Genomic DNA, 50,932 nt, shown 5'->3' with positions numbered 1-50,932 from the left:
CATGACATCCTGCCTTATCATCTGAAGCTCATAAACTCTAATATTCTCTGGGGATCTTGCAACACAATGGACACAATTATTGGAGTATTCTAGGCCAGGGACCAGATGAAAAGCTTCCTAAATTATTATTCTAGACTGGTCTTTGGAGATCAGAGATTCTGATAGAGGATGCTTTCTTCTGTAATGAGAAAACTGTCCGACACAACATCTACAAACATGGCACCAGGCTAGCAAGAATTCTCTAAACGCTGTCTGGCAACTGGAACTCACCAAAGCAAGCTTTATCTGGAGTCCACACGACTACCCTGTGAACGTAGAAATGAAGCCTCAGCCTGGTGGTGTGAGTGGGAGATGGGAAATGAGATGTGGGGAAGAAGGTAAGAAAAAGCACTGCATCCTGGCTGAAGGAGAAACCGGCATGCTCAGTCTCACTGCAAACTCCATAACTTGATCTATTTAAAAGTATCTATCAACCTAAACAGTTGTGATGGTGAAAATTAGATCGTTTTCAAAATGAAAGCAGTTTTTCTTTTTCATTTGCAAGCAGAGAGAGAAATGAGGGGAAGAGAGGGTGAGAATGGGTACATCACCATGGTCTCTTGCCACTACAAAAAGAAAAAGCAAAAACAAAAACAAAAACTTCAGACACATGTGCCACTTGGTGCACCTGCCTTTATGTGGATAGTAGAGAATTGAATTGTAAGCAAGTGCTGAGCCGTATTGCCAGCCCCTCTTTTCACTACAACCTCAATGATTTTAATTTTACTTTTAACTGTACAGGGGTGTAACAAAAGTCTTTTCTTTGAATACGGGGTTAAAGGAAGTTCTCAAATTTGATAACTCCTTCTCATGCAGAAGCTATTTTTGTTTTTAACTTTTCATAAGATTTGCCTCCAAGAAGAGCTCTATGGCTGTATATATTTCTACATTAGCACACATATCTCAGATTATATAAAACAACAAAGAAAGAAGTCCTACCTAAGTTTCTCTCCCCTTCCTTCCCCTCCCTCTGTCCCTCTCTCCTGCCCTCTTTTTCCCTATCTCCCTTCCTCCTCTCCTGCTCCCTCTCTGTTTTGCATGTGTGTGCCATGTGTGTGCAGGCGTGTTTTCATGGGTGTGTGGAGCAGAAGCTGACACTCCTCAATCACTACCCTTTTCACTCATTGAGACAGGGTTTCTCAGTCGTGCCCAGAGCTCATTGAGCTGGCTAGTCTATCTAGCCAGCTGCCAGGGGCTTCCCCCGTCTCTGCCGCCTGGGCACTGGGGTTAGGAGCGGCAGCCATGCCCACTCCACATTTACATGGGTGCCGGGGATCTGATCGCGTTCTCACACGTGTGGGACAAGGGCTGCATGTACTGAGCCATTGCTCTTGCCCCACCTTCAGGTTTCTTGACCTGAGAAGGAAGGGCAGTCTTCATTTATTTTTATCCCATGGATAAGTTGTAACATAAAAACAAGGACATTTTCTGCCATCAGTGATTCCTTTGCCCAACTTGGAGAAAACAAACACCTGAAATTACAGGCAATTTAGATGAAATAGGTTTTACATGTATTATACAGAAAACTTCAGAAAGGTTGTCAAGAAGGGATCATAAAAAGTTGCAAAACTTTTGAAGAACAGTACTATGACAAAAATGGCATAAACCAAGCAAGGATTCCCTTTTGACCAGAATAATATAATCAGGCACAGTGCCCTTGCCCCCTCTTCTGCAATGGTCCCTGAGCCTTGGAGGGCATGATAGAGCTGTCTCACTTCTATCAAACACTTCCCTCTTACTTCTCAGCACTTTGAGAGCATTGAGTCTTCCCAGTGGTCACTGCCACCTGAAAAGAGAAATTTCTCTAACCACCATCAATTTTCACTCCAATGAGGGGCTTGGAGGGACTTCAAGCAAGTCATCAGGAAAAACTGAAGGAAATGTTTAAGAAATCTTTTTTGAGACTTAGGATTCTATCAGAATACTTATTGTAAAAAAAAAAGTCTGGCAAGTATTTTGGGAAAAGTGAGTCTTTCTGCCTCTTGAAAGATACCCCCCTCATTCCTAGAGGTTGATGGTGGAGTACTCAGCATGTGCACAGAAGAGGTGGATGGGATCTTTGTACATGCGGGGCAAGTGCTCTGCCACTAAGCTGTACCCCGGGTGTGTTACAGTTTTTGATTTTCATATAATGAACCATCCTTGGAGTGAAAATAACTTGATCATGATACATGATCTTTAAAATGGGCTGTGGAATCAGTTTGAAAGTATTTTATTAAGATTTTCTTTTAACCTATGTGATCTGGTTTTTGTGCCAGGATAATACTAGCTACCAGAATGAGTTCAGTGGCATTCCTTTTTCTTTCCTTGTGTAATAGTTTAAGGTGCATTGGTGTTGGTTTTTCAAAGGTTCACTAGCATTCAACAGTGAATCCATCTAGCCCTGAATGTTACTTTGTTCAAAGCTGTAACTACTCTGATTTTATTCTTTATCCTTGGTCTATTTAAGTTGTTTATCTCTTCTTGATTGAAGTTTTGTAGGTATATGTGCCTATGAGTTTAAATATTTCTTTAGATTTTCCAGCTGTCTGGAATACGAGTTTTAAAAGAAGTCAAGGCGGTGCCCAGGTCCTCTGCTGGGTGAAGACTTGCGGTGACTTTTGTCTCCTGGAAGCCTGCCTGCGCCTTCCAGCACTATGAAGGCACCCAGCACGGAGACAGCTTCCAGCTCGCTTCTAGCCTCATTGTGTTATTTCCTACACATGAAGGGCATGGCGTCTTCAGGAATAGGGCACGAATGTTTAGTATTGGTGGCAGCTAAGCACAACAGAAATCACTTTCGTTGCTCTAAAAGGCGGTGTGGTTTCCTTGACCAAAAACTCACAAGAAGATATCCCCCACCTGGCACTTTTTCGATTAATAACTCATGACTTCTGAGAGTAGTATTTTCTGTCCATGTATGCGGGCTTTGTTCATTCTCTTATTTTTAAAAATTACATTTAATTAATTTACAAAGCAATAGGTTTCTGCATGACCTTCTTGTATCTCCTGAATTTTGCTTAACCTTTTCCCAGCTTCCTCGTTTCCCCCGTATTTCTGCCCTCATGTAGGTTTAAACCTTCCCAACTTCAATATTCCCCCACTACTTTCACAACGATCTACTCTCCTACTCCTTAATTTATCTTCCCTCTCCTTGGCCCATTTCTAACTGCATGGTCTCTGTAGGCAAGTTTTACTTTTATGATTTTATTTGTGTGTGTATGTGAGTGCGTGTACACAGGCATCACATGTGTGCGGAGGCCAGAGAACAGCCCTGGGTGCCCCCCATGGAACACCATCTGCCTCTTTCTGAGAAAGGGCCTCACATTGTCTGGCGCTCAGCACTTAGGTTAGAGTCACTGGCCAGCAAGCCCCAGGGCTCCGGCTCTGCCTCCCCTGCGCTGATATTACAGGTGCGCGTTACTATGCCTGACATTTTTACATGGGTACTAATGATTGAAGTCCGGTCATCATGCATGGAAGGCGAGCACTTTCCTCACTGAGATAGCTCTTCAGCTTAAGTATCTCCTACTATGATTTCTAGTTTTGTGGTGTGCCTTTTCTTTTCTTTTTTGTTTTTTTGAGGTAGGGTCTCGCTTTGGTCCAGGCTGGCCTGGAATTCACTATGTAGTCTCAGGGTGGCCTCGAACTCTTGGCAATCCTCCTTCCTCTGCCTCCTTAGTGCTGAGATTAAAGGTGTGTGCTACCACGCCTGGCTTTGGTGTGCTTTTTTGAAGTAGGGATTCACCATGTAGTCTCAGGCTGGACTTGAACTCACAGTGATTCTCCTATCTCAGCTTCCCAAGGGATTAGAGGGCATGTGCCACCATGCTCAGCTGAGGTGGGGGGGATAAGGGAGGAGAATAAATGTGGGTGCACCAGGACCTCCAGCTACTGTAAATGAACTCCAGATGTGTGTTTCACCTTGTGCACTGGCTTGATGTGGGTACTGGAATCAAACTCAGCGTGTTAGCTTTATGGGCCTGATTTATGATTTTTCACACTAATATTTGATAAGATACAATAAATTGTTTAGATTTTTCTATATTTGTTAAGACTAGAACCAGGCATGTAGGTGCACACTTTTAATCCCAGCACTTGGCAGGCAGAGGTAGGAGGATCACTGTGGGTTCGAGGCCACCCTGAGACTACATTGTGAATTCTAGGTTAGTGTGGGCTAGTGTGAGACCCTGCCTCAAAAACCCAAAGGAACAAAAAAGACCAGTTACATGTTCTAGAATGTGATCCCCTTTAGAGGAGGTTCCTTGGGCAACTGAGAAGAATGTGGGTTCTGCAGGAATTCAACAGCACAGTCTGCAGGTGTTTGAAAGGATCATTTGATCTGTGTTGTAGCTAACTGTGAAGCTTATTTGTTATTTTGTCTAAATGATCTACTGGAAATGGAAGATGTAGCTACAGAAAGAAAAAAATCTATGTAGGAATTTATCATTTTAATATTCAGCAAATTAGAAAAAAGGAAATGAATAGTAAAAGTTTGAGTCTGTGTAAGATTTAGATTCATATTCTGAGATGTTAAAAGTTCCTTTCTTCTCCAGCTATGAGTAATTATCATGGCTTATGGAAGACAGATGCTCTCAGGGAGCAATCTTTAATTTTATTATAAAATCAATATATTTTCTTTTTAATAATAGTTTATTTATTTATTTGAGAGAGGCAGATGGAATGTGTGTGTGTGTGTATATATAGAAGAGAGAGAGAGAGAGGGAGGGAGAAAATGGACACACCATGGCCTCCAGCCTCTGCAAACTTCAGATACATGTGCCACCTTGTGCATCTAGCTTTATGTAGTTGCTGAGGAATTGAACCCAGTTCCTCAGGCTTTGCAGGCAAGCACCGTAACTGCTGAGCCTTCTCTCCAGCCCACAAATCAATATATTTTCTATTAGATTTTAGAATCTTCCCAATTCTTTTGTTATTCTGTAATAAATGTGGTATTTTAATAATTTTAATTATTATATTACACTTTATAACATATGTATCATTCTTCTCTGACGTTTTAAGAGCAAGGATATATCCCATTCATCTTTGTTTTATAAAAATTTCAGTTTCATTAGTGCCCAGTACAGACTCAGGAGCACAAAAGGGCTTAAAAAATTTCTTAAATGGACAGTTTAAACTGTGTAATTAAGTTTTCAGATTAGTGCAGCAATAGTCAATTATTTGCTTTAATCTTTCTTGGGTGCTTCTCTTTCATTAGTCCTGTTTATCACCTTAAACCCAATTTTAGTATTAAATATTCACTTTGTCATTTTAAAAGTTTAGATAATATGTATACTTTATATGTGCTGAATTAACTTCTTCTTGGCATTAATAACTGCAACTCAATTATGATATTGGAAAGTTTCTTTAAGTATTCATCATGACTTTTAAGGACTTCCAGAATTTAAAAAATCACATGCTTCTATAATTATTCATACTCAGCTTCAGAAATCATAATTTCAGTAAAGTGGAACTTATCAGTACATAAAAAGAGTTTTTTCATTTAACATGCATGTGTTCCTTTTGTTTTCAAATACCTCTTCATAAAGACATATTTCACTAAATAACTTTCAATCATTTTTCATGAATTTGCTCCATTTTCTGCTTAAATAAGTGCTGTCTTTTAAGAAGCTATGACATGTAGGAATCAACATAAATGAGTCTGTTACAAGGGGAGGGTGTGTGTGCATGCGCGCACACACACACACACACACTTATGCACACAGGCACCCACCCCGTGAGGCGTGCTCCAAATTAGCAGCTTAGTGCTGTTCTCGAGAGGTGTACCCAGGGAGTGGTCAGCTGGACGCTGCCTCAGTTATAGAGCTTAATTATAAGGCAGCAGAAAGTGCCCAGCCTTTGGTGTTCTCTTATTGCACAACCAATTAAGTAAATTGCTTTGGATTGCCCTTCAGCAAGCATAACTTCCAGAAATAGACAAGCAAAGATTGTAGAAAGAGTTTATTTGAAATAAAATGTGCCAATTTTTTTTATATGTTTTACCAAGGGTTGGTTACATTTTCAAATCCCTTTTTCTAATAGAAATGGCTTTAATGTAGTTCTCTACACACGGTTTTACTTCAGAAAGTTCTGAAAGTTTCCAACACAGTATCTTGAACTTTCTAGTATCCAGACATAGGGAGTTAACTTTTAGGAAGAAGCTCTGACACATAGATGGTCATGTACCACCATACACCACTCTAGCTAGGCTGGGAGCCCATAAAAACCCACAACATTTGTGATTCAGATTGTATGGATTACTGTGCCATTAAATTTTAATTGATTTTATTTGATTTATACTCTTTTGTGGAAGAGAGAAAGAGAGAAGGAGGGAGGGAAGGAGAGAGAGAGAGAGAGAGAGAGAGAGAGAGAGAGAGGGAGCAAGAACTATGAATTTTAAGATTCTTCTCTCCAAAATAGTTTTGGCATTACACTATTTGATCTTTCTGTTTTTGTAAGCCAACTCTTTCCCTCTTTTTTATCATTAACTTTTAATTCATTAATTTAGTTATGAGGGTCCTTTTATCCTTTTAAAAATAACTTCAAGTGGTAGGTGTTTGGTAGTGTAAATTTTTCCTGATAAATCTCTAGAATTTAACAATTAAAATGTTCAATTTTCTACTAATGATTGAATAAAAATCACTATTATTTAATGTTAAAAAGCTGCATTCAGCTGTGGTATACATTTCCTTTGCTTCTCTGGGAAGGAGACATCGTTACTCTTCTATGTAATAAACATATTTTTAAATGCAAAAGTATCATCAAAACTATTTATAATTCTTTTGGTCTTACTTGAAGACTAAACTGTTTCAGCTTTGATGCACATCATCTGAGAGAGTTCCTATGGGAACGGGCTCTTATAATTGGGATTGCTGAAGGACTGCACAGTGGTTTCACATTTATTAATTTTAGGGTTCACATTTCCTATAAAACAAAAAGTAGATCTTTAACTAATACTATTTTCTGGCCTCACATTTTCTTCCTGCCTCTCACACTGTTCTGCCACTTTCTTTATTTGGCTTTACACTCTGCTCAGTGTCGGTTTCAAAGAGACTTCCTCAGAGACCACCCCTCTGACCCTCCTCACTGGCCCAGGTGCCTCTAGAGTGCGCTTTCAAGCACTTATGTATTCAGATCGTTAACTCTGTAACTAGGTTAATAAGTGCCCCCCTGTGACATAGCCATATTGTGATGCAGAATGCATGGAGTTTTCTTGACAGAATGAAAGTCGATGCGAATAAAGATTAAATAGTGTTTGTTAAACCATGCTTATGTAACAGGATGCCAAAACGGACACTTCTAGTTTCTTTTCAGCTGACAAGTGGAGCTGTGGGACTTTATACAGGCAACTTCCACGCAGACTTTCCAGGACATACATGTTTATTGTGCTATACTCCCGTTTCCTGCCTAATCCAGTCACGGTAGGAGGTCACTCGGGTATACACTCCGGGATGGTTTGGCACACCACACTGATACCCCCAGCTCACTATGCCCACCACGAACCAAAGTCGCCGGGAATCTTCTTGGACTAGTGGGCCACCAGAATCTCCCTGTAGGAAACAAAACGATTGGTTACCTAAGCACAGAAACAACCTTAAGGTCTTGAGTTTATGTCTCTGAGAGTAGAGGAAGTCAGCACAAATCATGCAGAAGTAGGGAAATCCTCTGAGTTCCTTCAAGTCCTTCGCAGGCTCAGAGGAGGAGCAGCCCATCACTCAGACTTCCCTGCTGCTGCCCGAGGCCGCTGGTTCCTCTCAGGCTTCTCCTCTCATCCCAATGACCTGCTCCTCTCCACCTTCTCACCCTGTAAGCCCTATGACTCACATTTAATTTCTGATACTATTTGTTCTTGTGACTATATAACCTTGAACTTCAGACATAGGAATAAAACCTGCTACAAGGCACAAATATATCAATTAGGAGTAAAATAATTAAGTAATCTAAAAAATAAAATTTCAGTATCTTATTTTATTCTAGTTGCTATAATGTGAAAATTTCACATGGCTGTTTGATTTTATGCACTGGACTAAAGATTATAGGCTAGAGATAAATGGCTTTTCTTTTTTCCTTCTTTTCTTATCTCTTCCCTACCTTGCTCTTCTTCCTTTTCCATACCCTCCCTGTCCCTTTTCCTTTTTCCCTCCTCTCCTCCCCTCTCCTCTCCTCTCCTCTCCTCTCCTCTCCTCTCCTCTCCTCTCCTCTCCTCTCCTCTCCTCTCCTCTCCTCTCCTCTCCTCTCCTCTCCTCTCCTCTCCTCTCCTCTCCTCTCCTCTCCTCTCCTCTCCTCTCCTCTCCTCTCCTCTCCTCTCCTCTCCTCCCCTCCCCTCCCCTCCCCTCCCCTCCCCTCTCCTCTCTTCTCCTTTCCTGTACCCTCCCCTCCTCTCCTGTTGTTTCCTCTCCTCTCCATTCCTCTCCTCTCCCCTCCCCTCTTCGCCTCTCCTTTTGTTTCCTCTCCAGTCCTCTCCTCTCCTCTCCCCTTCCCTCTCCTCCTGTCTCTTCCTCTCCTCTCCTCTTTTTTTCCTTTCCTTTCCCTTCTTTCCCACTCTCTCTCCTTTTTTCTTTTTTCGTTTCTGCTATTACATAATTTTAGGAGATACTGTGGCCTAGATAATTAGGATTTTGTGTATATTTGCTGCCTTCTAGCTGCTTTAAAATTATGTGTATTTCTGATGGTTGTGTGTAATAGTGTTTTTATTGATTGATCTGAGAATAAGAAATATTTTCAAATAAAAATAATCTATATTTTAAAATTTAACTATTTGTAAACATGAAATGAGTGATTATTTTTATTGTGAACTGGCAATAATTATGTACCTTTATAAGATACAAAAAGTTCTGTGATTTATGAATGAAATCAAGTTAGCTAATATCTCCATTATTTCAAAAAAACTAACTTTTGTGATGAAAGCATTCAAAATTTACTCTCTAGCAATGTATGTTACCCTATTTTGCTGATATTTACCATGTTGTATAATACTTTTCTTTAACACTTCATAATAGTTAAATATTAAAAGAAACAATTTTTGTGAAACATAAAATTTATAAGAGAATTTTATCTATAAGATGAAGATCAGCCTGGTGTGGTGGTGCACGCCTTTAATCCCAGCACTCGGGAGGCAGAGGTAGGAGGATTGCCGTGAGTTCGAGGCCACCCTGAGACTCCATAGTGAACTCCAGGTCAGCCTGGGCTGGAGTGAGACCCTACCTCGAAAAACCAAAAAAAAAAAAAAAAAAAGATGAAGATCATAAAGTTTTAGAGGATCAGAGCTCCATCATAGCTGTGAATTTATGCTTGTCATGAGATAGCAAGCTAGTAAGTGCCCCACATGTCTGGCGCTTACCTGGCATGCATCCACAGCACCCGATGGTACTCCAGCACAGAGCATCTCAGGCAGTACACTTCCCCCATAACCAGCCGGTGCATTGCATACATCAGTGCTTATTATTCTGACCTGGCCTTGCCGTAGGTCTGAGACTGAATTGCCTATTTAGCGTATAAGCAGAAATAAAATGGACTTCAGCTACTTGTAGACATTTAGATGTAAAGAATTTGAGAAGAAAACAATTGCACTCCAAATATTATTCTCTATTTAGAAAGGAAAGAAGAGGCATAGAATTTCCTTCTAGCAAAGATTCCCGTGGAAGAGTAGGGATGGGCTCTTGAGTCAAGTGGGTTTCCCTTTTTTTCCCCTGTCCCCTTTTAAGTTACTTTTGTGATCTATTTCCCCAAAAATTTTTAGAGAAAAGGGAGAAATTGTGGGCTGGGAAGATGGCTCACTGGTTGAAAGAGCTTACTATGGTGACTGCTAGCCCATGTTTACCTCCCCAGCTGCCCACATAAAGCTAGATGGCCATTCATTTGCAGCCACAAGAGACCCTGATGTAGTCTACTCCCTACCACACATACACACATGCAAATAAATGGATAAAACAGTTGGACAAAAGAAAAATCATTGGCTCTGGTGACGTATGCCTATAATCCTATAATTCAGGAAATGAACACAAAGGATCACAAGTTCAATGCAAGCCTCCGCCCCATATGAGTTAGAAGACATTCAAGGCTACGTGAGGCTCTGCCTCAAAAAAAATAAATAAATTTACTGTGTCAAAATTGACTTATACTATTTAAATCATCTACTAACTGATTTTGAATTAGAAAATAACACACTGATCAAATTTTAATCTAGTAGCAAAACTGAAATTGGTCTAGTTTTGGGGTTGAAGAGCTACCCATTTGAAATCAGTGCTCTCCCAACATAGAATTATAATAGTTTTACATGACAAGTACAAAATTGGCCTATTATACTAAGTTACTTTGGGTCAAAAGAACACAGTGAAAGTTTTTCTGAGAAAATTAAAGCTTTGTCTTACTCCCTAGAGAAATAATGAACAAGTGTGATCAGTTCTTTCTATACATGGAGTTTGTGACCATGGAATTCATTTCACCTCAGAATGTTTTAGAAGATGATACCTTTTGGGTTCTTAAAGTTCTTAGATAATACCTATTCAAACCTTCTTGTTTTTTTCATGGAAGAGCCATTTAAGTCTCATAGAACTCTATTACTAAAGAACATCTGTTTTTTTCATATCACTTTGTTTTCATTATTATTTTCTTTCATATTTGCATATTTGCATTTTGAGAATTTTTTGTAGATAGTTTCTAAGAGTTTTGCTTGTTTTGAGTTTCCGAGGAAACTCAGGGTTAGACACAACTCAGGGATGACCAGCGTATAGGATGTTTCTATACTCTGTAAAAGTCTTCCTCTCGCAGTTTCCTAATTTAAGCTCTTATAAACCTGGGCATGGTGGCCGATGCTTGTAATCTAGCACTCAGGAAGCTAAAGTCAGAGTGACGTTAGCACAAATCCAGCCTGGGTTATACAACAACTTCAGCCTGGATTATAATGCGACTCCATGACAAAACAGTAACGTAAGTAATGATGGAAAGCCAGGATATTTTATTGTTTTTATTTTATTTTTTTCCTGAGATACTTACCTCCATAAATTAGAGAACCCCATCCTGTTACGTAAGCAGGGGAACCAGGTGTGATGCTTTGGGTAGCCTCTGGGAGACACACCCTGTGGATATTTCTGTTAAAGGTGACAGGTCGCTCAAGTTGTACGACTGCGATATCGTTTTCACGAGTTGAAGGTCTGTAATCTCTGTGGGCTGAAATTGTCCTTATTCTCACTCTCCGTCTAGGATATATCGTGGAAGTACCAAAGGTGGCAGTCCATTGTTGAGGATTAGGGTAGCTAAAAATATACAAAACTTGCTCTTTGAATAGGGAACTCATAAATACCTCAAATATTTGTATTTTGCACTTGCTATCCCTACCATCAGGGAATGGTTCAACCATCTCATTGCTATTCTTTCTTGCATTATAAGCTCACAATTATGTTGAACTTATTGATAGAATGAGTGTCCTTTATTTAAAAAATATAGAAAGAATTTGGAACACATTTCTTGAAGGAAAGTATTATCTTGAATTACTTCTATTGCAATGAGCATATTCTAATACTTTGATGATATCTAACGTAATATAAATTCCTTTGTTCTCTCTCCTTTCCTCATGCCCCCATCCAAGTTACTAAGAATTCTGAAGTAATGACCATTTTCATTTTAACTCATTACTTTTGGTTTTTCTTTTGCCTTGAGAATGAATCTCTATTTAAATATTAGTTAAGGGAAATCCTTCTTCTTTTTCCTGTTTTTTGGGGTGTGTGTATGGTATGCATGTGTGTATGCATTTTCATATTACGTGTCCATGTGCATATGGATGCCAGAGGTTGTCAATGGGTGTCTTTCTCAATCTCTCTTCACCTCGTTTTTGGCTGATACAGAGTCCCTCACTGAAACCAGAGCTCACTAATTAGGCTAGAATAGTTAGCCGGCAAGCCCTAGGGATCCTCTTGCCTTCACCTCCTCAGTACTGAGATGATAGTATGCTTCCATGATAAAACACGAGAATCCTGCACAACAAAAACTTAACATTTGTTATATCAGTGTACCAGTTCTGCCAATAGCATAACACTTTGGTAATACTATTGCCCCTAATTTGAAAACAACAAACAAAAGAATCATAGGCAAGTTGAGTGAATTTTCTAAGCTTTCATAAATAGGCTTTAAATTAAATTTGCTGATGTATAAACTTCTGTTCTTTGTTATAATGGTATGCCATTAATGGAAACAGAGAACTGCCAGGATTCTAAGGTAGAAAGACAATTTTGTTTCTAGGAGTAGAAAGAAAAGACTCGGGATCTTTTTTTGTTTTTCACTCAACTATTTCTGTGTCAATCCATTTTCATTTACTTCTGGAGCTAGTGGGTGGAATGTTCGCGTGCCTCTCTTTCCTAGTTGTTCCCGAGGAGGAAGGGTAGCTACAGCCTCACCTTCTGAAGCAGTGAGCTGCGGTCAGGACCCATGAGTTGCTGATCAGGACGCCGCCACAGTGGTGGACATTATTGAGCTGCAGACTGACTTGCCAAGGCCACTCTCCCTCGTCAACTAGAATGCCACCAAGGATCCTCTCTTCAGACAGGGTCAGAAGATCTGCACGGGCCCCACATTCTGGCAAGAGAAGGGCGTTAACAGTTAACATGCTGCACAGATGATTATGCACTGACATTTTGGAGATTACTGCAGAGATTCTCCATCATTTATAAGTTCGTGTATTTCCTCAAAGCATACTAGACTTTCCAAAAGCATATGAGCACATGATCCATATGTTCATTCATTCATTCTTTCTTTCTCTCTCTAATAGCTCTATCATTTATCTATCTACATGCATACATACATATATTCTTTTATTCTTTGAACTAGAGTCCTCATGTTGCCCAGACTGGCCTCAATTTCACTGTGTAGCTGAGGATGACCTTGAACTCCTGATCCTCCTGCTTTGATCTTTTAAGTGCTGGGATTTAATAGGTTTGTACCCCATATCTGGCTTGCTATTTTTACAGTACATGTGCGACTACCAACATGGTACGTTTTTTTAGAGAACATGTATGCATAAAGACTGTACTTTAGAGCACATTTCTAAAGCTACTTAGCATGACGGCTTCAAATTTGAAAGTAGTTCCAGTATCGTCTCGGGTGCTTCAAGTGTGTGAGGGCCTACGTAGGCCAGTGTGCCAGCCCAGGCCACAGTGAGGGCTAACATGGGCAAGTGTGCCAGCCCAGGCCACAGTGAGGGCTAACATGGGCAAGTGTGCCAGCCCAGACCACAGTGAGGGCTAACATGGGCAAGTGTGCCAGCCCAGGCCACAGTGAGGGCTAACATGGGCAAGTGTGCCAGCCCAGGCCACAGGAGCCTAGGAAATGTCCTTTTCCTCAATACAATCTTGGTTATCTCCAGGAACTCGTGAGAAATCTTGACTTTCAGACCTCCACTGGAGAACAGGTCAGGAGATACATGTAGAGGGATGTGCATATGTACCTACAAGTTGGAGGAGAACTGGCCTCACGCTGAAGCCTCCTTAGTGGTACTGTAGTTCATCGTGGAGGGCCCATTCTCCGTGCTGACTCCTAGTAAAGAGTGGCTGTAGGGACGCTGACTGAAAGCTCCTCGCTTCCAGAATGTATACTTAAGAAGCCCATGGGCATCCCAGCGGCTAGAGCTGAAACGGACTGTGTTAATAACTCAGTTCTCAGCCTCAATTCTATGACTTTTTTCTCTTGTTTAGTCTAATATTTTTTAGTAATAATATAGTCATATTACCTACAATAATTTCTAATGATGGTTGGTAACCATCCTGAAGCATTTTGTTTTGCACAAATTTTTCAGACAAAAGATCAGATTTGCATTAAGAATATACATAAGACATCAGGTTGGAGAGATGGCTTAGTGGTTAAGGCACTTGCCTGCAAAGCTTAAGGACTCATATTCGACTCTCCAAGTCCCATGTAAGCCAGACACATAGTGATACAAGCACACAATGTCGCACATGTGCACAAGGGGGTGCACACATCTGGAATTCAATTGCATTGGCTGGAGGCTGTGGTGTGCCAATTCTCTCCCTTCCTCCCTCCTTTACTCTCTTTCTCTGTCTCACATAAAAAAGGCTAGTATGTTGGGCTTGCCTCAAACAAAAAAAATATATATATACATAAGACATGATTTTTCTTGAATAATCAAATTCTTTAGTGTGTTATTTGATCACATTTTTGTTCCAAACCAACATGAACTAAATGTAGTATGAAGTAGCAAATCACAGAGGTAGCATCACTTTATAAAATTACTGAAGTGTCTATCATAGGCCAGCTATCTAGGTACACAGAGCTGATTTCCTGCTACTTTTTGTTAGCCCAAGAAGTAAGTTGCATGTTTCTGAGGGCTTCCTGTCTGCTATTCCAGTGTAAGAGTATGCAGTGGAGCACTGGGATGCACTGATCGTCCCGTCAGGATATAAGCCCCAAACAGACAAGACCGCTTATATTTTTAAAATTACCTTATAATTAACCTGAATCCACAACAAAACAAGCCATTATGGTGGTTAGGAACGGCTGTATAAATGCTATCATCAAACACAATTTATAAGTCTACACAAAAGGCACCACAGGGTGGAGGCGGTGAAAGCTTCCTAAAACTGTTCAGGAAATTTTCCTGAGGCCCAACTCAGTATTGTTTGGTCCTGTGCTACAACTCCATTTATTTTTTCTTGAAGGATAAGTAAATTCTGCTTCATTGGCCAGTGATGTAAGTGGTATTTTGTTTCAACAAGAACCCGCCTGGGTGAACTCAGAATGAAGGCACCGCTTTCACCCATATGGCCTTGGCTAAGAACATAAAACACCTCTACATAGAGCCCTATATTTTGACAAACTACATTTAAAAAATAATTTAAAAACTTACCTTGAGTGAAGAGATTTTCTGTATCCTGACCAGTAATTGCTAGCGGGAAAAATGAAAATGTGAGACTAAGATGAAGAAAGCACAGGCTGGAAGTCATTTCGCTTCAATTTCTTGAAGTGCAGTGCTCACAAAACTAGAATCAGAACCACTGGGAGGTTTGAGGAAATTCAGATTCCCAGGCTCCACCCCAAATCTGCTGAAAGAGTTCCTGAGTCATGTGCCCCAGAAATCTGTTTACAACCTTGCCCCAGTTTATTGGTATTGACACTAAAGCTTGTGCTTGACTTTCTCACAAAACACTTAAAAGATTGCTTTGCTGTCATTATAGGAAAGAGGAGACTAAAAACAATGCGACAATTATAAAAAGAAGCTGATTTTTCATTTACTCATATACATGTGTAAGTATATTGGTGTATGTGGTATTACTGTACAGGTACGTATCATCTCTTCCATGGTGAGCAAAATACCAGCACATCACCTACAGATAGACAGTAATCCAGGAGTCATACAAGTAGACTCAAATGCATATTGGAATGAATAAAAGAGAAATATTAGCAGGAGGGTCATTGAGAAGGTAACATTTGATCTGGAGGAATAGCATTTGTATTGTAATTTGAAATCCCAAAGAACTGTCCCAAGCTCTCAGCGTTGGAGCCAGAGTCCCCCTGATGAGTCTGGGTATAGCTGCTTCCTCCTGTGCTCCTTTCCCTTCCCAGGCAGCCAGCAGAAGGGAAAAGACATTTCCAAGAGAAGGTATAGTGGGGTATCAATGCATAGAGGTGTAAGATGTTTGCTTAATGGAGTAATTAGGGCTAGTGTATGTGTGTGGGGGTGCATGAAGGAATGGTGGAATGATGGGAGTGCCTGGAAAGAAAACCATGTCAGTATCATATAAGGAAGACTTGTCTATTTCACTTGAAAGTCAGCATTCAGGACAGACTTCTGTGCATATCTTAAGAGTCCCCTCAAACTCAGTATGACCAATTGTATCTAGAGATTTCACAGCGTGCGTTTCTTCATTTAGTGACACCACGTCTATCCCTTCTCATCATTCTCACATCTTAGTAGCCTTTAGGCTCTTCAGCCTTTAGCCTTCACTGCCCTGTGAGTTAGCCTCCCACTCCCTCCCCCTCTGCGGCTTCATGTGCTCATCCTTCCACACAAGTAGAGCGCCCTGAAAACTGAGACCCCGGCTCCGTGTTTGTACTTTCCTCCGCCTGGCTTTCAGAGACTCATCACTCCCAGAACTGCATGTCAGGTCACATCCTTCCGTACTTGAAAACTATTGGTAAGAAATCAATCTTAGTTCCTATAAAATCAACTCAAGCTTTAAAGACAGGCTTTCATGCTCCCTAAGACCAGTTTGTGCAAGGTGTTTCAGCTAAGCCTTTCACGGGGCCTGCCTATGGCATTGGCTTTCGTAAGCATCAGTAGAGCCAAGTTGCCCTTTTGGAAACAGGAAATAAAAGGAGCTGATTACTCTCCTTCATTCTCTGGACCAGAAACACTTGCGTCTTAATCCTAACTGCCCACAGGATGAGTCTTTCGCCTGAGGCAATTACCTATCTTTCCTAAACAAGGACAGTAACAGGACCTATTGGGATGGTTGCCGTCAGGAAGAGTACCCATTAGAATAGTTGCTGTGAGGATTTAGTAGAGGGTCAAAAATGCATTCAAGACGCTTCAAGTGCTGCTTAGAGACAGTGACTGCTTTTGTGACCACGGTGCTGGATGATAGAGCGCTGACCAGCTGTCCCAGTGGTCTCTTTGCTTCGCTCTGTTCAAGCATCAGGTTTACATCGTGTTTACTATGAAGTGTTTGCTTTCCTTTCTGTCATTTAGTGTGTGTGGTGTAAAAGCATGTGTGTGTGCATGCTCATCTGCATGCGGGTGTACGTGTGCGTGCCTGCACGTGGAGGCTAGAAATCGCCATTGGGTATCTGTCTTTCTTGGTTGGTCCCCTCGTTCACTAAGGCAGGTCTGTCCCTTTAGTCTGGAGCTTACTGAGTTCAGCAAGCCTAGCTCGCTGACTTGTCCCTGGGTCTCCTGCCGCTGTCTCCTGGGAGCCGGAACTACAGGTCAGCGCCATCCTCACCTGCTCGTCCATGGGCTCTGGAGATCCCAATTTCAGCTGTCACACTTGTGGGGCAAGTACTTTATCCTTTGCCCCAGCCCTGCTCATTGTTCTTTACTCTCCCTCAGGCATTTCTCTTTCTCCCACGTCAATCCCACACCTCATGCATGCGTGCTGAAGCCCTTGCTGAGAGCTGCAAGCCTCTGCTCTCTCCACCTGGGTCCCTGCCCACCCACTGCATTTCACGCTGACTGCGTGAGTGGATCTCCTCTCTCTCTTCCTTTCTCTTCTCACTGCTGAGGACAGGACCAGTGCCTTAGGTATGCTAGACAAGTGCTCCTCCACCGAGCTACGTCCTGACCCGTCATGTGCTCTCTCAATTGTCAAGTCTACTCTCTGGCTGTTGGGAAATATTTTGCTTCAACTAGATTATGAGCTCCTAGGAAGTGAAACAATTAGTGAATTGCACAAATTATGTAGAACAATGCTCAAAAGATTACAAGTACTTGAGAAGTGCTTTGGAATTATTCCTTGTGGTGTAGGAACATGGGCAAGCCAGGGCGCAATGAGACCACAGAGTTGGAGTAGCATGTTCTTTCCCCCTTCTAGCATAGCTCTTTAGGCCCAGGGGAGGGGAGAAGAGAGTCCACAACTCTTGAGGGCAGAACATTGTAGGCGAATGCAGTGTTTGTTTACCAAGAATTAAGTGTTCTAGTACTTTGACAACTGGTACTATTGTGGCAGGTCCATCCCAGCCCAGGGTGGTGCCATGAAAATCCTTTTGAGCCTGAGCTTATGAGGAAATCATGGGGTGTTAAACTCGAAGTGCATGTCAGGGCTAAGGAATTGTCCTTGTTAACCTGTCCACATCTTTTAATCATGGGATGACATTTACTGGACATCTGTTATGTACCAGATTCTGGGTAGTGGACAAACAGCGAGCAAATTACAGCTGCTCTCACCTACAGAAAGCCTATGGAGTAGGATTAAGTAAAACAATGCAATAGTTATACAAATGATAATTATTTTACTTTCATTTGTGATTACTGTTGTGAAAGAACATAGGGTCTGTGGAGTGGACCATGAGTTATACCTGGATGCTATGATTACCCCTTTCTGCAGTAGGTTCACAAGTTGAACATATGAAAATGACATCCTTTTAAAGAGTGTTGGGAGAGTAATTAATAATGGATTCTGCATTATTTCATCCTAATTAAAATGACAGTTATCAAAAGAATAGAAAATTAACAAATGCTAATGAGGATGGGGGATAGAATATTAATATGCTGTTAATGGGAATTTAAAGTAGTATGGCCACTATGGAATAAAATCTGGAGATCCTAGTTTTCAACAAAACTAGAAACAGAACTGCCATGTGGCCCAGCTATATTACTTTTGGGTAAATATCTTAAGGAATTGAAGCCAATTGTCAGAGACATCTGTACCTCATGCACAGCGTGGTTCACCACAGCCAACATACAGACTAAGCCTAGGTGTCTATCTCGAGTTATCAAGAGATGAATGGGGAAAATGTGGTGGATGGGACAAGTGGAATATTACTCAACCACAAAAGAACAAAGTCTGTCACTTGCAACAACATAACACTTTTAGACATTATGCTGCGTAAAGATTAGTCAGGCTCAGAAAGACAAATACCACACATTCTCACTTATACTTGGAAATGAAAACAATGAAATTTAAGAAATAGAAAATAAGATAGTGTTTTACCAGAGTCCAGGAAGGGCAGCAAGGAGGAAGAAATGGAGAGAGGTCCAGAGGTTCACATGGCCAAAAACGGCTTCTACTACTCTAAAATCATACTAGACCACCAGAATATCTAGAATATTCTAGTATTCTTACATAACTATGGTTGACAACAATTAATTGAATATTTCAAAATACCAATAGAGAAGATCTTAAATGTTCCTAGCACAAAGATATATTATGTGTTCATGGTAATAAGCCAATTGCTCTGATCTAACCATTATATATTATACCCATGCATCAAAATGACAATGTACCCCATAGATAGATATGGTTACTGTGTGTAAATTAAAATGTTTTTACAAAGAAAATTTGTGGGCTAGGAAGATAATTCACTGGATAAGAGCTCTTTTTGCAAAAGCGTGAGGATGTGAGTTAAATCCCTAGAACTTCACATAGAAAGTTGAGGACGGACACGCACCTCTGTGAACCCAGTGCTGAAATGGGCAGAGGCGGGAGAACTTCTGGGGCTCACTGGTCAGCCAGTCTAACTCAAAGGTGGTGTGAGCTTCAGATCTGGCGAGAGACTATGTCTCAAGGTAATAGGGCAGAAGAGTAATAGAGGAGGTCACCCAGCCTCCTTCTCTGACCTCTGCATTTAAGCACATTGGATGTGCACATCATCACACACATATGCCTACAACACGTGCACGCGCGCACACACACACACACCACATATCTATCCTACACACATAAAGAAAGTATTTTCACAATTTTCCTCACCAAGCCCTGAGATATAAGACAAGAAATATGATTTCAGTTTTATATAGAAGAAAATAGAAATCCACAGTTTCTTGAGATACTGACCTTTAAAATTCATTGCTATTGGAACATTTCTTTAAAGGACAAGCCTAAGCACTTTTTTTTTTCAAGAAATAAATTTGCATTCACACTCCATTTTTTTTACGTGCTTATAATATACAGAATGAAAAAAATGCTAGAACAAATGAAAATAAATTACCTCATGTGGAAGAAAATATTATCTTTTAAAATAAATATAACTGTTGAAAAAGAGGAAAATCCTAAAATATTTATGTTAGAGAACTACATATTATATTTAGCTTTGATAGGTACATTCCAGAGAATGCAAAATCAGGCTATCATTTAATTAGTATCTGACTTTGAATTAGTGAATGAGTGATATGTTGAAATTAAATGGTACAAAAAATAGTACTTACATGTTACCTCATTTGAAGAATTTATTTCCAAGTTTCCGGAGTTACTCAGCATTTGTTGTAAAATAGATTGGATCCTGCTTTTCATCGATGCTCCATTGTTACGTCTACTATATCGAAATTTCATGACAACATCTGCGACCACACCACTACCCTCTTGCCTGTAAATCATGGAGATATTTAAAGAGTGCTTTTGATACCTCTAGACTTTCCTTGATTAAGCCAACTTTTAATAATTCATTTGAGGAATTGACCTGTAGAACAGTTTTAATGGTGTTTGCATACGTCATGACAATGTAAGGATAACGCTATCTCCTAAATTCGATTTTAATGAACATATAACATGCATTATAGCTGGCTGGGAAGTCAGAATGCTGCCACTTTTACTGTGTGACTTTTGCAAATTACTTAATTTTCTTAATCATTATGTAACCGAGAGTCATTACATGTAAAATAGGTTGTTATTAGGGTGATAGAAAACGACATGTGTAAAACCTTTGTAAGAGTACGCAGCATGCAGTAAGTGCCCTGTCATAAGTATTAACTGCTATAAGAGTTCACAAACTTGAAACAAATTCATCTTCTTTAGAAAATTTATAAAAAGACGACATTCCAAAGTTATGTGAGTTATGACTACAAGTTAATTTTCTGGTACCTAGACCTATTCATCTAGCTATAACAGCAAAATTTAACTTTTGTAGACACATGTTCATAGTTTACATCCCATTTTAGTTGACAACAAATGCTGTCTGTTCCTAACAAAGTCAAATGTAAAGTGCCATCTTGAAATTCTCAATCTTTGATGTCCAGGTTTTGAGTTTCTCTTGTCTGACATTAATAAAACTACATTGATTTTTTTGTGCTTAATTTTTGAATATATCTTTACCTATATTTTTTACCTATATTTTAAGAAATGCCTATGTCATTACAGGTTTGCTATTATTCCTATCACTGAACTAGATTTTTCTAGAATATAAGCACACACTGCATTCCACGCGCCAACGGCACCTGGCATTTTGTGTGAGTGCTGGGACCTGAACTCAGGTCTTCATGCTTGTGTAGTAAGCACTTTACCACTGAGAAACCTCCTCAGTCCTAGAGTGATTTTAATGAAGGGAGCAGTGTGTTTGGGTGTTTGTCTAGAGGAATCTTCTTCACTAGCGCATAGAGTGGGACAAGGCTAGAAACAAGGAGACTCATCAGCTTACTGTTTTACTCTAGAATAGAGAAGGATGGTGGCACTGTGTTTAAAGAAAAGCTGTGAATCTGGGAGATGTTTAGGGCACAGAACTGCAAGGATTAGGTGTGTAGGCTGGAGGAACGGTCAGGAATCAATGATGACTATGATGGTTTTCATAAGCAATTCTTTGATGGTGATACCATGGACTGAGATAGGAAGGGCTAGTAGGATAATGTATTTGATTATGGAGAGATGGAAGGTTCATATCTGTGTATATTAACGCTGAGCTGTCTGCAAGGTATCAAGCAGGTGGCTGTGAATATGCATGTGTTGAGATGAGAGCAGATGGGCTCAGAGATTCATTTTCAAGACTTATCCGTGCGTAAATGGCAATGAAGCTGCCGAAAAGAGATTGTGAGTTGAGAAGATATACAGCTCTCACTGCACGAGTTTTTGTAAATTTTTTATTTACTTATTTACATATGTATGTGTGTGTGTGTGGGGGTGTGTGTGTCAGGGTCTCTTGTCACTAAAAACAAATTCTAGACACATACCTCACTTTCTGTGTCTGGTTTTTACGTGGGTAATGGGGAACTGAACCCGAGCCAGCAGGCTTTGTAAGCAAGCATACATCTTTAATTGCCGAGTGGTTCTTCATGTCGCTTCACTCACCTCAGTTTGACAACATGTGCTCTGAGGAAATGGCTTCTTAGATCTGATTCTTCAAATGCTCGAGTAATCTGTAGAATAATTGGCAAATATACACTCTGTAATTATAGCTCTTCCTTTCTTTCTGTCCGACTTTGTGATAGGGTGCTGATGCCAGTGAGAATTGGAATTCTGAGTTTGTAACTGAGTTCAGTGCATCTTTGTCACAAGCTGGGTGGGGTAGACATAGACAGGATATTTATATATATATGTGTGTGTGTGTGTGTGTGTGTGTGTGTGTGTGTGCGCGTTGCCTGTTTATCATCTGTTAAGCAGAAATGATCCTTGATAGGATGTGTGTACTAGATGTCAGTCTCACTATAATATGTGGGAACTAATGCTATATGACTTAGTGGCTCTTAATGAGGTGGTTGGGGCAAAAGCCAAGCCAATACTAGGGAAATCCATTCATATAAGTCAACACTAGGGAAATCCACTCATACAACATAGAACTCAACATCAAGAAAACCCACTTATATAACTAAACAAGTAAATCCACTCTACAGCTAAACACTAGGGAAATTTACCCACACAACTAAACACTAAGGAAATTCATTGATACAACTCAACAGTAGGGAAATCCACTCATAAAACTACACACTAGGGAATTTTCCTCATATAACTCAAAACTAGGAAGTCCACTGATAGAACTTACTACTGTGGAAATCCACTCTACAACTCAACATTGGAGAAATCTACTCATACAAGTACACACTATGAAATTCACACATATGAGTCAATACAAGGGAAAGTCACTCACACAAGATCACATGTGTGGTCCCCAGTGAATGTGTTCTAAATGGATGAAATCGGATTAAAATTGGTTACAATGAATTGCAATGGAAATTGTGAAGAGAAGGAAAAAAGAAGCAAAGGGCAGTCCTTCTGACTCATACCAAAGACCACGCATTATTCTTAGCATCAGTTGATTGTTTCTTGACCTAGTAACTAGCTATGTCCCTGAGTCACTTCACAGTGCCAGCAAGGGTGGTTGTCTTGGGAGAGTAAGTTCAGTTTCGCAGTTAAAGGGTGCTTCTGTGACTGGCATAGCTTTGTGATGCAGGGCCAGATGCACTCGGTTCCCTAAGAGTGACTATGAGTGAGGTTGCATGAGGACATGAAGACGTGGAAACGGGACATCAAGTCATCTGGCCACAAAGCTTAAATGCGGCGGGGCTGCGCCAGCATGAGGACCTCAGGGGCAGTCCACAACACCTGTGTGGAAGCTGGGCACAGTGGCATGACCTACAATCCTGTGTGGAAGCTGGGCACAGTGTCAGGCACCTACAATCCTGTGCGGGAGCTGGGCGCAGTGGCAGGCACCTACAATCCTGTGTGGAAGCTGGGCACAGTGGCATGACCTATAATCCTGTGCGGGAGCTGGGCGCAGTGGCAGGCACCTACAATCCTGTGTGGAAGCTGGGCACAGTGTCAGGCACCTACAATCCTGTGCGGGAGCTGGGCGCAGTGGCAGGCACCTGCAATCCTGTGCGGGAGCTGGGCGCAGTGGCAGGCACCTGCAATCCTGTGCGGGAGCTGGGCACAGTGGCAGGCACCTACAATCCTGTGCGGGAGCTGGGCACAGTGGCATGACCTACAATCCTGTGCGGGAACTGGGCACAGTGTCAGGCACTTACAATCCTGTGCGGGAGCTGGGCACAGTGGCATGACCTATAATCCTGTGCGGGAGCTGGGCACAGTGGCATGACCTATAATCCTGTGCGGGAGCTGGGCACAGTGGCATGACCTACAATCCTGTGCGGGAGCTGGGCACAGTGGCATGACCTACAATCCTGTGCGGGAGCTGGGCACAGTGGCATGACCTACAATCCTGTGCGGGAGCTGGGCACAGTGTCAGGCACCTGCAATCCTGTGCGGGAGCTGGGCACAGTGGCATGACCTACAATCCTGTGCGGGAGCTGGGCACAGTGGCATGACCTACAATCCTGTGCGGGAGCTGGGCACAGTGGCATGACCTACAATCCTGTGCGGGAGCTGGGCACAGTGTCAGGCACCTGCAATCCTGTGCGGGAGCTGGGCACAGTGGCATGACCTACAATCCTGTGCGGGAGCTGGGCGCAGTGGCAGGCACCTGCAATCCTGTGCGGGAGCTGGGCACAGTGGCATGACCTACAATCCTGTGCGGGAGCTGGGCGCAGTGGCATGACCTACAATCCTGTGCGGGAGCTGGGCACAGTGGCATGACCTACAATCCTGTGCGGGAGCTGGGCACAGTGGCATGACCTACAATCCTGTGCGGGAGCTGGGCACAGTGGCATGACCTACAATCCTGTGCGGGAGCTGGGCACAGTGGCATGCACCTACAATCCTGTGCGGGAGCTGGGCACAGTGGCATGACCTACAATCCTGTGCGGGAGCTGGGCACAGTGGCAGGCACCTGCTAATCCTGTGCGGGAAGCTGGGCACAGTGGCATGACCTACAATCCTGTGCGGGAGCTGGGCACAGTGGCAGGCACCTGCAATCCTGTGCGGGAGCTGGGCACAGTGGCATGACCTACAATCCTGTGCGGGAGCTGGGCACAGTGGCATGACCTACAATCCTGTGCGGGAGCTGGGCACAGTGGCAGGCACCTGCAATCCTGTGCGGGAGCTGGGCACAGTGGCATGACCTACAATCCTGTGCGGGAGCTGGGCACAGTGTCATGACCTACAATCCTGTGCGGGAGCTGGGCACAGTGGCATGACCTACAATCCTGTGTGGGAGCTGGGCACAGTGGCATGACCTACAATCCTGTGCGGGAGCTGGGCACAGTGGCATGACCTACAATCCTGTGCGGGAGCTGGGCACAGTGGCATGACCTACAATCCTGTGTGGGAGCTGGGCACAGTGGCAGGCACCTGCAATCCTGTGCGGGAGCTGGGCACAGTGGCATGACCTATAATCCTGTGCGGGAGCTGGGCACAGTGGCATGACCTACAATCCTGTGTGGGAGCTGGGCACAGTGGCATGACCTACAATCCTGTGCGGGAGCTGGGCACAGTGGCATGACCTACAATCCTGTGCGGGAGCTGGGCACAGTGGCATGACCTACAATCCTGTGCGGGAGCTGGGCACAGTGGCAGGCACCTGCAATCCTGTGTGGGAGCTGGGCACAGTGGCATGACCTACAATCCTGTGCGGGAGCTGGGCACAGTGTCATGACCTACAATCCTGTGCGGGAGCTGGGCACAGTGGCATGACCTACAATCCTGTGTGGGAGCTGGGCACAGTGGCATGACCTACAATCCTGTGTGGGAGCTGGGCACAGTGGCATGACCTACAATCCTGTGCGGGAGCTGGGCACAGTGGCATGACCTACAATCCTGTGCGGGAGCTGGGCGCAGTGGCAGGCACCTGCAATCCTGTGCTGTGGACGTAGACTGGAGCACGCCTGCGGCTCGCTGGTTAGCTATTCTAACCGAATCAGTGAGCTCCAGCTTCAGTGAGAGCCTGTCGCTGGAGGTCAGCGAAGGAAGACACTCCCCTTGTCCTCTGAACAGGCGCACGGCGCCCCACCCTCCCGAGGGCGGGGCTTAGAGGCACGCACCGACACTCACGATTCTAGGCCCATCACTAAACTAATATGGTTTCCAAATTATGTTCTTCCTCACAAAATGAACGTATCTTTTAACACCTGCCACTCTGCATGATGTTTAGTTGAACAAGGAAAGAGTAAAGAAAAAGTGAAAGGGATGTTCAAAATTCAGTCACACTTCTTAATACAGATTTCTAGTTTTGATGTCAGAATCAAATAAAATGCATATTTATTCATGGTCAAACACTTTTGCTCATGAAATGAGAAAATGTGGATATGAACCAGAACGGTAGCTGACTAACTCAGTGAAAGCAAAAGTATCACATCTTTTACCACTCAAGAGAGCAAAATCCACAGAGCATTTGGATAGAAAATATATCTTAAAATTATTGTTTCTTACTATATTCATTTTGTACTGGGCCAAAGAACAAATATAAGCATTAACATACCATAGACTCGATTCTTTCACTTAAATTCCTGTATTCCTGTGTCGCTGGTGAACTTAATGCATCAGTATATCTAACATTTAGGATATGAAAACTGCTATGGTAAAAGTAAGTCTTTTTGTCTGGAAAAGAAAGAAAGGCGTGTTTAGTTTTCCACTTCTAAGGGGTTGAATCTTTATTTTATTAAGTATTATTGGAAGTTACACAACTAATATTGTTTTCCTTAATAAAAAGAAAGATTTATACTTAATATAAATGCAATTATAATAAAAATATTTTTGTTATCCAAAAGCTTTGCAAAATTAGGACTGTTAAAGTTGTGTGAAAATCAACCAAAATTATTGAATCTTTGAAAATTATTCAGACATGTTATGATTTTCATTATTAGTATATCTTAGTGATTTTTTTACATTATTCATTCAACAAACATTAATGGATATCTATAATATATAATCTCATTTAGCAGTGAGAAAGAATTCAAGTAATAAAGTGGGTTCTTAAATTTTTATTTATAAATAATCATATGCATTTATAGAATGTATTTTGACATATTCACCTCCTATTACCATCTCCTTTCCCTCCTCTCAGTGTAATCTATCTTCTTCCTAGCTAATTTCCTTTCTAAAAGTCATTTCAAACAATATTCTTTATGGAGGAGCTAGCAATGTGACAGTTTTTCTGGAATAAGCTAGAAAATAAATCTGACAACATATCTAATCTGGCTGTCCCGATGGACTGTTTTTATCAAGTGGCTCTTCTTGAGTATAACCACCTGTTGGAAGGAGATAAAGGTCCCTAAGACATACCTTTCTGGAGCTGCAACTCAGAATGTTATGATATGATCACAGTTAGGGGAATCTTTCTCAGGAAAATTCATTTCTTTCTTTTAATCATTCCCTAATGAGAGGAAAATCTTGATCCTAGGGGGAAAGGATTTTTTTTACATGGAGGGACAGGTGTTTTGGGCCATAAGTAACCACTGGGGTATGATCTGAGGAGGGTCTACCTGAGCACCTTCTCTTTGTACTTACATGTGACGGTGCAGCGCCGTTAATAGTGATAGTCAGTAATTTATTATAAATCTCAATGTCTTTTCATTTTCCTATCCCTAGGTCACTCATTTTTGGGATAGTCAAATTCAGGTATTTGATTTAAAAATGTCAACAAAAGCAAAACTTAGCCATGACCTTTACATTTGATCAGCTGAAATGATTATTCCTTATTACTGGTTTTTTCCTATGCTGATAATTTCATCACATCACAGGAAGCTCTTCAACCTTTGCACATTTAAGTATTTTTGCCTGTTTATAACAGGAAAGATCATAAATTATGTTCTTTCTTTTTCTCTCCACATTCATATACCCAACTGCAAGCACATACACAAGGTTTCAATTATTTAACATAATTATATCTAAAATATAATCGTCTGTAAAATAAGCTGAAAGTATGTTTTAAGGAAAAAGTTGTAATATATATTATCTAGTTAAATTTGACCTGTTGTCTATCTGAAAGTTCTGTAATGATATTTACCAGGATTTAAAGGAAATTTGTTTATGAATGAGCAAGGTATGTAGATTTCTTATATTATTTTTATAATCCATGCTTAATTTATTGGTGATATAATAATTTAAATAGAAACCACTAATAAAAGCACATATATTTTTTCACAGTATCTAGTTCTTTTAATATACTTTCAATTTGCTGATACTTATTTGAGGATTTTAGTGTCAATGTTCATTAGAAAAGTTGTTGGACACTTTGAGGTAGGACATAGTCTCATTATACTTTCTTTGTTTTGGCTTTTCAAGGTAAGATCTCACTCTCTCATTATATGCTTTCTTGAGAAGACTAGAACACTGGTATCATTTCTTACTGAAGCACTTGGTAGAATTCACCACTGTAATCTTCTTTCTATTTTAGAATATTGTTAATTATTTTACATTTTATTTGATGACAGCAACTTCTTGAGATTTTCTATTTATTTTTAAGCTTTTAAAAAAATTGATAACATCCATAATCAGTCTCTATTTTATTTTGTCATCTTCTTTCCCTCCTATTATAAGGGTCCTGTATAGATAGTACCAGGCACTATGAGGTCATGGTAGACTGCATTGTAAGCAGTCCTACACTTCCTTTGACTCTTACATTCTTTCCATCACCTCATCCACAATGGGCCCTGAGCCTTGGAGTGTGTGATAGAGATGTTTCACTGCTGAACACTCCTCTGTCATTTCTTCTCAACATGATGGTGAAAAGCATATATCAGTTAAGATTTGCATTATCTCTTTGTACTTTTTTTCAGCAGGAGTAAAGCTATCTACCAATCATAATAGCTATTCTGCTTATAAGGCAGTGATTTAAGGACACAGAGCATGAATTATCAAATACTTAGGTGTATACAAATTTTAGGTGATGACACTCAAGAGTCCAATGTTTAACTTTAAAATTTTTTATTATAATTTATTTATTAGAGAGAGAAAGTGTGTGTGTGTGTGTGTGTGTGTGTGTGTGTGTGTGTGAGAGAGAGAGAGAGAGAGAGAGAGAGAGAGAGAGAAAGAGGGAATGAATAGGTGTGCCAGGGCCAGGGGACTCCAGAAGCATGTCTCACTTTGGGCATCTGGTTTATGTGGGTACTAGAGAGATTTTTCTCTATCTAGAATGATTCTTATCCCAGTAATATTTAGTATACTTGAAAACTATACTTAGCATATTTAAAAATAAAAGATAATAAACGCTCATTGAGAAGACTTACAGATATGAATTATGTTTATAGATGAATTCTAAGTAGCATTATATTACATAAACATGGTCATACAAGCAAAGGCCAAGTATTTAATTTGAAAGTACACTAAATGACTTCACCTTAACAGTAATAGTCAGTGAGACTTACCGAAAGCTAAGAAGTGGATCAGGAGCCCTGTGGCCACCGCCAGGATCACCACGCCTGCAATGACAGCCAGTGCGACTGCAAACGGGTTCAGGAATCTTGAATATGGTGACACTCGTCCTGGCCTGACCGGGGGGGGGGGGGACAAGAAGAGAAGGTCCCTCATTTCACTGGAAAGCCTTCGCTTTAGTGTCCATGGTGATCACCCCTCTTGCCTTCCTAGCTTGCTCTTCAATCTGATTGTAGAAACATCCCGAAAATCACCATGAGCTGAACCAGGCTGTCCTTGATGGGATTTCTTTCAAGGCTTTTGTTGTAGTTTACTGTTTTCTGTACAAAAGTATTGACTACTTACGTTGTTCGGTGATAGAATAAGGAAATCTGACCTGTGGTTTGGAATCACTTCCTCTCTCCCTTTCTCCTTATGCCCTTATGCATGTGTGTATGGGTGTGGGGGTGCATGTGGGTGTTGGTGTGCTTGTACATGTGCATGTGGATATATAAATGTGGAGGCCAATGGAAACCTCCGGGGTCTTTCTTTGTAAGTCTATCTTTTTTGAGCAAGATCTGTCATTGGCCTAGAACTCACCAATTAGGCTAGCTGGATGGCTGGAAAGACTCAAGGATCCATTTACTCTGCCTCCCCAGTACTGGGATTGCAAGCATGTGCCATTATGCTTGGCATTTTTACCTGGGTGCTGGGAATGCAGGTCCTCATGCTTTTGATGCCAGCACTTTGCAGGCGGCGCCGTCTCCTCAGCCCTGCGCTCTTCCCTGTCTCTGCCTGCTGGCACGTGTCTCAAGAAAGACAGCACCTGTTTCTGGGCTGCTGCAGTGCACCAAGACCTTGAACTTGGCAGTGCCATAGCCGCCAGCCTTACTGGGACAGGGACTGGGGTTGGAACAACAGCGTCCACCTCTGAGCTACTCTCCATAGCAGTACGGACGATGCAGCGGGCAGAGGCACAAATCTGGTGGCAGGCTCCTGAAATGAATGAGAGCTGCTCCAACACCACGGGCGCGTGTGACTTTCCATGCTTCCCTAGAACTCCACTAACTGCAGTGTGGGTCAGTTGATTAAGACCAAAGCAGCATTTTGTGTTGTGGAAGGCCTATCACTTAGCTTATTCACTGCCTCCTTCCTTCTAGTACAGAGTCCTGGACTCATGCCAGAGGGGTAGTGTGAATTCTAGTTCTGTTCCTTGTTTGCTTAGTCTTGTCATTTATTGGACACCATTTGTCTGAAAAAAAAAATTGGGAATAATAGTACATATCTCACCAGGCTACTTCAAGTGATGAGATGAGGTTACTTAAGTGCATCTAAACATCTCTAGTCAAACAGGCTATCCATGAAGCCAAGAGAACCTTCAGAATAAAGATAGGGTTTTAATGCTGGTGTCCGGCACTGTAGAGGGCCTGGCATATTTGAGTATTTTGTGAGTATTTAGGGAATTTATAATTATTTACTGTGCATGTTAACTTTTGGGCATGTTTCATATTTAAAAATCCTAATAGACCTGAGGCTGTTACATTTAGACAGATTCTACTGTGACTCTCATTGTTTTCATTTTGCTTTGTCAACATTCTGATGGAAAAGGACATGTTCTGGAGTGACCACTGGTTCTCAGACATTGGGCTTCACAGCAGAGCCGCCTGGCGTTTGGCTCTGTGAGCGGTGCGTCGTGCTGTGCGGGGGTAATTTCCTGTGCACTATGTGTTGTGCCTTTGGGGCTGGAAACATTTTAGAAGATCATTGAAAGTGGAAATACATTTGCTAACTTTCAGTTTTATTCAGTAAAAATACATCATAATCAGGTGTGGTGGTGCACGCCTTTAGTCCCAGCATTTGGGAGGCAGAGGTAAGAGGATCACTATGAATTCAAGGCCACCCTGAGACTACCTAGTGAATTCCAGGTCAGCCTGAGCTACAGCAAGACCCTACCTCGAAAAACAAACAAACAAAACAAAACAAAACAACAAAAAAAAAAACCCAAAGGAAAAAAGAAGTCATACATATGGCAGCTTTAATGTCTTCCCCTCTTTTACTTCATAAGTCTTTGTTCATTTTACCATGCAGGTGAAAACTAGCCTTCTCTGTTACTGATTGTGAGTCAAATCTTTGAGAGAACACTGGCAGCTGTACATCTGCTAACTTTTTAAACCTCAGGTGACTCATTTGTCATCTCATGGGACCACGCCGTTGCCTGATCCCACAGGACATAGTGTCTGGGCTCGTGAATTCCACGTCAGTGAGTGCTCAGTAGGAGACACTGTTAGAAGCCAAGGTCAACCCCAAAGGCTAACTAAGTCCAATTGACCAGTCCTCCATGGAACAACTGGGGACTGGTGTGCTTAAACAAGTGAAATCTCATGTTGGGTAGGAAGCGCTAAAGTACTGGAAACAGGGATTAAGTTGGAGGCTAAAAACTCGAAAAATGAACACCAAAATGAGAGTCAGCGTCTGTCTTCGAATGGTTGAGTGTCGCCACCCTGGGGAATGACTTGAGAGCCAACTTTGTCTCGCCCCGTTGAGAACACTGTGAACTCCACGAGAGAAAATGTCGTGGGGCCAGTGACTAAAGAAACAAAGGGTGGGGAGCCTGCGTCACCTTAATCTCACCAGTGGCGTTACCTCAGCAGTGGATGTTCCGCCCAGGGGAAGGGCCGGGAAGCGTCCGCAGCTCTGGTGTCACTTGGCATCACGGCTTGTGCAACACAAGCGAAGCTGCGTCCCCTGAGCTTGTCCACACAGCCAGGGTGGGCGCTAACGTGGGTGTGTATTTTAATTTAAACTGCAGTTGAAATCTGTGTGATAGAATATTTTCGCTCTTAATTCAGAGTCCTGACCAGCAAGATTTTTAGTACTTGTAGTAAAATGGAAAGGGAAATAGTTAGTGGTCATTTGCTTACCCAGCTTCCTTTCCTCTCTCTTTTGTGTGTGTGTTTTTTTTTTTTTGAGGTATGATTTCACTCTAGCTCAGGCTGACCTGGAATTCATTGTGTAGTCTAAGGGTGGCCTCGAACTCACAGCGATCCTCCCTCCTGTGCCTCCTGAGTGCTGGGATTAAAGGCGTGCGCCACCACACCTGGCTCCCTCTCCTCTCTTTCAATGATTTGGAAACATTTCATGCAGCTGTAACTTCTCTTTCTACGGCTTCATTGTGACAGTGTCCGTGTCTGGCGTTGTGTATGTAGATTGCTAATTTTTATGGTGGTCTTCTAAAGTCTCTGTTAAGACTCTATTCCGAGCCGGGCTGGTGGCGCACACCTTTAATCCCAGTACTTGGGAGGCAGAGGTAGGAGGGGAGGATCGCTGTGAGTTCGAGGCCACCCTGAGACTCCATAGTGAATTCCAGGTGAGCCTGGGCTAGAGTGAGACCCTACTACGAAAATCCGAAAAAGTCTATTCCAAACATAGGGAAAGTGAGGTGGAGAAAGTAAATACTTCTTGATCATTCAAGAAAGATAAGCTGGAAGTGAACCAGACAGGTTTGGTCTGAGAACAGGAACGTCCTAGCATACACTTCCTCCTCTTAAGTTGCCGCTTACTGCCAGGGACAAGGAAGATCTGAGCCTCCTGTTTCTCCTGAGCTCACTGGGGGGAGTGAAGGAAATCTAAATATGCCCAGTGCCTTTAAAATATCTAGAACTTTGCAATAAAATAATTGTTTAATTCTAACTTGAAAGCATATCTTCATATATTTGTGTAGGGATATTAATTAGCCCTTGCCATTGATACAGAGATATACCTAATATTTAACTGTTGATTAATATGGTAATTTTACAATAAGTTTCCATTAACTGAACAAATAGAAGAAATAAATAACAGGATAATTATGAATTCAGATAACATGTTTTTCATTCGAGTAAGGTTTCAGGGGTGATGGTAACAAAGAGTTGGTCCTCAGGCTTCTACTGTGCAGTCATTCTCAATGTCCTGCCCCGTGTCCTGGTGCCAGCAAGCATCCAGCAGGATATTCCCACGAGAATCTTCCGCTTCAAGCTCTCTTTGAGTTCCATGCCATCATTTCCAGCTGATCACAGCATGTCTTAAATGTACATTTCATTTTGGTTTTTTTTTTGTGTGTCAAAACTGAACTTGTCTTTTTCCTCCATGTTATACTCCACTCCCCACTATTCCTCATGTCGATGAGCATTACCACCACTCACCTGTGCCCTCCATTAGGCACCCCGGGAGTTAGCCTTGTCTGTTCTCTCTTCCTCACTTCCCACGTGAGGTCACCGATCCGTTCTTATCTACTACCTAGATCTTTCCTGAGTTCTGTCTGTAGCTGTGCTCTGACTGTGACAACAATTTTCTCATGTGTGATACCTGAGATACCTTTTGACTGGTCTCCTTGAATTTGTAACTGGGCAATTAATTGTTTATTACAAGAGATCGGATGGAAATCTCTGCTGTCCTCTCAGTGTTTCTAGGTGCCAGGGATGTACGGTGGTGCAGTATACAGTGTCCTCCACAGCCTCAGGTGTTTGTGATTATGCCTCCTGCTTAGCCTCCAGCTGATGGAGCCTTTGGCAGGTGGAGCCTTGATGGAGGAGGGGTGCTGCGGGGGGGGGGGGCAGACCTTGGGGACCAGCCTGGTGTCATGTTCAGAGCTAGCTTGCTCAGACCACTTTCTGTCTGCTGTGGACTATGATGAAATGACCACCTTCCCCTGCCATGTTGAAGCATGCTCTGGAAACTGGAAGCCTGAAAGAAAGCCTTTCCTCCCATGGCGACTTCTGGTTGGGTGTTTTGTTCCAGTGACGAGAGACAACTGCCGTGGGATCCAATGTGCAGAAACAGACAAGCACACTGACTTCAGTGGACCTCATGTGTTTGCCCTCTGCACACTCACATGTCGAGATCCTAACATCCAAGTCATGGTAGTAGGTGGTGGATTGGCAGCTGGTGATAAGGTCTTGAGGTTGGTGTTTGCGAGATGGTGTCTCCTGTGTAAGGGACTCCAGAGGTCTCCCCAGCCCTCGTGGTTATGTGAGATTACAGTGAGAAGATGGTCACCTGTAGCCCAAATACTAGACCCTCACCAGACACAATCTTCCCGCACTTTGATCTTGGGTCTCCTAGCCTTCACACCGTGTTTGCAAGCCACCCAGTGTACTGCCCTCGTTCTGAGCAGTCTGGATAGAATAATGCTTGTTCCTAGTCATGGGGCCAAGAAGGGGCAGAAATGATTGAATAAGTGAGGTACTGAAAAAAATTAGAGTGGCCAGGAAAGACCTAGTAAAATGGTGACATTTGGGTAATGAAAAAAAAAAAAAAAGAAGAAGAAGTGAGTGAACTAGCCGTAGGCAGAGAAGAGAAGTTTGGAGGCCTTGAGCCGGGGTGTCGATGGTGGGTTGAGGAACAAGAAGCATGGGGTTTCTGGCGGACTAGAGCAGCCAGCGCGCATGTGGAGGTCACGACAAGGAGATGACACCAACGGGGACAGTCAGGGCTTTGCGTCTAAGCGGCCGGGTCTTTGAGAGCGACAGGGGTTGAGGGCTTTGAGCGCAGCAGAGACATCCGCTCGGCTCTCCAGTTTCGGAGGGGGAGGGGAGGGGGTCTGAGACGTGGGAGACGGCTCACGAGGGGAGGGGACGGGCCGAGGTGCTGTGGGAGATGACTCATGAGGTCGTCCAGTCATCAAGGAGAACGATGATGGTGGTAAAGGTGGTAAAGTGGAGGAGGTGAAAGTGGCCAGCCCCTGGGTACCTGTGAATTCAGACTGGGAGAATTGATGTTGATTCCCCTGTGAGGGATCAAGGTTGAGTTTAGGATTTTGTACAAAGATTTTATTTATTTATTTCCAAGGGGATGGGGGAGGGAAGGAGGAACGAAGGAGGGAGAAAAGAAAGACAGAGAGAAAGAGAGGGGGAAAGAATGGGCATGCCAGGGCTTCTAGCTGCTGCAAACCACCTCCGGACACCGGCACCATCTTGTGCTTCAGGCTTTCCGTCGCTAGGCCTGAGTCATCTCTGCAGCCCAAATGCAGGAGATTTGCTTCCTTCTATTCAATCCCTTAGACTACGCTCAGGAATTTTGGGGAGGAAAGTCTTCCTTTCTTGTACCTCACTTGAAGCCATCTTTTGGGCAGCATTTGCCCTTCGGTGTGACATTCAGAGCATGTGACAGTCACTTCTGTACCGGCTGCTTTGATGGCCTCCTCACCTACCCCGGCCACGGCAGTCACCCCAACATTACGAGCACCTCTGCCTGGAAAACGCTCATGTTTCGGCGGCCTTACTCTTACTCTTAAGATAACTTCAGCATCGAAGCTTCCTCCCTTCAAGTAGCTCTCTTCTCCCTCTGTCCCACTGCTGCTCCTCATCCGATCCCGTAACACACACTGAACTTTTCTCTTTTTGTCCTTTACCTTCACGAGCTGAACAATGCTGTTTGGAACAACTTCCACCCACACACTATGAAAGGCGGCGCTGAACCTTGTCTCTCCATTTTGTTCCCTGTCTAGAACAATATTTGTCTTGTAATTCACGTAGGCATTGTTTATGGAAATCTTCATGAATGACTACAAAGGCAGATTTAAAAATCATTTTATAATAGTTTGGAGGGATTTTTTTTAAGTGCACATTGTGTGTTTTTGTTCTGAATGCTGACAAGCACATATATAAACCAGAGGATAATCTCTACCGCCTAGTAAATGCTTAAAGTGTCCCTGGCACCATTCTGAGTTTTCCTACATCATCCATTTAATCCTTGTTAAAAAAAAAACAAAAACATAGTTTGTATGTGAGGAACAGTGTCTTAGAGATTAAGCTACTTAGCTAGCAAGTGATGGAGCTGTCATAGAAATCCATGTTTGGCAAGTTCAAACTGCTAATGTCCACATCAGATGAGAGGAGAGTTTCTGCTAATTATATGTTGCGATTAATGCACATCAAACTTATTGCCTTTGCTATTAATATTAAAAATGGAAAATTCAATTTAAATTCACAGAATCTTACTTTCCTTAAGGATGAATGTCACTCTATATATCTGAGAGAGAGAGAGCAAGAGAGAGAGAGATTGATTGGGCAAGTGGTGGCTACAGTTCTGGAGTGCCTAAACGCTCTTTTGTGAGAACCAGGAAGCAATTCCTTTTAAAAGGTGTCCTCTAAGATGAATGAGCTCCACTCTGTGGCAGGAAACATGGGCTCCATCTCAGATCTCAGTCTTGCCCTCACAAGCCACACATTTGTACAAGTTGTACAAAACCGGACAACTATAGATGGCAGTGTGAAAGTGACATAACCTGGCATCTTCTGGTTATTGGTTATGTGGAAAGTCAGCATTTGATTAATGTTCTCATAAAGAGTGTGTTCCTATCTAGACAGATGATTACTATGTGTGTGTGCAAGTTAGGGGGAGAGAGGGAAAGGTAAGGCACAGGCGTCGGTGGTGAGTCGTGCACACCTGCTGCTGGTGAGTCTTAGAAGACGAGTTCTGCTGTCTGATCGGCTGTTAGGTTTCACCCTTTCTGGAGGACAAGGTGTGACCACAATAGGATAAATCCACACTCCCTCCTAGGAGAGAAGCACCTTTCCTCCTAATGTTCTAGCTGTACTTCCTGATTGGTTCTAATTTAACATGAATCTTTTTCATGTTCTAGAAATCCATGGCATCCTTCTCCAGGTTCCTGTCTATACATTGAAGTAGGCTATGACACTTTATAGCAGTTATGGTTTGACTTAAAAATGTTATGTACACAGTGTGTATTCAACCATGTTGGTGCCATCGTTAGCCTCCTCCCTGTCCACCCCCCTTCACAGGGACCCTCCTCTTTGGGGAATGTGGGTCGTGCATTGTGGGGTGGCCATCAGTTATGGGGAAGAGGCAATGTCTCTGTGCAGAATGTCCCAACATGCTGCCTTAACAATCTTTCCACCCCGCCTTCTGTGAATTTTCCTGAGCCATATTGGGTTTATTTTAGATCTACTTCAGTGATGAGGTCTTGGGAGCCTCTGTGATTCTGGCTATCTGTTTTGGTAGGAGTTGAGTGTTCTCTGTGTCTGTCTCCTTCACCCTGGTGCTGGTGCCAGGTTCTTATCTATTAGGTCTAACCTATCAAGGACAGCATTCATACGATTATCGGCCCTTTGTTGCTTTTCTGCAAGTTCTGCTATTTGCTTGGTCAGTGTTGTATAGCTTGTATCTTCATTTTGGGGTTCTGATCCTGTTGTCTCTTCTATGTTTTGATTACAGATATTCATTGTGGGACTGAGCAATCTTATTGGATTTACTTGCATTTGATTTTTCATGTTATTCCTTTTGTGCTGTGGTCTGTCCATCATAGTGTAGGAGTCTTATTTAATTTAGGAGGAAGGTATAGTCTACCCTTGAAGTGTCTTCAGTGATTATTCCCTTTTATGTGCTACAGAAATGGAAAGGTCAGATATAACTTCTTGTTAGCCTGGCATGGTGGTGCACATCTTTGATCCCAGCACTGGGGAGGCAGAGGTAGGAGGATCACCATGAGTTCAAGGCCACCCTGAGACTACATAATGAATTCCAGGTCAGCCTGGACCAGAGTGAGACCCTACCTCAAAAAAACAAAAGCAAAGCTTCTTGTTAAGGGGAAGAGCTGTTAACAGACTTTGAGGAATGTGGCAGATAGGGTGGGTAGGTTTTCTGGGTAAGAGGAGAAACAAAGCAAAAGAGGAAGAAAGTATGAAGCCTGTTTGGAGAACAGTAATTAATTAGTGTGGTGCTTGTAGGTAAACATGAAAAAAAATTCAAAAACTAGAGTTGGTTAAAATTATGTAGAATTATAAGACTTTAAATTTAAAAAAATGTGCATATTAGCCGGGCATGGTGGTGCACGCTGTTAATCCCAGCACTTGGGAGGCAGAGGTCGGAGGATCGCCAAGAGTTCAAGGCCACCCTGAGACTACATAGTAAATTTCAGGTCAGCCTGGACTAGAGTGAGACACTATCTCAAAAAAAAAAAAAATTGTATGTGTGTGTGTGTGTGCATGTGCATGCACACATGTGTGCTTACTTGAGTGTGCCAGGGCCTCTTTCTGCTTCAAACAAACACCAGCTGTGTGCAGCACTGTTTTTCTTCTGAATTACATGGGTAGCTTGGTAACTTAACCCAGGCTGGCAGGCTTTGCAAGCAAACACTTTTAACTGCTGAACTATCTTCCAAGCCTCTGAATTTTAAGACTTTTTATGAAAGCTTTTACGGTATCATTAAGCTTTTTAAAAATGGAATGGGGAGCCAGGCGTGGTGGCACATGCCTTTAATCCCAGCACTCAGGAGGCAGAGGTAGGAGGATCGCCATGAGTTCAAGGCCACTCTGAGACCACAGAGTGAATTCCAGGTCAGCCTGAGCTAGAGCGAGACCCTACCTTGAAAAAAACAAAACAAAACAAAAAAAATGGAATGGGGGTAGGGGAGAGGGGATATAAGATATATATACATCCCAACAGGACTATGACCATTATGTGATATGCAATACGTTCATACAGTAAAATTCATAATTAATAAATATAATGTCAAAAAACTTGGGAAAACAGCAGCAGTGTTTTAGAAAGGTAAATCTGGTGGCATAACTGGGCTGCAACAGCAGGGGGTTAGTAGGCCAGTGGTCTCTGTGAAGACTAAGGGCCAGGAAGGGCTAGGACCATATAAGGAATGTGGGGTAGAACGGAATGTTTGAGGGACACATGGAAAATGAAAATTCAGGACCATTTCCTGGTAGAGGATTCAGTGGTGGGGCAAGAGTATCAGTTCAAGATGAAATTTTGAGGACTAGATTTGAGTAATTGGAGATTATGGTAGTTATAGGCGTGGCCAATTTGTGTGTGAGGGGGTGAAGAGACAGAGAGAGAGAGAGAGAGAGAAAGGGGGAGTTTTTAAGCATATGGCAGGATTAAATACATTGAATAAATACAACTCACTGAACATCGCAGTTTAGCATTATGTTCACAGAGCACTAACGAGAATCTCTTATTTACAATTGTGACCATGTGCATGGACGTTATGACTCACCATTGCTGCCTAACATCACAGCAGTAGTACATTGTTCTAGATAGTGAGAAGGTCACACTTGAAAGTCTGAAGGATAGCCTCTACAATGTATGGCTTTCACATTGTCGCAAAGTTGAAAAATCATCATACTAGACCATGTAAATTAGAAACCAGGAGTATTTATTTTGTCACTGATAGTATTTGTATCATTCTTTGCAGTCAACTGAGGTGAATCTAGGCAGAAAGAAGACCTTGGAACTGGGTGTGTCTTTTGTAGAGTCACTATCTTAAGTATTTAAAACCCTGTAAAAGAGTATGTGAAATCAACTCCTTTGACTACATTTGTATTAACAAATACAGGTTTCATTATATGAACCTCTGGATATATACACAGATGCATACCAATTTGATTTCACAACTTTCCCGTTATTATAACCTTAGGCATCAGAAATATAAACATTGGGCAATTATAATAGCATGTATGCATGTTTGTGTGTAAAAGTTAGGCAGTCATGAATTAATGTTTATAAATGGTACCATATTCTACAGAGGAGACTAAATAATGCAGAGATTCATGAGCCCAGGAAAATCAAATTTATTGTGACTTATCAATAGAAACAAATTATGAAATTTTATTTCTGTAACCAAGATTAAGAAGCCTCTTCTGCATGCACGTGGGCACAGTGGCATTATGATAAAGGTGGCACCATTTACAGAGGTGAACCACCTAGAAGATCTGAAGAGAGCACCACAGCGTAACTCCTCAGGATGTTTACAGTGTTCATGTTTTAAGTATGTTTCTCTAGAAAACATCATATTCCTAAAGTAATGGTAATAATTTGCCTCTACTCTTGTCTCAGAATGTAAACATAGTGTTCCAATACCAAAAGCCATTACAGAGAAAGTCCTGGCCCAGGTTACCTCTCTGTATCCTTGCTGAGTAATGAACACTTGGGTAACTTTTTAAAAATTGACATCTTTCATAATTGTAGACAATAACCCATAGTGATTCCCTCCACTCTCCCCACTTTCCCTTTTGAAATTCCACTCTCCATCCTACTTCTTCCCCCTCTCAATCAGTCTGTCTTATTTTGATGTCATCATCTTTTCCTCCTATTATGATGGTCTTGTGTAGGTAGTGTCAGGCACGGTGAGGTCATGGATATCCATGCCACTTTGTGTCTGGGGATGAGCACATTGTAAGGAGTCTTGCCCTTCCTTTGGCTCTTACTATTAAATTGTCCAAGAGGGCACTAAAGTTAAATGTTAGCTTCCTAGTGATTCTGAATGCTAGAAAGTGTAGTCATAGCAAAGCCATGAAATCCATTAGGTTTTAAATCAAGAAATGTCTGTTTAATTGAAAATTTGCCCTTTGTTTCCTACAATGCAAAATCCCCAAAGTAACACTTTATCCTAGGTTAAGTTGTCTAGTAAGTTATGCTTTCTTTTTTATTGTTATTATATTTATTGTGGGAAGTACAGAGCCAAAGAAAGGTACTCATGTGGCTAGAGATCCCACATGGAAGGCCCTGGAAAAAAGCATGGAAAGAAAAAGAAAAAAGAAAATTCAAGGAGCTCCTGCCATGTGGGGAGCTGAAGGGATGTGGGACGTGGAGAGGAAGGGCCAGGGTCCCTCCCAGCTGGTCCTGGACTGAGCCAGCCAAGGCCCACATGAAGGGAAAACTCACCCACAGCTGACAGTTCCCAAGTGGTCAGAGTGTAAGTTATGTTTTCTTCTTCTCACTTCCTTTCTATTTTTTGTATTATAAAAAAGATATTATTCGATTTTTATTGATACCAATTTGTTTTTCCAGCTTTTTTGAAGTTACAGATATTCATGACACTGTAAATAGGTCACGATAGTCTATCAAACTGCTTTGGGAGATGAGAACTTGAATATCTCGAGCACTAGGATATCTTCTAGGATCAAAATTTTCTGGCACTTGATTTTGGCAATAGTTACATATCTATAAATATGTAGAGACCACTGACGTTATAGCTTAAGTAGCAAACTTTATAGTATGTAAATATATTTCAGTGAAGCTGTTAAACACTAAATTTAAGCTTTTATGATTGTTAACTTATTGCAATGGTAAAATTATCAAGCTGTCTATGAGTATTTGACAAATGAGGCTGGTCTTGAACTTGTAAAGCATAAGAAGACAAAAGCCCATTCAGTTCACCACTCAACACCATGTAGCTGTGTTCTTAGTAGACATTAAATAAGAGGTGTGTCACTGTTGATGCAAGCAGCTTGTTGCACATGGCAGTGAACATGAGAGACTGGAAGTGATTTACTCCAGGTACAACTTACAGCACTTAACCGTGGGACCATGTCCCTCTCATGATCACGTTCTCTTTCTAGTGGAGTCATGAATGGTACCCTGGGAATTGTTTATGGTCCTAGTGAGATCTGTGGAGGTGTAGCATACATTTCTTTTGCTTGTCATGTGTCAGAGTGGAAAAGGCAGACGGGTCCAAGAGAAAGACTCATGATTACATCCAAGCCGAGAAACGGCAGAAAGACAGTCATTCTGTGTGCACTTCTCTGTCTCCTGGCTTTGGCTTCCCTTCCGGAAGTCCCTGAACCGCGAGACAGGATTGCCTCTGGAACTTATCCGAGCACAGAAACACCTACGTGCCCAGCAGCGCAGGGAGCAGTGCTCCTGAAACTTAGGCGGGCGCTGCGCTGTGAGCGCCCAGTTGCCCCGGTGTTGAGTGTTTCTGCAGGCATGTCTAGGGGACATAATTTTTCATATTTAAATACAGAAAGTGGCTTCTTGCTATACTCCTCTCTCTCTATCTCCAGAGACCAGCTGGAGGCACTTTCCTCATTCTAGAAATTTAATCCAATGTCCAAGCTTTCTGTATTTGAAAAATATATATTTTTTTAAATAGCTAGTTAACCCTTCATTTGTTTTATTTACTTATTTTCTAAGGGATAGGATCAACAGCAGTTTTTTTTTTTTAAATTTATTTATTTGAGAGTGACAGACACAGACAGAAAGACAGGTAGAGGGGGAGAGAGAGAGAGAATGGGCGCGCCAGGGCCTCCAGCCTCTGCAAACGAACTCCAGATGCGTGCGCCCCCTTGTGCATCTGGCTAACGTGGGACCTGGGGAACCGAGCCTCGAACCGGGGTCCTTAGGCTTCACAGGCAAGCGCTTAACCGCTAAGCCATCTCTCCGGCCCTTGAAAAATATTTTTTTAAAAATATTTTATATACTAATTTAGGACAGAGAGAGAGAATGAAAATGGGCATGCCAGGGCCTCCAGCCACTCCAAATGAACTCGAGATACATGTGCCACCTTGTGCATTTGACTAATTTGTCCTGGGGAATTGAACCTGGGTCCTTAGGCTTCAGTGGCAAATGACTTAACCACTAAGTAATCTCTGTAGCCCCCAAATACTTCTTTTTATGAAAAAAATTGTTTATTTTTATTTATTTATTTGAGAGCAACAGACAGAGAAAGAGGCAGAGAGAGAGAGAGAGAGGGAGAATGAGCGAGCATGGTCATGCCAAGGCCTCCAGCCACTGCAACTGAATGCCAGACTCGTGTGCCCCCTTTTGCATCTGGCTAACGTGGGCCCTGTGAAATTGAGCCTGGAACCGGGGTCCTTAGGCTTCACAGGCAAGTGCTTAACCACTAAGCCATCTCTCCAGCCCCTCAAAATACTTTTATACTTCTTCAACATATCTTAAGTTCTTCTTATATTCTTATTACTCTTGCCCAATCAACCTTTATTCCTTCTCTGAAAAAAAATTTTTCTTTTTTGTTTTTTTGAGGTAGGGTCTCACTTTATGTTAGTCCAGGCTGACCTGGGACTCACTATGTACTCTCAGGTTGGCCTTGAGTTCATGGCAATGCACCTACCTCTGCCTCCCAAGCACTGGGATTAAAGGTGTGCGCCACCGCACCTGGCTTGCCCTTCTCTGAAATTTTGATCAAGCCTCCAACTGGTCTCTCTTCATCAACTCATGGCTCCCATCCCCACAAATTTAATTTTTCAGAGGGTGCTGGAATTGTCTTTTAACACTCTAAAATAATAACATCTCTTTTCTACAGTATTTAGACAGCTTTGCAATTCTCTTAGGATATATTGGATATATGACTTTCAATGATCAGCAGTTTCCTGCCTGCATTAAAATTGCTACTTAAAAAGCCGGGCATGGTGGCGCACGCCTTTAATCCCAGCACTTGGGAGGCAGAGGTAGGAGGATCGCCGTGAGTTCAAGGCCACCCTGAGACTACAGTTAATTCCAGGTCAGCCTGGACCAGAGTGAGACCCTACCTCGAAAAAGCAAAAAATAAAAATAAATAAATAAATAAAAATTGCTACTTAAATAAGAACTTTTAAGAAGTGTCTTTCTTGAACACCTAGATTATTCCATTGGTCTCTATTACAATACACATTGCAATGTTGCCTTGTTAAACAAATCACAGTGAAATTACAGATTCTCATGTTAATCATGAGTATCATCATCTTTTGGACAGGAAAGTTGGGATTTTCAGTAAATACTTTTCACAGAATAAACGTTTCCTATGATAGTGTCTTCTATTCATCTTAACTAATTAAAGCCCCTAGAATTTTCTTCTTATCACTCAGCACAATTAGAATTAGACGGAGATTTGCTTACTTAAGTTGTCATAATGGTTGTTTTTCTACAATAAGGATAAGAGCATTGCTAGGGGCTTTTCATTCTTGTTCTGTATGTTTATCACCTAATATGTTGTCACATAAATCAGGGACTCAAAGGAGCAGATAAGTAGTACTGAGATAGATGCTATAAAGGAAGGATTAAATAAGCAGTTAGGTATATTAGGTTCAAAATGTCTTGTTTTGCCTTAGGCTCTTAAAAGTTGCCTTGCGAGGGGGTGGGTGCATGTTTTAGCTTTCAAGTTAATGACTGTAGACTCCAGGTGCCAATGTTTGCCTACAGAACCAGCAGCTTCTGCAGTATTAAATGCCACAGGAATGGGTATCAGCACACTGAAATCACAGCCACAGAAGAGAAGAGGCTGTTCTTAAATGTACTCGAAATTTGGGAGTAGGAAAATGAGATAGATATACTGACTGAAACTGAAAGAAGGGAAGGGTTGTTTGATCATTGAGGTAGAAAAGAAAGCAGTAAGAATTGTACTTGGGGGCTGGAGAGATGGCTTAGCAGTTAAGTGCTTGCCTGTGAAACCTAAGGACCCCAGTTCGATTCTCCAGGACCCACGTTAGCCAGATGCGCAAGGGGGCGCACGCGTCTGGAGTTCGTTTGCAGTGGCTGGAGGCCCTGGCTTTCTCTCTATCTATCTGCCTTTTTCTCTCTCTGTCGCTCTCAAATAAATAAATAAACATGAACAACGACAAGAATTGTACTTGGAAGCAGTGTGAGGGATGAGCTTGTTTCAAGGAGGGAATGGGCTGTCCTGGGGTGGCGACGTAAAATGAGCACAGAGACTGACTTTGTGGGTCGGCAATGAAGAGCTGGAAGAGCTGTTTCCCAGCCATGGCATCAAAGTCACCGCAGCACTCTGACCTTTCTCTGAGGTGAGAGAATATGTGCTTACAAACAAGCACCTAGGATGTGTTCCAGAAAAATTCATTTGTAGAAAAGTACCCAGAATACACTTTGTACAGTTGAACCTGTTCGGAAAGGTTCAGTGCTTCATTATGAGCCAGGGCAAACTACCAGAAGAGTGGATATTGATTTGTAGGATAATCTTAAAATGGAATATCAAGTAGCTATGACTGTGAGAGAACTACCCGAAGAATGGATACCTAAGTTGTAGAATCTTGTTAAAATGGAATATCAATCAACTATGAATGTGAGTAAACTACTACTTTCCTTATAAATGTAAGTTTGATAATCTATATGAATTTTATATGCAGTTAAGCTCAACCATATGTTTTTAGAAATACGCTCAGGAGATGCAGAACTGGGAAGGGAAGATGCCCCGCCGGCTGACGATTACGGGTGAGAGGCAAGGAGAGGGAAGGAAGTTGCGAGAATATGATCATAGAGTTACCCATCAGATCACGTGTTTCCTTTAAATAGGCACCACGTACCCAGAACATATGATGCTCACATCCTTAGGAAGCCTTTATTTTGCTTATTAGAGCTACTAGCCATTGGATTTTTTTTTTGTCCATTGTAAAGCACTTACTACAAGTACCCACTTAAATGTCTCCCAGGAGACTCTGTAGGGACCGGGTTCTATTGACATGGGGCTGGTGCTACCACACCCATTCTAATGTACAAATATACAGCTAAGCCCAACTTCAGAAAAATGCCATTATTTTGCGTTAAATTGTATGGCCTGGACACTATTCCATAGGTTGTTATTATGCTTCTCTTTATAAGCATTATTATCTAACACATATGTAGTACCAACATCCAAAGTGGACAAAACATTTTCTACTTTTGTGTATTTTTTTCATAAAAGAAATAAGACATTACAGATAAAATTCACTCGCTTCATCTCCAATCTGTCTCCCTGCCCCGTCCTGTAGCTGACTACATACAGTGGATCCAGTACCACTATTCCTTTCAGTTTTAATATTTTATATGCTTCAGCATTATATTCATGAACTTAATAATGTATATTTAATTAGGTTTTGAATGAACAAAAGTAATGCCATCATAATAATTGCATAACCTTTTCTGAGGCATTATTTGATTTGTATCTGTTGTTTATCCTTTAATTGTTTACGTTTTTATAGAGTAATTCTGTTATGAATATTAAGTTTTACTTACACATTAATGTATTGATCAATGAATATTATATGCATCTTTTTGAATATATGCTAAAAGCTCTTTATAAAGTTCCCCTTTATTTTAGAGTTTCAACTTCAATTTTTTAAAAAGATGCTCCATATTTTATTTTATTTTAAGAGAGGGAGAGAATGTGCCCATCATGGCCTGTAGCCACTGAAAAGGAACTCCAGATGCATGTGCCACTTTGTGCTTCTGGCTTACATGGGTAATGGGGAATTGAATCTTGTTCCTTAGGCTTTGAAGGCTAGTGCCTTAACCACTTAGCAATATCTCCAGCCCCTATTTATTTTAACTTTAATATATACATAAACAAAATTATATGTTTTATATGACACACGATAATCTATATATTGAATGATACTTAAAATGAAACATATGTTTCTCCTCAAATATTTATGATTATCTTATGGCAAAGACATTCAAACTCCTTTCTAGGTTTTTGAGCAATAAAATACATCATCTATAGTAATGGTCCTGCAGAATATCACATGAGAGGTTAATTTTAACTGGACATTATTGTGATGTGTCTCAGAATGATATGTTTAATCATAAAGTAAAAATCAAATAAACTGAAGAAGAAAATTGAGACAAAGCAGGTATAAACCGTATTTAGAAGAGATTTAGGAGAGTTTTATTGAAGAAATGGATGAAAATGAAGCAATAACTAGGAAGGGCAGTTAGATAAGGGGAGTACTTTTCAAAACCGGGGATAGGGTGGCTTGTCCTTGTGCTGGTGGTGATACGTCAGCAGAGAAAAGAGAAGCTTCTACAGCTCAATTCACTTCTTACAATATTAAAGCCAGGCAGATATGTGGCCCAGAAACCAAAACAGTAGCATAAGAACACGTGTAGGTTAAAAAAAAAAAAGCAATGTTACGATCCACAGATTTGAATCCTAGCTCACCTATGATCCCCATCTGAACCCTGAATTCACTTATCTTTTTATTAATCGAAAATATATTCATTCACACCTCTAACAGATAACATACATATCTGAATTATTGCACTGAATTATTCATCACTACAAATATTTATTTCTAATCCTTTTAAACTGTTACCCAATGAATTATTTTATACTTGGGATTGTGCCTTTATCTATCCCAACATTAAGTCTAAGGAATATTCTTTTTAAAATTTTTTTTTATTTTTATTTGAGAGCAACAGACAGAAAGAGAAAGAGGTAGAGAGAGAGACAGAGAGAGAGAGAAAGAGAGAGAAAATGGATGCGCCAGGGCCTCCCGCCACTGCAAACGAACTCCAGAGGCATGCGCCCCTTTGTGCATCTGGCTAACATGGGTCCTGGGGAATTGAGCCTTGAACCTAACTGGGGTCCTTAGGCTTCACAGGCAAGTGCTTAACCACTAAGCCATCTCTCCAGCCCAGGAATATTCTTAAAGACAGAAATCATGGTGAGTGTTTGGTGAAGAGAACGGGATCCTTTTAGTTGGAACAACAACTTCTAAGGGATTGGGCTGGTTGATTTCAGGTTTTCCTGACACTACATATATTTTAATTTCTCACCTGTGACTTATTTTGGATGCGCCAACCATTAACTTCTTAGGTATTGAGTCAGCACAAGTGTTGAATGTGTTTGAAGAAAAACCTTTCTGGTGGAGTGCTTGCTGGTGGTCAAATTGAGAGTGGACATGAGAGAACTGGCCAGAAAATATGTCATTCTGGTGGCCAGTTGCAGCTACCCTTCCTGTGCTTCATAATGACACTTCCATGTCTCCATTCCAGACAGGCAGCAGAGCAACCTGGCCAAATGTTAGAATTGGTTTGAGCACATGGTCCAGGGTGTATAGGCACAGACTTGTATGGTCCATGCATCCTCATCTGAGGGAGACTGGTTTTCTGTTTAGGTAACAGTGACTGGTTCTCTATGAGGAAATAGTGATTGGCTCCCTATTCAGCTAACAAGGGCTTGTTTCCTGTTCCTGTGACAGAATCCACAGATGTTGAAGACCCTTCTGTTAGCAGTATTTGTAGATGGTTTATACAGTCCTGCTTTTTAAATTATTAATATCTAAAACAATATAATTATATTATTTAGTTAATAATGGGAAGGTCTGTGCATGTTCAGTACAGATACAAACACTATACGTCTACCACATAGAGTTTTAAACACACTATTTTGGGCCTGATAATTATATTCTGGTGCCCACCTATCTAATGTCCATGATGAAATATAGTCTCTGTGTAGTAATTCACGATTTTAACCACAGATTTTGAAAGATAGCAGTTCAAAAACTAGAAACAACAGGCAGAGTTTGGAACCCATTTTTGACACATGGATTTTTTATGTGGTTTGCATTCTTGGAAGGTAGGGCACACATTCTTATTCGCTTTGGCATTTGTCTGTTGTCAGTTAATCATATCACAAGCACCAACAGAAGAAAATTGGAATAAGATTTGTTATGGTGGAAGGTGCTCTGCTAAAACTTGCCTGTCGCTGAACTGAGATATATTTGTTCACCTTACATCTTTTGTGTTTTGGCTTACAAACCTCCTTCCTATCACCAAACCTCACTTTTAATGTAACCCAATGGATATGGATACTCTCTGGGTGGACCAGAGAAGTTCTGGAATGCTGAGAGAGCTGCAGGTGAGTAATGATTGTATCACAACACCACTACCCAGGCTCTGGGCCTATGGCGGGATTTCCTTCTTCAGAGATTGGGAGATATGGATAAAGCATGGAGGGCGTCGTCTGTTCTACCTCGAGAGAGGAGAGTGAGGCGGAGGTCTGGGTGAGGCTCACCATGAAAGCATCAGCAACCCACGGAAGCCTGTTCTCAAGCAGAGCTATTTCAGAATTCCTCAAAGATTTTTCTAAAATGAGATTAAAATTTTTTGGAATTATCTAAACATTATGCCATATAATACCTTTCCCTTTCTCCTACCTGAATCAGAATATGGAAGGATTGAGAAAAGCTAGGGTTTGAAAAAAAAAAAAAATCCCCTAGGCCATTTGAAAGTGCCACCCTGGAAATTCTGATTTTTTTTCTCAAGTTGACCACATGGAGTGTGGGTTCTCAAATTTATGAACAAGGTCAATTTTCAAAAATTTATCAACTTACCATGGTAACTCGGATTAGCTTATTCTCCAAAACTGAACCAACCAACAAATGAAAAGTGCATTGAGAAACGTAGATGCTTTAATAAAAAGGGAAAGCACTGGCAGCAGGTGAGGCCTGTAAAGAGTAAGTGCACTAGGTGTGTAAATGCACTAGGTGTGTAAGTGCACTAGGTATGTAAATGCACTAGATGTGTAAATGCACTAGGTGTGTAAATGCACTAGGTGTGTAAATGCACTAGGTGTGTAAACGCGCTAGGTGTGTAAACGCACTAAGTGTGTAAACGCACTAGGTGTGTAAACGCACTAGGTGTGTAAACTCACTAGGTGTGTAAACGCACTAGGTGTGTACTTTTGCAATGGCAAGACTGGCTCTGGCTGCACGTCAGCTTCTCCATTCATGAAAATTGTACGTTTTTCATTATTTGCTTTATTTATGTCTCTGTTTTTCCTTTGGATAATGTGTCAATGTACATACAGTTGCATATACAGGTCAATTTTTAAACCAGAAAGTCTAAAAAACTTAAATGTTTCAGCAACCTATATCTCAAAACTTAATGTTTACTAAAAGACTATTATTAGGTTAAAGAATTTTAAGGATTAATGAAAAAAATAATTCATTAGCAATACTTTAATATGACAGACATTTTTAGTGTTTCATGTCTCTATTAGATTTTTCAACAGGTTTGTCCTTACAAATTGATATTTGATCAGTAAGTTCAATTTTGTAAATTTTTTCACCTAAAATGAGAATACATATAAACTACTTCAAAGATTTTTAATTGCTTCCTGAGATCCAATTTATGAATATGAAATAACTCATTTTATTATTGGAAATTTATAGTGCATGCAACTTTCCAATTATCTATAGATATTTCAAAATATATATCTATAGATATATCGAGATATATGTCTATAGTTATATCAAGATGCATCAAGCATAATGTTACCCCGAATTTTGCTATTTAGTATGGATAGACTTTTGGTTCTATTGCTTCCAGTGTTCTGGAGATTTAAGAAAACTTCAGCTGTACTTTCCTGTACATGCTGTTGTTGCCTATTGTGATCCTCCTGTCAGCACAACTTACCAGTTGTGAACTTACCAGTTCACAGAAAATAAATATGTACAGCATATATACTCATATGCACATACTTGCAAAAACATTACACTATGTAATGATTTTCATTGTGTTACCTAAGACTGTACCCTCTGATGGTACGCTATGTCACAGCTTTTAGCTCTTATTTAAATGTGTATGAAAATAATCATTAATGAGAGAGGAAACTAAGCAAATGCTTTTTGCTTAAACATGAGCAAGAATTTTCTTAAAAATAACAAGAGGTGTGCATTGTCTTCATAAAACAGAGACAAACTGTCTTTGCTTTCTTGGGGAGGACTGTATAGTCCAGGTGATGTTTGGTAGCCAGGAATGATGCTGTGATAGAAATCAAAACACATAACTTTCAAAAAGCTTTAAAGTCAACAGAGGAATTTTTTACTGATCACATTTAAGAAACCACACATTGCCACTTGAAAACTGAAAAGCATCAAAAAATAAAACTACCTCCCTATTTAAAGATAGGCAGTAATGCTAAGTTATCTCTTTGGGTTTATTCATGTCGTCAAAAAAATTCAAAGAAGCACCCAAGCATGTAATGTAAATATCACACATCCTATATAAACAACACTCCAGTTTCACCGAAAGTTCCAAAGTCCCTGGAAAACTATTACACACAGTCAACATTTCTTACACTTCTATGCATTTTCACGCACTGCAAGATGCAGCAAAGCTCCCGCAGCAGCACAGGCGGAGTCAGCGCTTACCTGTACATTTTCCTCTTGACGAGCCAAGAGGTCCTTCCCCTGTCTGCCTGGAGAGCCCCGCTCAAATGAAGGACTGCTCGGTGAGATGAGTGTTTGTAAATGAGCTGAAGCCAAAGGAGGAAATCCCACGTAATTAGAACCTAACTTGTTGAACAAGTCTGAAGGAATCGTCTTGAACCAATAGCGTGACGCGTGAAGCAGAATGAGAAACAGAGAATCTCACACATCAGTACAAATTTCACACATGTAGCACTCTGCAACATGCTTCCAGGTGACAGGTAACTTGCAGAACCCTGTGATTGCTTTGCATGTTGTGACCACTATTCACTGAGGAAGATAGGGCGTGCTTGCTCCGTATCATACCGTGCACTCCCCTCCAAACCACAGCACGCCAAGAGCTGCCAGAAAAGACTTCCCATGCCATGGATGGAGACTTCCTGTGATTCACAAGTCTTGTTTTTCCCTCATAATGTGAGGCAGAGATGCCAAGAAGGGCACAAACAAGTTCCCAGGGTGGTGGCAAGCAAGCAGAACCGTGGGATTGAGACCCACCTCCTCTTGCTCTAAGAACTGTCTTCTGAAAGAAGACTTCACGTGCTGCTACTCAAAGACCAGGGGGCAGCAGGACAGGGCAGCCCGGGGGTG

General features: G+C 41.5%; 1 protein-coding gene across 1 annotated transcript; it reads right to left on the bottom strand.

Moving 5' to 3' along the window:
* Positions 1–7,406: 7,406 nt before the first annotated feature.
* Positions 7,407–50,358, bottom strand: LOC101618229 (transmembrane serine protease 11D). The gene is made up of 10 exons (XM_045130346.1): positions 50,288–50,358; positions 28,646–28,767; positions 25,759–25,877; positions 21,738–21,805; positions 19,889–20,046; positions 14,873–14,911; positions 12,411–12,588; positions 11,014–11,273; positions 9,359–9,501; positions 7,407–7,568 (listed from the first exon to the last, which is right to left on the bottom strand). Exons 1-10 carry the CDS (start codon positions 50,293–50,295, stop codon positions 7,407–7,409), a joined length of 1,257 nt encoding a protein of 418 aa, XP_044986281.1. The 5' UTR covers positions 50,296–50,358.
* Positions 50,359–50,932: the final 574 nt, after the last annotated feature.

This window comes from Jaculus jaculus, chromosome 11 (assembly GCF_020740685.1).
Source record: "Jaculus jaculus isolate mJacJac1 chromosome 11, mJacJac1.mat.Y.cur, whole genome shotgun sequence".
Taxonomy (NCBI): Eukaryota; Metazoa; Chordata; class Mammalia; order Rodentia; family Dipodidae; genus Jaculus; species Jaculus jaculus.
Note: the sequence above shows the minus strand (reverse complement) of the source record. Positions and strands in the feature narration are given on the sequence as shown.

Bases quoted from the DNA above. Each gene is read 5' to 3' on its own strand.
- LOC101618229 (XM_045130346.1), bottom strand. The intron at 25,878-28,645 runs GTAAGTCTCACT...TTTCTTTTCCAG, and splicing joins GATCCACTTCTTAGCTTTCG to ACAAAAAGACTTACTTTTAC. The intron at 20,047-21,737 runs GTGAGTGAAGCG...CATGATTTACAG, and splicing joins GCACATGTTGTCAAACTGAG to GCAAGAGGGTAGTGGTGTGG.